General features: G+C 38.3%; 1 pseudogene; it reads right to left on the reverse strand.

Moving 5' to 3' along the window:
* Positions 1–26,047: 26,047 nt before the first annotated feature.
* On the reverse strand, positions 26,048–53,894 carry LOC127543119 (60S ribosomal protein L36a-like; annotated as a pseudogene).
* Positions 53,895–72,089: the final 18,195 nt, after the last annotated feature.

The raw sequence follows: 72,089 nt of genomic DNA on the forward strand, positions 1-72,089 counted from the left end.
TTACAAAAATCAATTATTTTAACTCCTCGTGCACTTGTCCATAGAAGAAAACATATACAAGAATAAAGACAGGATGGAAAGTTGCCCCAGGGCTATTTGTATCTGAATACTATCAAAAGTAATGAAAAATATGGTCATCATCATACACATAGGCATCATCATTATAATGATAGCAACATTATAAAAAACTTTAGTTTCTTAGAATTCTAAGATTTATAGAGCACCTTTCTCACAATACCTTTGAAATTATGGTGCTCAGAATAGTATTGTGCTCAGTTCTGTAAATATTGTACATTCTTTTAAAAGTATTTTATTGATATATTTCATATTTTTATTGTCTTCAAATGCAATATATTCCTGCCTTTGTAAGGGATGTGCAGAAATCAGCTCAAACTAACAAAAGCTGATTGTTAAATTTTCAGCATGAGATTTTACATTTTGGAAATCAGCAAATGCTACAAATCAGGGTATTGTTAGCCTTACTAAAGTAATGGAGAAATTGTTAACAATGTAGATTAAACTCAAAAGTAGTTGCATGTACATTTGTTTTCTCCAGAGTGCTGGTTGTTCAACATCAAAATACCACTGGTCTTTCCCCTACCCATTCCTTAAAATAAAACAAAAGAAAAAATAAAGAGAAAGAATAAAAAAGCATTTCAGTTAAACTGATGATACTTTAAGGATCAGAAGCTTTGGTTATAGGTTCACATGATACCAGATTCATCTTGGTTAGAATGCTTACTGCATAGAGGAAGCAGGATTAGGCTTTTGTCTCTGATTCTCCCTCAACCTAGACTAAAACTGAGAAAATCTCTAAAACAATGCTTATGTCAGCCACTCCTCTATTGATAAGTGGACAGATAATTTTCAGATGAAGAAATTAATGTCATTTCTAGTCATGAAAAAATGCTCTAAATTACTATCGATTAGAGAAATACAAATTAAGACAATTCTGAGGTACCACTTTCATGCTTCTCAGATTGGCTAAGATGACAGGAAAAAAATAGGGATGGATGTTGGAGGCGATGTGAGAAAAACTGCGACATTAATACATTGTTGGTGGAGTTGTGAACTGACCCAACCATTCTGGAGAGCAATATGGAAAGAGCTATACCCGAAGAGCTATAAAACTCTGCATATCCTTTGATCCAGCAGTGCCATTACAGGGTATGTATCCCAAGGAAATCATAAAGGAGAGAAAAGGACCCGCATGTGCAAACATGTTTGTAGCAAGTCTTTTTGTGGTGTCAAGGAACTGGACATTGAATGGATGCCCATCCACTGGGGAATGGCTGAATAAGTTATGGTATATGAGTGTGATGGAATATTATTGTTCTGTAAGAAATGATGAGTAGGATGATTTCAGAAAAGCCTGGAAAAGTTTACATGAACTGATGCTTAGTGATCAAAAACAAGAGAACATTGTACACAGTAACAAGAAGATTATATGATGATCAACTGTGATGGACTTGGCTCTTTTCAACAATGAGGTGATTCAAAGAAATTCCAACTGACTTGTTATGGAAAGTGCTATTCACATCCAGAGAGAGAGCTATGGAGACTGAATGTGGATCAAAACATAGTATCATCACCTTTTTGTTGTTGTTATTTGCTTGTTTTTTTTTCTTTTGATTTGATTTTTTTGTGCAGCATGATGAATATGGGAATGTGTTTAGAAGAATTATACATGTTTAATCCATTTTGGAGTGTTTGCTCTCTTGGGGAGGGAGGGGGATTAGGAGAAGAAAATTTTGTAATACAAATATACCTTTCACAAAGGTGAATGTTGGAAACTATCTTTGCATGTGTTTGAAAAAATAAAATACTATTAAAATAAGATTGGCTTATATCTAGAGTATCCCTAAAATATGGTAACAGGGTCCCTTATTAAAAAAAGGATGTTTAATTTATAATATGTGCATCAGTTACAGGATAGTTATTAATTTTCTCCTCTCAGAAAATGCTAATGTCACAAATATTCATAGATACACACTACATAGGGAACACAAAAGATTTTCTCATCATTTCCTGCCAGGAAAATCTTATGATGCAAAATGCCAAGAATTATACCTGTACCCTAGGACCATCCATCAGAAAAAGTCCCCCCTCTGACTCATGATAGCTATATCATGTTGGTTATTTAATTATGTCCATGGCTTAGTTCTATTTCCATTCTACCACAACTACATAGGAAAGCAAATTTTCCTACTACCAAATACTTATAGCCATCATTGCTGCTTGGATGGGGAAAGAGAAGAAATATCCCTTTCCTCTCTACTGGAAGTCCAATGGAGAGAAAGAACTGGAAAAGTACCCAAAGAAAAGGGCCCAAAAGACAGAAGAATTATTTTTATGGCTCTTCTTATGAATTATATAGGGGTAAGTTCTTTGACAAGAGTCCTCCTCCATAATGTTCAACCATTATTTGTCTTCAATGTGACATCTTAGTCGCAGAGACCAATTAGGAGTTGTCATATCATCTCAGAAAAGTACAAGTTCCTCAGCTTGGGACTTCACCGCAGCAAAGCAATACCTCCTAATCTATTTGACGCCTTCTAATCTATTTGTTATCCTACTCATTAAAGAGGCTTTTCCAAACGTCTCCATTACTCCCCAAACTTCCCATGATTTCCACCACCACCCATTCAGTTGAGAATCTTGCTTCATACTTCACTGAAAAAATTGAGATCACTCACTGAGCACTCTGTCTTCCTCTCCTCCTCATTCACTATCATGCAGACCTTAGATTTTTTTTCCCACTATCTCCTTCTTGCCAAGGAAAATCCTTCTACATGCATCTTTGATCTCATCCTATATCACCTTCTCCTGTAGATTTTCCCCTCAATTATCCTATCCTCTCTAATCATTAATGTCTCTTTATCTACTCAATATTTACCTTAACCTAATTCAATACTGCCTACAAACACTTCTCATCTCCCTTATCTTTAAAAACAAAATAATCCCTCACTTGATTCTACCTCCTTTTTGCTATTGTTATCTGTGTCAACTCCTTTCTCAACTAAACTCTGGGAGAAAGTCATCTACACTATATGTCTCTAATTCCTTTGTTAATCTCTTCCAAATCCTCAGCCATTTGCCTCCAAAACTCATTATTTAATGGAAAAGTGTTGTTATTGTTGTTTGTCTTTTGCTTTGATTAGGACCAATGACAGCATGGTGATGTCTTGACTCAGGTGCGACTGAAGTGAGGCCGAGCTGTGCAAAGTCTCTGCAAAGTCATCAACCTCATTGTGTCTTTTAATGAAATTTCTTCAGCGTTACCAATGATCATTTAATCACCAAATCAAATGACTTTTTTTTCAATACTTATTACCTTTGAATATGGTCAAAGCTTTTCAAAGTGTTACATGACCCTCTTTTGTATCTCTCTCCCTTCTAGGTTTTCTCCTGATTCTCCTCTTACCTGACCAGTTAGTTGCTCCTGGATGTTCCCCAAAGCTCAGTTCTGGGTCCTCTCCTTTTCTTTCTCTACTTGCTCACTTGATGATCTCATCAACTTCCATGGGTTCCATTATCTCTGTGCAGATGATCTCTGAGTCTATTTCCTTATATCATTAACTGCTTCATGGACATCTATAACTAGATATCTCAGAGGCATGAAACTCAATATGTCCAAAACATTCACACAATAAACATTTATAAAGCATGAGATACTCTGCTAAGCAGAATATATGATTTTTTTTCTTCTTTCTGGCTTCCCCTCAGTCACCCATGCTCACCCTTCCTCAGCTCTTCTCTTGTGCTCACACTCCACATGAACAATGTTTCCAAGTCTTGTTGTTTCTACTTTTATAATGTTTCTTATATGTCCTTTTCTCTCTCAACCCAGCCACCACACTGATACTATTGAAAATGTTTTGATTGAATTGTTGCCTCAATTCTCTCTTCACTCTGATCCCATCTTCCACTCAATTGCCAAAATGATTTTCCTAAAATATAGGTCTGACCATATCCCACCTTTACTCAATTAACTCCAGTTGCTCCCTATTACTTCCCAGATTAAATATTAAGTACTCTGTTTGGTATTTAAAGTCTTTTACAATTTGTCTCCTTCCTACCTTTGTAGTCTTCTCATTTCCTTTCATGTACTCTACAATCCAGAGAGTAGTGGCAGTTAGATGGCACAGTGAAAGAAAGACCTGAGTATAAATCCTGTCTCAGATACCCATTAGTGGGTGTGATCCTGGGCAAATCACTTCATTTCTATTTGCTTCAATTTTCTTAGCTGTAAAATAGAGATATAAAGACAGCACCTACCTTGAAAGATTATTCTAAGGATCAAATCATCCTCCCAACAAACACACATCAAATGTAAATGTTTGTAAAGCACTTAAAATGATGACTGGCACATAGTAGGTGCTATGTAAATGCTTATGCCCTTCCTCTTTTCTCAGAGACTCTGCTTTTTCTGCAGTTTCTCACAGATGGCACTTCATCTTTGAACTCTGTATCTTTTAGGTATGGCCTGGAGTCAGGAAATTTTGTTTGTGTTGTCTAGTAGTTCAGTCTTGTTCAGCTTTTCATGACCCCATTTGGAGTTTTCTTGGAAAAGATACTGGAGTCATTTGCCATTTTCTTCTCCAGCTCATGTTACAGATGAGGAAACTGAGGCAAAGTGGATTAAATGACTTGCCCAGGGTGACAAGTGACAGCTAGTAAGTGACAAGTGAGGCTGGACTTAGATTCAGGTCTTCCTCACTCAAGATCTGCCACCTAGCTGGCACATAGTAGGCACTACATAAATATTCACCATCTCTCTTCTCTTTTCACTCACTGTCTCTCAGCCTTAGAAGGCTTTCTTCTCCTTTCTATCGCCTGGTTTCCCTCACTTCCTAAAAATCTCAAGTCAAATTCTACCTTCTGTATGAAGACCCTCCCGTTCCCACAACTTCTCCTGCATCTTCCTGAGATTGTCTCCAATTTATCCAAAACATATATTGTTTTTATGGGACTGTTTGCACGTTGCCTCCAAGAGACTGTGAGCTGCTTGAGTTCAGGGACTCTCTCTTGCCTTTCTTTGTATCCCCAGCATTTAGCAGTGATTGACACACATTAGGTGCTTAATAAGCGATTCTCCAGTTGTGTTGATTAGAGAGAGGAGACCCCTTGTATCCTCCTCTACTATGATTCCCCAACTAGAATGTTATTTTTAACTCTGTGTGCCACATTTTAGGATGGCCGTTGATAAATATGAAGAAAATGAATCAGGAAAGTAAGGGGATTAGAAGTTACAAAGGAACAGGGGCTATTCAGCTTGGAGGGAAAATATGGTAATTGACTTCAAGGATCCAAAGGACTGTCACATGGAAAAGATCCTATAAGTTCTATTCTGCTTATCTACAGAAAATAGAATTAAAAGTATTGAAAGAATTTTCAGAGAGATGGATTAAATATGAAATCATTCCCTGACAATGGTTTATCCTAGATTTGAATGGAGTTCCTGGGGAGGTAGTGAGTTCCCCTTCACTGGTGTAAAGGTTAGACTTGTTGGAGATGTGGTAGAGGGGATTTCAAGTGCTTCTGGAATCACTCTGAGATTTTAGAAATCAGGCCTGGGATATTTTCTCCACTTTTTCTACTTAGGACATTGATATCCCTTTAGTTGGTAGCCAACATGTTTTTCCTAGGGCCCTTGGTTTCTGCCAAGCACTTTTCTAGCTGGGAATGTCTTAAAAAGGTATCTTTACTGGAAAGCCCCAAGGCAGCTTATTCTCAAAATTAGAGGTAAGTAATGTCCCTGTTTTGGCTCATTATGTCCTTTTCACTTCTGTGAATCTGGACTGTACAATAGTGACTAAGTGGACTACATTAATTTACCTGGGTCCAGGAGGCTTCTGGCCAAAGAAAGAAAAACCACTCAGCATGTCTTTCATTTCTTTAGTGCCTTTTGTTCTTCATTTTTTTTCAGCTGCAGACCCGGGGCCATTGTTCATCCTCCCTTTCCATTCATTGTCCTTGAATCCGGTTGCCCATTCTTTCCCATTCCATAGCATGTGGTGGGAAGGGAAGGGACTAGGGAAGGCCAAGATTTCATCCAAATATCACCCACCCCTTCCTCGGGGTCTGAAATTTCCTGGAGATCCACTAGCTTGGTTTAAACATTTTCTTCAGAATGATTCTATTCAAATACTTAGAGGCTCATGTAGTCATAAGTTATTAGAGCTACAAAGGATCTCGAAGACAATTCAACTCTTACACTGTGGTATAAGAAACACCATATCTAAAGATTTTGGAGAAGGATGGGAAGACATATTTACACTGATGTAGAGGGAAAAAATCTTAATGCTGCATAATTATAGTGACCAGGAAACTTGAATACAGCAAGGAGTTGAGAAAACATACCTCATCTTGCAGTGATGGGGGGGCTATGAATGTGGAATATTTCATGTATCCTAAGACTCAGTTGATATGGTTTCATGAAATTACTATGACAAAGAATATTTAAAAAGAGGAGAAAAAGCAATTTCATGAAACCACTTCAAGTTTCCTAGTCACTATCATTATGTAAATTAAGATTCTTTTTCTTTATATTGCAGTCATTGCAGGTATGTTTTGTTTCATTAGCTCTGTGTACTTCCCCCTACATCAGTATATATCTTCTTTAGCATCATTTCCATTGATTAAAAAACATATCTGTTGAACCATTTAGTGAGTCCGAGGAGTCTGAAGGGACATGGTCAGGTTGGCTTGATCCACCTGTCACATCATTGTATTTGTCTTCCCATCCTTCTCCAAAGTCTTTATATACGTTGTTTCTTATAACACAGTATAAGAGTTGGATTAATTATCCTTGAACCTAGTCTTGACATCGCTTATTCTTTTTGAGGTACTGAGAGAAAGAGGTGTGTTTTACTGCCCCCTTCTGACTCTTCATGACCCCATTTGGGGTTTTCTCAGCACAGATACAGGAGTGGTTTGCCATTTCCCTCTTCAGCTCATTTTAAAAATGAGGAAACTGAGGCGAAAGGGGGATGTGATTTGTTCAGTCAAACAGCTACTAAGTGTCTGAGGCTGGGATTTTAACTCAGGAAGATGTCTCCCTGACTTCAGCCCAGGTACTCGATCCACTGCAGTGCCAGCTACCTGCTTCACTAGAAGAACATTAAGTAGTTAATAAATACTTGATGCTTGCTTGATCACGGACTATAAGTCACTAATATGAATCAAGTTTGATATGATAGACAAATAAACTACCAGAAATGCAGAAAAAAGGAGGTAGTTGTCTAATTCTGTCCTACCCTGATCAGACTATGTCCTACTATGTTCTACCCTGGTCTGACTGCATCTGAGATGTAGGGTTCCTTTGTGGGAACCACATTTTTAGAAGGATAACAACAAGCTGGAGCTCATTTAAAAGAGGACAAGCAGACTGGCAAGGGAACCAGAGCTTTTGAACCTAGTGAAGACGGGGTGGTGGGATAAGGAACACAAATGTCTTCGAGCTTTTGAAGTGTTTCATGGGGAAGGATTAGACTTATTCCAGCTGACCCTAGAGAGCAATTCTAGGAACAATTGGTTAAAATAAAAGGCAGGTAGATCTACTTTCCTATGTAAGGTAAAGACTCATTTGATCTCTCCCAAAGTGGTCGGGGATGCTTAGCAGGAGGTTGAGCAGAATAGAGTTCCCCTGAGATTAGTCATAGCAAAATAAATTCCAATATGGAGGGCAGATTATTAAAGAGAGATTAAAAAAGAAGGAAAGAAAGGGAAAGAACCTGTGATTTGGGGAAGAGAAGGGCATGGAATTGGAAGCAGATAGCATCATTAGTTCTAGCCCATCCTTTCTTTTTCACCATCCTATTCTTTGTAAAAGCTGAAACAGTAGGCCAGTTCGGAATCCAAGTGGGGACTGATTCTTATTAACCAACTCCAAGGAATTTCCCAGGTGGCATCATTTAGTTGGTGACTAATTTCAGTCTTTGATTGATTCAATAAAGATATCTAGGAATAATTTTCATGTAGTTTATACTTTGATAGAGTAATTGTTTCAGTAACAAATTGAAAAATCATAAAGGCCTTATTTGATAAGAGAAGAACATCTAATTCAAAGGGTCTATGGAAATTTTCAGGAAATTTATGAACTTGGATGGGAAAAGTATGTCTTTATTTTATTATTATTTATATTATATCTGTATATATATTTGGTTTCCTTCATGATCCTATGTATTTTAGTTTATGTAAGTATGAAGTGTCTATAGGTTTCACTGGGCTTCCAAGATGGACCATGACATACAAAAGGTTAAGAATCCCTCATCTAGTTACATGAATGAATGTAAAGAGTTGGGGTTCCTCCTCTTTAAATTGAAATAACAGCTTTATCAATGCAGCAAGATATAAATTAATTCCTACAAATCATCAGCTTTCCTAAGGATTACCAATAAACCCAGGAAAAGGAGATAGAGAAATTCCCTTCACAACAATTACAGAATGTGTACATGTTTGAGTGTTCAAATGACAAGGCCCATAAGAACTCAAGGAATAAAACTACAAAAAAATTCTTTGTAGAAATAAAAGAAAACTTGAATAATGTAGGTTTAAAATGGTATCATTTTAATTGATTTTCTTATTCATTCCTGTTTGAGGGGAACTATGAAAGGATTATTTTGTGGAGCTAGAAAAAATAACAAAATTTTTCTAGAGGAACAAAAGGTCATGAATCCATAGGGTAAGAAAGGAGCTCTAGCAGTATCAGCTGTCAGATTATATTACTGTGGCATCCTCTTGGGCTCTACTTATCCAATTCCCACTCTCACTAGCAGATTGGGTACCCAGAAATTAGCTCACTATTTCTCCCTTTGAGGATCTAGAAATAACCTTAGGGAATTAGGGTTTTTAGTATTCTCATACAGAAACCTCAACCAGTGGGCTTTCCATTGATGATTAGCCAGAAACCTAAATGAGCAGATCTAGTGACAACAATAATACTAGTTAATATTTACATAGAACTTTAAAAATATTGTCCTATTTGAAGGGAGGAATTTATGGTCAAAGAAGACATAGGGAATATTGTAAAATACAAAATGAATAACTCTGATTATCTTAAATTTAAAAAAAGTTTTGCACAAACAAAATGAATGAAGTCAAGATTAGAAGAAAAGGAGAAAGCTGCGGAAAAGTTTTTTTTTCAGTCAGTGTTTCTAAAATATGTAGAAAATTGATTCAAATTTATAAGAATACAAGCCATTCTTTAATTGATAGATGGTCAAAGGATATGAACAATTTTCAGATGAAGAAATTAAAGCCATTTCTTGTCATATAAAAATGCTTTAAATCACTATTGATTAGAGAGATAAGGAAAGAAAGGGAAGACAACAATTAACAACAATTAAGACAACACTGAGGTACCACTTTACATCTCTCAGATTGGCTAAGATGACAAAAAAAAGGTAATGATAAATGTTGGAGAAGATGTAGGAAAACTAATGCATTGTTGGTAGATTCATGAACTGATCCAACATTTCTGGAGAACAATTTGTAACTATGCCCAAAAGGCTATCAAACTATGGATACCTTTTGATCTAGCAGTGTCTCTACTGAGTCTGTATTCCAAAGAGACATAAAAGAAGGAAAAGGACCCACTTGTGCAAAAAATTTTTGTAGATGCCCTTTTTGTAGTGGTGGAAACTGGACATGGACTGGATGACCACCAGTTGGGGAATGGCTGAATAAATTATGGTATATGAATGTGATGGAATATTAGTGTTCCATAAGAAATGAGGATCAGATTGATTTCAAAAAAGCCTAGAAAAACTTACATGAATTGAGGCTGAGTGAAGTGAGCATAATCAGGAGAACATTGTACACAGTAACAGCAAGATTACATGAGGATCAATTTTGGACTTGTCTCTTCTTAGCAACGTGGTGACTCCTGGCTCTGGGATTGGCATTGTATCCATTGTGACACCTAGCTGTCCCATCTTGGTAGGTAGGTGCTACTATTACATTTTACATATAGTGAAAGTGAGGCAGATAAGACTTTGTTGGGCAGAAAGCAGAAATGGCTTGCTCAGGGTTCCACAACCAGTAAGGGTTGAGACTGGAGCAGAACTCACTCATTCTGATTCTAAATCCAGAAATGTCCACTGCATCGCTTGGCTTCTCTGGCAAAAGCAACTGTGACAGAAGCAATCCTTCTGAATTAGAGATGCATCTTTCCTTGCACATTCAAGCATCCTGAGGTGAATGGGCTCAAGGGAGAGCTTATTTTGCCAATAAACATAGCTCGTGGTCTCTGGAAGTACTTTTCTCTCCTCTTGGAGTGTACATATATTTAGTTGTCAACTGGACTCTGAATGTGTGTATGTGTGTGATAAAGTAGCCATAAAAGTGAATTCAGCTATAGCGTATATTAAGGGAGACATCATATGCTTGACTTTTAAAGGCCTACACAACATTTCTATTCCTTGCTTCCCAAACTCCATCTCTAGGCTCCTGGTCTTTGCTTTGGCTGCCCCATGCATTTGTTCTTTTCTTCCACTTCTTGAAATCATCATCTTCCTTGAAGATGTAGCTTAAAAATCTACTTCTGCAAGAACTCTTTCCTCATCTTACCAGATGCTAATGCATTTCCCAACTACCCTATCTTTTCCCCAATTAATGGTATTTTATTTTTTTCAACTATACATAAAGACAGTTTTCAACATTCATTTTTGTAATATTTTCAGCTCTCTTCCTCTTCTCTCCCCTCCTCAAAACAGCAAGCAATCTGATTTAGGTTATACATATACCATCATTTTAAACATGTTTTCATATTTGTCACATTATGAAAAAATCAGAATAAAAGGGAAAAGCACAAGAAATAAAAAACAAAAAAGTGAAAATAGTCTGCTTCAATCTTCATTCATTTTCCATCCACTCCATCCATCCATCCACTTTGGATGTGAAGACATTTTCCATCACAAGTTGGAATTGTCTTGAATCATAGTATTGCTAAGAATAAGTCAATTACAGTTGATCATGCTGTTAGTGTGTACAATGTTTTCCTGGTTCTACTGTTCACTTCACTCAGAATCAGTTCGTGTAAGTTTTTCCAAGCTTTTCTGAAATCAGCCACATATATAATATTACATATAATCAGCCTAAAATCATTTCTTATAGAACAATAGTATTCCATTACATTCATATTCTACAACTTGTTCAGCCATTCCCCAATTGATGGACATATACTCCATTTCCTATTCATTGCCACCACACACACAAAAAAAGCTGCTACAAACTTTTTTGCACATATGGATCTATGACCACTTTTATGATCTCTTTGGGATACAGACCCAGTAATGGCATTGCAGTTGGATAGACTTTTAGGCAGAGTTAGGCAGAGAGTTGCTCTCCAGAGTGGTTAGATTAGTTCACAATTCCATCAACAATGTGTTGGTGTCCCAGTTTTTCCACATCCCCTCCAACATTTATCATTTTTTTCTGTCCTATTAGCCAATCTGATGGGTGTGAGATAGTACTTCAGACCAACTACTCTGTCTTTAACTACTCTGTATTTATTTGTATTCACTTTAAATTTCTGTTTCTTTATCACTGTATATATTTGTCTTTTCCATTAGAATGTAAGCTATTTGCAGGTAAAGAATTATTTTATTCTTTGTACTTGAATTCCCAGCATCCATCATAAAGCCTGACATGTAGTGAAGACTTAATGAATACTTGCAGATTTATTGATTGAAGTAACTAAGTATGTTTTAACCTGGGGAAGAACAAATTTGGAGGAGGGCAGGCAATGACAGCCATCTTCCAGTATTTTAAGGAGTGTAGTGTCAAAGAGAACAAGTTTTGTTCTGCTTGTCCCCAGAAAGTTGAACTAGGAAAAATGAGTAAAAGTCACAGGGAGTCCAATTTCAGCTCAATATTAAAAAAAAAAAAAAAAAAAAAACTTCCTACCAATTAGAGCAATCCAGCACTGGAACAAGTTGCCTCAGAAAGTAGCAATTTTTCTATCCCCACCAGAGACGTCCAGACAAAGGCTGCTTAATCACAGACACATAACTTCAGAACTGGAAAGGACCTCAGTGGCCATCAAGAACAAACCATATTGGGAAAAGAATTCCCCTTCCTGGGAAATTGGGGAAAGTATTTTTTTACAGCCAGTGTCTCTGGCTCATTTCTGGCATCATTTCTCAAATATATTGAAAATGGAGTCAAATTTGTAAGAATACAAGTCATTCCCCAATTGATAATTGGTCAAAAAATATGACCAGGCAGTTTTCAGAAGAAGAAATGAAAGGTATCTCTAGTCATACAAAAAAGTGTTCTAAATCACTATTGATTAGAGAAAGAGATATCACTTTGCACTTAGCAGATTGGCTATTATGACTGAAAAGAAAAATGACAAATGCTGGAAGGCATGAGATAAAATAGATACACTAATAAACTGTTTGGCAGAGTGGCAAACTAGTCTAGTCACTCTGGAGAGCAATTTGGAAGCATGCCCAAAGGGTTATTTATAAAACTGTGTTTACCCTTTGACCCAGAAATGCTACTAATAGGTTGATACTCCAATGAAATCAGAGGAAAAGGTAAAGCATCTATATATAAAAAAATATTTTAACAGCTCTCTTTGTGGTGGCAAAGAAATGGAAATTGAGGGATGCCCATCAGTTGGAGAATGGCTGAACAAGTTATGGTATACGATGGTAATGTATTACTATTGTGCCATAAGAAATGACTAATAGGATGGTTTTAGAAAAATCTGTGAAGACTTAGATGAACTACTGAAAAATGAATGGAGCAGAGCAAGGAGCACATTATACACTGTAACAGCAAGATTATGCAACGATCAACTGGGAATGATAGCTTTTCTCACCAATACAATGATCCAAAACAATTACAAAGAACTCATGATGAGAAATGCTCTCCACAATTCAGAGAGAATTGATTGAGTACAGATTGAAATATATTTTTTCACTTTATTTTTCTTGGGTTTCTGGTGGTTTTTTTTTTTTTTTTTGGTAATGTGGTTATTTTGGAAATGTTTCACATGTGCAATTGATACCACATTTCTTGCCTTCACAATGGGTAGGGTAGGGGTCAGAGAGAGAAAATTTAGGACTCAAAATGTAAAAGAAAAAAAAGTTTAAAATAAATACAAAACAATAAATAAATAAATAAAAGAATTTCCATTACAACATGCCTAACAGGTGGCTAATTAGTTTCTGCCAGAAAGCACCAATGGTGGCCACCACCTTCAGAGGCAACCTGTTCCACTTTGGGAAAACCCTAATTGAATCTGTCTCTTTGCAACTTTCCCTCATTGCTCCTGGTGCCACATACAAGGGCCAAACAGGATGAGTCTAATCTTTTTTCCACATGACGGCTCTTCAAATATTGGAAGACAGTTCTTATGTTATTGCCAAGTCTTCTTTTCTCCAGGCTTAACATGCTCAATATTCCATCAATGAGTCCTCATCTGACATGAGTCTCATTGCTTTTTCTGGATGATCTTCAGTTGATCAATTGTGTTCAGAACTGAACAGCCCGTGGTCAGTCATGGGGGTTTCAGTATGGTAATGCACATTTATTAAGCATCTGATCTGTGGTAGACACCATGTTAAGGGCTGAGGATACAAGTATAAACACGAAAAGGAGACTTAAAAATTAGGGTGATAGTGGTAGGAGGGAAGGAGAGAAGGAAGCCCACTCTCCCATAGGAGAGCAGCCAAGTGGGAAATGAAGAGGTGGCTAATCTAGGTATCCTACCGAAATGGAGGTTTTGGGAGGAGCTCTTGGCTCTGTCAGCCAATCAGAGGGATACAGTATACTCAAGAGGTATGGGTACCAAAGGTAATACAATTCTGCATGATAAGGAGATTTCTGAGGGCATGATAGAGAAATGCAAAGGAGTGCATACAAATGGAAAAAGGTGTGTTGGTAAATGTTTAATAACTGGCTGTGGGAGTGAGTGGGTTCTAAGGAATATCTACATGACATACTTTTAAGATTCATCTGAAATCTTACATTTTCTAGGATCACTTTCTTAAATCCAAACAGTCAGTAAAAAAAAATAATAAAGTCCTGATATGTAGCATTTTCTGATTTCTGAGGTGTAAATGCTCATACTGAAAATGTAAGTCTTGAATACAGTAGGAGCTGACTCCAAGACCCCATTAAGCATTCTGACTAAAGATGAGTAAAGCAAGAAAATAAGAGATATCAAAGAACCATTCTATGCAAAAATAGGTATGATCTATCTCTTCTCTGATCCAGGATTCTTTGCTTCTCTTAATTCAGTCTGAACAATACATTTACTTTTTCTGCCATACCACTCTGTTGACACATTGAGTCCACTAGAATCCCCAGATCTGTTTTTAACAATCTGGTGATTGTAAAAGTGACTGTTTTCAGTCCAAGTGTAAGACAAATTTAATCCCTACTGAATTTAATTTTATTACATTCAGTCAATGATCATTACATAGTACTGTGGGTAAGAATCCCTCAAAAAATGGAGTAGTCCCCAGAGTCAATAAAAGAGGTGAGAAGCAGTACTGGAGTGTCATTTCAGAAATGACAGAATAATACCTGTTTGAATCCAAGGCAAACCATTCAACATCAAGTAATACAAATCTATGCTCCAAACGAAGGATGCTAAACAGGCCAAAATTGATCAGTTCTATGAAGACCTACAACATCTCCTAGAAATAACATCCCTCAAAGAAGATGTCATATACATTAGAGGGGACTGGAATGCTAAAGTAGGAAGTAAAAAGATAATTGGAATAATAGGCAAGTTTGACCTTGGAGTACCAATTAAGTAGGGCAGAGACTGACAGAGTTTTATCAAGGTAACTTGCTGGCGATAGCAAACACTCTTTCCCCCAAACCCAAAAGGACATTCTATAGGTGGATATCACCATCAGCATTGAAATCAGATTGATTATATACTTTGACACCAAAGATGGAGAAGCTCTAGAGTCAATTCAAACAAGATCTGGAGCTGGCTGTGGTTCAGATCATGATCTTATTGCAAAATTCAGATTTAAATTGAAGAAAGTAGGGAAATCCATCAGACAATATAGGTATGACCTAAATAACATCTCTTATGAATATGGAGTAGAGAGGATGAATAGATTTAAAGGATCAGATCTGGTAGAGAAAGCATCTAAAAAAGTATAAGCAGAGGTTTGCAATATTATACATCAGGCAGCAACAAAAAAACATTCCAAATAAAAGAAAGAGCAAAAAACCCCAAATAGCTTTCTGATGAGGCTTACAAATATCTGAGGAAATAAGGAAAGCAAAAGATAAAGGAGAAAAAAAGATACAACCAACTGAATGCAGAGCTCCAGAGAATAGCGAGGAGAGGTAAGGAAATTTTCTTAAATTAGTAATGCAAGGAAGTAGAAGGAATCAACAGAATGGGAAAGACAGAAGACTTCATCAAGAAAATAAGAGATATCAAAGAACCATTCTATGCAAAAATGGGCATGATAAAAGACAAAAATAGTAGGGATTTAACAGAAATAGAACAGATTAAGAAGAGGGGGCAAAAATACATAAAAGAATAAATAAAAGGAAGATCTTTATATTATTGATAACCACAATGCTGTGATTATTGATCTAGAGTCAGATATCTTGGGAAATAAAATTAAGTGGGCCTTGGAAGGCATTACTGACATTCTCTTCAGGTGGTTAAGACTTTTGAATGTCCTTTGGCTAAAAAAGTGATCAAATCAGCCAAATACTTAAAGAAATCAACTCAGGCTATTCACAGGAAGATCAAATACTAATACTGAAGCTTAAATACTTTGGCTACTTAATGAGAAAATGTGATTCTCTAGAAAATACTCTGATATTGGGAAAGATTAAAGGCAAAAGAAAAAGGGGCTAGGAGAGGATAAGATAAATAGATAGTATCCTTGGACAGATTCCAGGGATGACGAAGGATAGAAGGGCCTGGCATGTCATGGTCCATGGGGTCATAAAGAATCAAATACAATTGAGTGACTGAAAAATAACAAACTCCATTTAGCCTCAACAACCAACAAGCATAAACATACAAGCAATAAATGATAAATCGATGGACAATGGCCACTGGGACTACATTTTTTTGTTTCATCCTCTTAATGGGAAGTATATTTGTTTCAGGAACAAAATTAATTGAGCTTAATGGTATGTTAGGTAGGTTCAAGTGAGAGACCATTGTAGGATTCATTACTTGGTAGATCTAAAAAGGTTTAAAGAGAATCTGGGACTTGAGAAGGGCAGGATCTGAAGGAAAGAAGAGAATGTGAAAGTCAATTGAAACAAACAGTTAAAAATGAATATTAAAAGTGAACAATAAAAGGGAGCAGGATTCTGCAAATAGAATAGCAGTAGGTCCAATAGATAGGAAATACACACACACACACACACACACACACACACACACACACACAATTTGGGAGGTGGCCCTTGAGCTGAGCTTTGAAGAAAGTTAGAGATTCTGAGAAATAGAGGGGAACAGGGAGGCCATTTTCCATTTGGGAGAAAGTCAAAGGGGATGGCCAGTGATAAGAGATGGATTGTTGTGTACAGGTCATAAAGTTCATCCAGTTTGACTGGAGTGTAATCATCCTGACAGGTTAACAAAGGAATTTTAGAGGCCCTCTCATTCATCTCCTTCTTTTTGCAGGTGAAGAAAGTGAAAGCAGTTAAATGACTTGCCCAAAGTCATTCATAGAAGCGGAGATGGTGGGGTGGGGGGTGGCAAAGGGTCTACAGAGGCCATCTAGTCTTTGGCTATCATCTCTTTCCCTCTAGTCTAAATCCCTCCCTCCCCTTCTATTCTCTTTTGGTAGCTAGGTGGCACAGTGGATAGAGGAATTTAGGTTGAAAAGACCTAAATTCAAATCTGACCTTAGGCATTTACTAGCTGTATACTCTTGGATAAGTCACTTAATCCTTCACATCCTCATTTTCCTCTTCTGTAAAATGTGTATAACAATACTATTTCCCAGTGTAGGATTAGATGAGGGGATTGAAGTAGATGGTCTTTGTATCCCATCTAGCTCTATATCTTTGATCCTATGTATGCCCAGAATAAACACGGATTTTAGAAAGAGGGCCAGATTTAGGGAAAATTGCCAGATTTCTCTGAGACACAGGGAGTTTGAGAGTCCTATGGGACTTTCATACTGAAACATCCAATGGACAGTTGGTAATGTGAGACTAGAATTAAGGAAAGAGGCTGTAGCTGGATGTATAGAACTGAACATCATTAGCATAGAGGAGAGACCCATGGAATCTGATGAAGTAACTAAAAGAATGGGTGTGGAGAAAGAAAAGAAAAGCGTCCAGGACAGAGTTTTGGAGAACACCAGATAGGGTGTGGGCTATAGATGATGATCCAGCAAAGGGGACTGGGGAGTAATGACGCAGGCAGGAGAATTAAGAAAGAGGGAGAGAGACAGGGCAGGGGGGAAAGACAGATAGAGAGACAGACAAACATATACAGAGAGACACACTGAGAGAGAACGAGAGAGAGAGAGAGAAGCACACACACACACAGACAGAGACAGAGAGACAGAGACAGAGAGATGCTATAGAAACTGAGAGTGTCCAGGAGGAGGTGATAAATAGTCTCAAATGCTATAGGGAGGATGTGGTATCCTGGTCTGATGTCTGGTGGACAGAGTACAGTCATCCCTGAGGAGTTTAACCCCTCCTTATCTTCTACCACATTCTAATCTTTACCACCCTCAGCAGGAGAGTTCTTACAGCAATATTTTTTAAAATAACTTTTTTTATTGACAGAACCCATGCCAGGGTAATTTTTTACAACATTATCCCTTACAGCAATATTTTTTGAAAAAAAACTGAGTGACTTAGTTATTCTGATCAGTACAATGATCCAAAACAATTCCAAACGACTCATGATGAAGCATGCTATCTGCCTCCAGAGAAAGAACTGATATTGTCTGAATATAGATTGTAGCATACTATTTTTCTTTCTTTCTTTCCTTCCTTTTGTCCTTCCTTCTCTCCTTTTTCCTTTATTTCTTTCATCCTTTGCTGCCCTCATTTCTTCTTTCCTTTTTCCTCCCTCCTTTCCTTTCTCCCTCCTTCCCTCCCTCCCTTCCTTCTTTCCTCTACCTCTTTTTTCCTTTCATTTTTTTTCTTTTGAGTCTTCTTGTACAAAATGATTGATATGGAAATGTTTTATATGATTGCACATGTATAACATATTGCATTGCTTACCATTTGAGGAAGGGAGAAGGAATAAAATTTAGAACTCAAAACTTAAAAAAGTTTAAAAATATTTTAACATATAATTGGCAAAAAATACAATATTATTTTGAAACCAAGCATAAATAATGGAATTTGTGAAAGACTATGTGTATTTTTCTTGTTTGTGTTTTTCGATGCTAGGTTTTTTTTTTTTTTTTGAGGTAATGGATTTGGGTTGAGTTGGGTTGGATTTCAAATTGTCAGTCATTTACATAGAGATGAGAATTTAGTCTATGAGAGCTGATGAGGTTACTGAGAATGGGCCTGGAAAGAGAAGAGAAACCCAGGACAGATCCTGGGGTACACTGACAATTAGGAAGAGGGATTTGGATGATGACCCAGCAAAGTTTTGGGATGGAATGGTTAGACAAATAGGAGGAAAACCAAGTATCATGAAATCCCAGGGAAGAGAGATCATCCAGAAGGAAAGAGAGATCAACAGTATCAAAGGTAGAGATGTTAAGAACAACAAGAACTGAGGAAAGGCCATTTGGTATAAAAGAGCAATTAAAAAAACTCTTAAGAGTTTTGGTCCAGAAGTGAAGATAAAGGCCAGATGGTAAAGGGATGAAGAGTAAGTGGGATGTGGGCAAGTGGAGACAATAACTGAAGATCCCTCTCCCCCCTAGAATTTGTGATTGGGAGGAGAGATATATAAGGATAGTTTGAAGGAATGGCAGTGTCAAGGGCAGGGTTTTGTTTTTTTTTTTTTTTTAATTTTTTATTTAATAATTACATTATATTGACACTCGTTTCTGTTCCGATTTTTTTCCCCCTCCCTCCCTCCACCCCCTCCCCTAGATGGCAAGCAGTCCTTTATATGTTGGATATGTTGCAGTATATCCTAGATACAATATATGTTTGCAGAACCGAACAGTTCTCTTGTTGCGTAGGGAGAATTGGATTCAGAAGGTATAAATAATCCGGGAAGAAAAACAAAAATGCAGATAGTTTACATTCGTTTCCCAGTGTTCTTTCTTTGAGTGTAGCTGCTTTTGTCCGTCATTTATCAATTGAAACTCAGGTCTCTTTGTCAGAGAAATCCACTTCCATCAAAATACGTCCTCATACAATATCGTTGTCGAAGTGTATAATGATCTCCTGGTTCTGCTCATCTCACTTAGCATCAGTCCATGTAGGTCTCTCCAAGCCTCTCTGTATTCATCCTGCTGGTCATTTCTTACAGAACAATAATATTCCATAACATTCATATACCACAATTTACCCAGCCATTCTCCAATGGATGGGCATCCATTCATTTTCCAGTTTCTAGCCACTACAAACAGGGCTGCTACAAACATTTTGGCACATACAGGTCCCTTTCCCTTCTTTAGTATTTCTTTGGGATATAAGCCCAATAGAAACACTGCTGGATCAAAGGGTATGCACAATTTGATAATTTTTTGGGCATAATTCCAGATTGCTCTCCAGAATGGTTGGATTCGTTCACAACTCCACCAACAATGCATTAGTGTCCCAGTTTTCCTGCATCCCCTCCAACATTCATCATTATTTTTTCCTGTCATCTTAGCCAATCTGACAGGTGTGTAGTGGTATCTCAGAGTTGTCTTAATTTGCATTTCTCTGATCAATAATGATTTGGAACACTCTTTCATATGAGTGGTAATAGTTTCAATCTCATCATCTGAAAATTGTCTGTTCGTATCCTTTGACCATTTATCAATTGGAGAATGGCTTGATTTCTTATAAATTTGAGTCAGTTCTCTATATATTTTGGAAATGAGGCCTTTATCAGAACCTTTAACTGTGAAAATGTTTTCCCAGTTTGTTGCTTCCCTTCTAATCTTGTTTGCATTAGTTTTATTTGTACAAAAGCTTTTGAATTTGATGTAATCGAAATTTTCTATTCTGTGATCAGTAATGGTCTCTAGTTCATCTTTGGTCACAAATTTCTTTCTCCTCCACAAGTCTGAGAGATAAACTATTCTATGTTCCTCTAATTTATTTATAGTCTCGTTCTTTATGCCTAGGTCATAGATCCATTTTGATCTTATCTTGGTATATGGTGTTAAGTGTGGGTCCATGAAGGGCAGGGTTTTTAAGGGGACCACCAAAGCATGGTCAAAGCAATAGGGAACAAACAAATGGTTAAAGAGAGAATGAAGATTAGAAAGAAAACAGGATGATTCCATAGACTACAGAAAGCTGACAGGCTCAACAAAACTGAAAAGACATCAACTATGTGTTATATGACAGATATTTTGCCTTTTGTCTGAGGATCTATCTCAGTTCAAAAGCCTCATCACCAGATTATGTGCAGGGGCATGACTATTGTGGTTATAAGCACTCTTCAAGTTGTTCAGGTAAATCGCTTGCAGTAAGGACCACCAGCAATAATGAAATTAGATATTTGAAATATAGACATAATTGCCACTAAGCATTATTCTGTCTACACAATTGTAGGGGTCCTCAAACTACAGCCAGTGGGCCAGATGCAGCAGCTGAGGATGATAATCCCCCTCACCCAGGGCTATAAAGTTTCTTTATTTAAAGGTCCACAAAACAAACTTTTTGTTTTTACTATTGTCCAGCCCTCCAACAGTCTGAGGGACAGTGAACTGACCCCCTATTTAAAAAGTTTGAGGACCCCTGAAAGGGATGTTATGGAGAGCTTATTTGATATAGCTCCAGCTTGGCTCTTAATTTATCTATATCCCCAGAATCAGGCCGAAGAAAGGGACTTGAGTTGAGAGGTCCTTCCTTGAGTTTGAGCTTGAAACTTAGTATACTTTGAACATTACAGTTGTGGGTTCAGTGTTTGCTGAATTGAAATGGAAACACCTCCAAAGCTGGATAGGAGTTGTTACCTTTCCCTGGGCAGTTTCCTGAACTAGTAGTGGGCTAGTAAAAGTACTGTCCTGGAAACCTGAGCCTTGGTTTTGCCTCTGCCACCTGGGAGACATAGGAAAAATTACTTTCCCTCTCTGAGATTCAGTTTCTCTTTTGGTTAGCTGACTTACAATGCTGATATTTTCTTAGAAAAATAGACAATTCTCTATCTATCTACTTATCTACCTACATATCCATTCACCCATCTATTTATCCCTCTATTTATCTATCTACCTACCGATGTGTCTGTCCATCCATCCATTCACCTATCATATCTATCTATCGTTTATCTACTTATCTTTCTAAATATCCATCTGCTTATCTACTTACATATGTCTATCCATCCATCATATCTACCTATCTATGATCTATATACCTATATATCTGTCCATCCATTCATCTTTCCATCATTTCCCATTTCCTTTTACTTTCCTATAAGCCAATCTAATAAGTATAAGGTAATATGTCAGAATTGTGTTAATTTGTACTTCTCCAGTCAATAGTGAGTTACAGAATTTTTTTTTCATGTAGCTACAGATAGCTTTGATTACTTCATCTGAAAACTTCATATCTTTGGATCATTTATGAATTGGGGAAATATCTCTTATTTTTATAAATTTGACGCAGTTCTCTATATGTTTGAGAAATGAGGTCTTTATCGAAGAAACTTGCTTCAAATTTTTTTCTTCAGTTATTATTCCTAACTGTATTTCCCTCCATCCTATTCCTCCCTCTGTTTTTTTTTATCCTGCTTCTCCTCAAAAGTGTTTTGCTTCTGACTACCCTTTCCCCCAATTTGACCTCCCTTCTATCATCCCTCCACCCATTCTCTTATCCTTTCCCCTTCCTACTCAAGCCAATTCTGATTACATTTCCTATTCTTAAAACACAAATTGAAACTTCTCACTCATTTGTTTGATAAATCTCAGTGGGTCCCCGTGGCCTCTAGAATAAAATCCAAGTTCCCTTATTTGCCATGGAAAGGCCTATACATTCTGGCTCCAACCTACACTACTAGGCTGATTCTACTTTATTTCTGCTCTCCTCCCCACCTCACGCACTCTCTGCTTCAGCCAAATCAGTCTCCTTGTTTCCAGTATAAAAACATTGTCTCCTCCTTTCCCGAGTTTCTCACCTCTGCCTGTCCAATCTTCTGGCTTCCTTCAAGACTCAGCTCAAGATCTGCCTCCTCTGGAGGCTTTTTCTGAGCACTCCAGTTGTTATATTTTGTGTTCTTCCTGCACTATCGTTGTCATCCACCCTTTATTCTCAGAGAAGACCAGTGACATCAGGAAGGTGATGTCTTGACTTGCAAGTGAATTGGATTTCAAGTGAGGCAGGGCTGTGCAAAATCCCTGGTCTTTCACTCTTTCCTGCAGAGTCATCAGGTTCCAATGGCAAGACATAGGTCAGGATGACTGGTGATGGTCCAGGATGCAAGTGGGAGACCTTGGATTTTTTTAAGCTAAGGTCTTTCCCAAGCTTCAGTTTGTCTGAGAAAACGCCCACTCAGTGATTAAAGGCTAGGTAAGAAATAAGGCAAAATGATGATCTGATTTGATTTCATACACACCAAACCAACCTCCCCTCTTTTACCTCAGGTATCACTGGGTATTTATTTCTTATATATCTAGTTTTTTTCTTATCTAGGAAGATAAATTCCTTGAAGGCAAGCCCTAATACCTGGGATTTTATAAGTATATGTAGCTCTGAGCTGGGGAGTCCTGTCTATCAATTCAAGTTTGCACCTTCCAGCTTCAGAGAGCTAAGAAACAGAGCTTAGTCATTTACCCAAAGTCCCACAGCTAGTTTGTGTCAGGGGGTACTCAAATCCAGATTGTCCAGATTCTGAGACTTGCTATCTATCTATCTACACACACACACACACACACACACACACACACACACACACACAAACACAAACACACATTAAATCAAGACACTTTGCATGCTCTGTACCTGGAACATAATAAATGTATAATAGATTTAGAGATGGAAGTGGTTTCTCTTCCCCCATTTTGCAGATGAAAAAATCATGGAACAGAAAGTTGAAGTGACTTTGCCCAGGATCACACAACTAGTAAGTGTCCGAGGTAGTGTTTAAATACAAGTCCTTCTGATTTTGTCAGTAGCAAAAGTGTGGTTCATACAGAAACACATCCATGTATCCACTCTTCACATGGCATGCAGGCATTTATCAAGGGAGTGACAAAAGCGGCAATAAACTTGGAATGATTAACAATCCTCGAGTGACTGAGTGATCATCTGGAGATCTGGATTCTACAAGTAAGCCTATTGTTCTCTGCTTCTCTCTTATTCAATCAGTTTTGAATCTCCTGGGATAAGAAACAGCCTGGCTGGGATGACAGCAGCCTTGGAATCAGCAGAACATGCCTTGAGTCCTGCTTCTGACCCCGAGGAGGCTATAAATCACAAATAAGCTCTCAATCTGTATGGAGGGGAGGGAATTTCCACACCCAGAGTGTTGTCCCCACATGATTTCACATATCAGGGACAAAAAAAAAAAATAAGATTCTTGCAACAGCAAAATCAGCTAAGTGAATCTTGATCATTTCTTCCAGTCTGGCTGGAGAAGGGTTTATGACTCTCAGGCCTTGTTGCTGGATTATCCAGCCAGCTCCGGGCTGCTCCATGGAATCCAATCCAGCCTGGAGCTGCTTGGATTTTTCCAAACATGTGAACCATTCTTCCCACTGAGGCCACAGATGTTTCCCTTTTTGGAGAGAGAGGATGCTTTCCACAGGCGGAGTCTTCGAGCCCAAGCCTGGAGTATGTGTACATGTTCCAAGTTGGGCATCACATGGGGTCTCTTTATGCCAGAGGGAGATTAGGAGAAACTGAAATGGGGCCCTGTGGAGCCCACACACAATTCAGGGTGCTGGCCTAGAAGTCAGAAAACCTGGGACCCTTTAGACTGGGAGCTCCTTGAAGGCAGAAACTGTCACTTGCCTTTCTTTGTATCCTCAGGCTTAGTTCAAGGCCTGCTCCCTGATTGGCTGACTGATTCCTGGATTTGAATTCTGGCTCTGCTCTCAGTTATTGCCTGTGTAACTTTAGAAAAGTTATTTAACCTCTAAAAACCTGATAGATTTGTGCTAAGGATGACAAGGCTCCCTTCTGTAACCCATCCTTCTGATCCTGCTTGACACAAGGCTGGGTGACAGAACGAATAGGGGTGCATGCCAGGGATCTGATCTGGATTCTAGTCCTACCTTTTACTAACAAGCATGGTCGTGTGTCAAGGGCACTGGCTTTTGAGTCCAAAAGCATAGCTTGGAATCATGGTGCTGCCACATAATAACTGGATCTTGGACCCAAGGATTCAACCTTTGAGAGTCTCAGTGAAATGAAGGGAGAAAAGCTGTGGTAGCAAATCTTCTCTAAGGTCCTTTTCAACTCTGGTCCTGTGTCCATCGACCAAGGTGGGGTAGATAGCATGGCCTTTAAAGAGCAATTTTGATACCCATAAAGCAATGAATGATTAGCCACCCGCCTGGTGGGTTTCTTGGCCTGAACTGAGCTCTGTGGGGGAAAGAAACAGATATAAAAAGATGCTATCCCTACTCATCAGAAGGACTTCAATCAGTTTGGGAAGGTAAGACACATAAAAAGTAACAGTTTCAGGAAGTATGAAGTTAAATGTTCAAGGAGTGGCAGAGACCCAAAGCAGAAAGAACTTTGGATAATGAAGTCGTGAATTCAAATGCAGGTTCTTTTGCCCTTAGGACCTTAAACAAATTATTTGCTATTTCCTCTGTAAAATGGGGATAGGGTAGGGTTTGACTACAATGTCCCGTAAGTCCCTTCCAGCTCTAGATCTGGGGTCCCATATGTGATTTTGGGTATCACTGTCTTTCCATGGGCCTCAGTTTATCCCTATGTAAACTGAGGGGGTTGGACTAGCTGGCCTCTGAGTTCCCTTCCAACTCTAGATACAGAATCCTGTATATTATCTTGGGCAAGTCATCTCTCTTTCATGATCCTCAATTTCCCCCTCTGGAAAATGAAATCACTGGATGATATAATCTCTGATTTCTGATCCTTCTGTCTGACTTGCCCACAAAGGGGAAGGAAATTAGCCAAAACGAGAGGAGTAGCCCCAAAGAGGTGAATTACATGTTCTGCACCGAGATACCTGGCACCTCTTGCTCTGTGATGTCATCACTCTTTCCTCCCTTGTCTTCACGGAAGGTCAGACCTCGAAAGGACCTCAGGGGTCATCCTATTGTAGTTCTGGCCCGATGGGGAGCTTCTGTGAGTGGAGCCTTTTTTCGGTGTGTCACATTACTGACTTGTACTGAGTTCACATGATCCACTAAGACCTCCATGTCTAGTCTTTACTTGGACAGTTGAGATTTTGAACCCAAGCACAGGAAACAGGGGGAAGAAGGGAGGGGGAAGTGTGTCCTCCAGGAGTCAAGCTCACCCAGATGGAGGGACTTTGAACTAAGGGCCCCAGACCACACAACTTCTAAACCCTCTGATGCTAAAAATAGGACCATGGCTGCATTTGCAGGTGGGTCAGACTCTGTAGTTCTATGAATGCATGCGTGTGTGTGTGTGTGTGTGTGAGAGAGTGTATGTATATGCACATGCACATGGGCACATTTGAGTGCCCTTTCCACTGGAGTAAGGGAATGTGGCTTGCAAGCAGGACTTGAAGATGACAGAGATGGATGGAGCAGAGCTGTGGTGGGGCTGGGAGGTGCTAAGATCTGCACCCTGGCTTGATTTAAAATCGAGAAGAGTTCATTTACTGTTTTTTGTTTTGCTTTGTGGGAAGGGAAGATGGCTCGTTGAAGGCTTGTCAGCTGCTCAGTCACACCTAGGACTACAGTGGGGAGTGTCTTGCCTTCATATTTGACTGGGCTGATCAGAGGCTCTGGACTGTGGTTTGGGGTACATCTGGCTGAAGCCTTTGGAGCAAGATAGACATTCTTCTCTTCTATGAGAACAGAGCGACTGGACTCCGAGGCTCCACATTCCGCTGGCAAATGGAAAACACGTCCTGCTGGGGCTTCAGGCTATCGGAAGCTGGCCACCACCAAGACTGGGCAGGGAACTGGGCTGGGGATTCCAAGAGAGGAGAAAATGGAGCCCACAGGAGGGGATGGAGGATCAGAATATAGCAGAGAGCAAGAGGAAATATCCTAGCTTGGGCCGAAAGGATGGAATGGGTTGGAATGGATTGTAAAGGAGAGGATGAGATCCCTAGATTTTAAATCCTCCCCTAGTACTATAGGCTCCCGAAGAGCCAGCCAGAGGGCCAAGTATCTAGATACTCAGGTTAAAGGGATTCTTCGTGACCTCAAAATAAGGGCCCTGCACAGGCCTCTCAGTTCATGTTCCATTGTCTGGTTCTGGAGCCCTATCCTAAGAGAAGGACAGTGCTTTCATTTAAATACAAATAGTAAACAGTCCTAGATCCTAGAACTTAGGGTTGACAAGAGATTTTAGAAACATAGACTGTCAAAATTGAAACAAATCTTAGAACATGGATTATCAGAGATGGGAGAGTCCTTAGTGAATGTGAGAGTCAGATGTGACCTTAGAACGGAGAATGTGAGAGCTGAAGAGGGAGCTTAGAACACCAAATGTCAGCTCTGTCAGTGACTCTAGAGTATATAAAGTCAGTGCTTAGATGGAATTTAGAACATTGAATGTGTGTGCTGAAAAGGACCTGAAAGCATCTGATAGAAGAATTAGAAGGGACCTGAATGTTAAAGCTAGAAGGAACCTTAGTATATAGAATATCAGAAATGGTAGGGACCTTAGAATAGTCCAGGGGTCCTCAAACTATAGCCCGCGGGCCAGATTTGGCAGCTGAGGACGTTTATCCCCTCACCCAGGGCTATGAAGTTTCTTTACTTAAAGGCCCACAAAACAAACTTTTTGTCTTTACTATAGTCCGGCCTTCCAACAGTCTGAGGGACAGTGAATTGGCCCCCTATTTAAAAAGTTTGAGGACCCCTGATATAGACTATAATCAGAAGAGACCTTAGAACATTAAATGTCAGAGCTAAAAAGGGCCTTAGAACATAATCTTCCAGAGCTAGAGAGGTCCTTAGAAATCCTTTTTTTAAATCTGATAACTCTTTTATTGGCAGAACTCATGCCTGGGTAATTTTTTACATTATCCCTTGCACTCACTTCTGTTCCGATTTTTCCCTTCCCTCCCTCCACCCCCTCCCCAAGATGGCAAGCAGTCTCATACATGTTAAATAGGTTATAGTATATCCTAGATACAATATATGTGTGCAGATCCATAAAGTTCTCTTGTTGCACAAGAATTGGATTCAGAAGGTAGAAATAACCCGGGAAGAAAAACAAAAATGCAAGCAGTTTATATTCATTTCCCAGTGTTCTTTCTTTGGGTGTAGCTGCTTCTGTCCATCCTTGATCAATTGAAACTGAGTTAGATCTTCTCTTTATCGAAGAGATCCACTTCCATCAGGATACATCCTCAAACAGTATAGTTGTTGAAGTGTATAATGATCTCCTGGTTCTGCTCATTTCACTCAGCATCAGTTCATGTAAGTCTCGCCAGTCCTCTCTGTATTCATCCTGCTGGTCATTCCTTACAGAACAATAATATTCCATAACATTCATATACCACAATTTACCCAACCAATCTCCAATTGATGGGCATCCATTCATTTTCCAGTTTCTGGCCACTACAAACAGAACTGCCAAGAAATCCTCTTTTTCAATCTTTTCACTTTACAGAAGAGGAAATAATGGCTTTGATGGGAAATGACTTGCTAGCAATGCTAGGAAGGAAGCTGGCCTGGAGGTTCCAAGAGTTGGGGTGGTAGGGTTAGAATGTGGCAGGAAAAGAAAGAGCATCTTATTGTAGGCATACAGGAGGGAATTACCCCCTCTAGTTGCCTGTCCTTATCTCCAAGAGGCCAGGCCATGGGCTAAGCTCTAGGTACTCCAGCCAAACGTGTTCCCTCTAATCCAATAAAGGTCCCGGGCTAGCCTTCTGAGTACATGCACCATCATTTTGCTCTGGGGCTTTGCTAACCCAGGAGAAGTGAAAATCCCTCTCATTAAAATGCAAATAATATACAATTATAGACCTTAGGATTTAGAACAGAGGACATTAGATCTGGAAAGGACCTTAGAACACACAAGTCAGAGTTAATGGGTATGTGAAAGCAACAAATGTCAGAGCTTAGAATATTAGAGGGAAGGCTCTTAGAATATGCAGTGTTAAAACCGAACAGCTCCTCAGACTTTAGATTCTAAAGGACCTTAGAATATAGAATTTCAGAGATGGAAGCTAAAAATGCACATTGTCAGATCTGATGGTTGAGGAGAGGGAGAGTAATTCACAATAGGAGAGTCTTTAGCACAGAGAATTTCAGAGCTGGGAGGGATCTTAGAATATTAGATTATACCACCTTCTGACTTCAGTTCCCAAACTTGTACCTACACTCAGCGATTCAAATCCACAGAAGTGAGTTGCTGCTACAACTCTCTCAGAGTTCTATTGGTTGACCCCCAAGGGTCAGATTTTCAAGTACTGTTGCTCACAATCTGCTACAAGTATCCTCTCTTTTAATAGTAGGAAACAATTATCTTATAGCAAAACTATTTCCTAAGATGGTAGAGTATGAACAGCTGGCACAAAATATGCCCCATACCAAGGGTGCCCTTTTACTCCGTACATACAAGTTTCCTGGGGAGGCTGGGCTCAAAGTTAAGGACAAGGTAGTGGGCTCTAAATATAAACAAGACACATGGCAAAGGGGTAGTTTCTGGAAACTGGAAGTCTTTTTTTCCCCCAAGATTCCCTTTACACATAACTCATTGTTGAGTTCCAAGAGTCCCCAGCCAATCCCTCTCTCCATTAGAAAGTGTCCTTAACTGACTCTTTCTCCATATCTTTCCGGGCAGCTAAGTAGCACAGTGGATAGAGTACCAGTCTTGGGGTCAGGGAGACTTGTGTTCCTGAGTTTAAATTTGGTTTTGGACACTAATCAGCTCTGTGACCCTAGTTCCAAGTCACTTTACATCTGTCTGCCTCAGTTTCTTCATCTGTAAAATGAACTAGAGAAGGAAATGGCAAACCACTCCAGAATCTTTGCCAAGAAATTCCTAATGGAGTCATGAAAAGTTGGACATGACTGAAAAATGACTAAACAACAACAACCACATCCTTCTGCAGGTGCTTCCTCTGGTGTTAACCACTACTAAATCAGTGGCCACTGCTACTGGCTCTGGTGGACTTCGCTTCTGTATTTGGTTGCTGGTGATAGATGGCTCCAACGGGTCGCCCAAACCCAAGTGGTCTGCTGGAGCAGTGGGAGGAGGAGAGGAAAAGGAGAGAAAAGGGGGGGGAGGAAGGGAAAGGGGGAAGGAAGGGAGAGAGGGGGAGAGAGGGAGAAAGAGGGAGAGAGAGAGAAGGAGAGAGAGAAGGAGGGAGAGGGAGAAAGAAAAGGAGGGAGACAGAGAAGAAGAGAGAGAGAGGAAAGAAGGGCTTGGCTGGAGCCCATGAACTGGAGAGAAGAGAGAGGGAGGGAGGAGAGCCTTGGCCTGCTGCTGGACCACACAGTTCTGACCTGGCTTGCTACTGTATCATAAAGAAGCCCAGAGATATCACAAGCTATTTCCTATAGGGTGTCATCTGTCTTTAATTGTTCAATCACTTTATTCCTTTCAAATTGATTAAGGGTTTGTTTATATCTAATCCACCTCCATCATTTTACAAAGGGGGAAACTGAGACCTAGGGAGAAGTGGACCTTACCCAGGTCCCACAGAGCCTTTAGATCTAGGGTAGGAAGGACTTTTAGGCCCAATCTCCTCATTTTCCAGAGGAAGAAATAACAACTCAGAAGGAAGAAATGTCTTGCTGTCAAGACTGGGAAGAGGTGGCTATTCTATAGTGATGGGGTAGTTCCAATGGAAGAGAGAGGGAGAAAATGGTAGTTCTTTACCCGCCAGAAGCCAGACCAGGAGGTCTCTCAGCATTATTTGATGCTGTTAATTGGCTTTTTCTCCTGGATACTCTCCTCTCTGGTTTTCACAACATTGTTCCATCTTGTAAGTGACTGCTCCCTTTCAGTCTTCAGGCATCCCGTCATCCATGCCCTGCCTCCCAACTTGTAGGTGTACCCAGAGGCTCTGTCCTAGGCCCTCTTTTCTGCTCTTTCTATACTCCTTCTTTGGGTGAACTTCTCAACTCTTGTGGATTCAATGGTCATTTCTCTGAAGATAATTCCCAGATCTATAAATCCAGCCCTGCTCTCTTTCCTGAACTACATACAAGCCCATCAGACACATTTTATTGGATGTCCCACAGGCATGGCCAACTCAGCATGTCCAAGGCTTAATTAATTATCTCCTCCTTTGCTTTCTGAAGGTCCTACCATGCTTCCAGTCTCCCAGGTTCCCCATCTTGGAATCATCCTCAGCTTTTGCCCGATGCCCCCACATCTAATTAGTTTCCTTATCTTGTCCTTTCTACATCATCTGCACCTCTCTCATTAATCCCCTGTCCATTCACATGGCCAACACCCTAGTTCATGTCCTCATCACTTTTCTCTTTGACTACTGCAATAGCCTAGAGCTGATTTGCCCTGACCCCAGCATCTTCCTACTGCAGCTCATTCCCTTTTTAGTCATCAAAGAGATTTTTCTAAAGGGCCACTTAGAGCACGTCACTTGCCTACTCTCCAAGCTGCAGCGGCCCTCTCTCTCACCTCTGGGATCAAAGACTAAGCCCTCTGTTTGACATCGAAGCCCTTTGTAGCAGTCTGCCCTCCTACTTTACCAGCTTTTACACAGTGCTCCCCTTCACACCCTCTTCTTGCTGTTACTTGCACACAGCATCCCACCCCCTGCTTCTTTCCCTTTGGAAAAACTGGCTCCCATGGCTGAAACACCCTGCCTTCCATCTCTCTGCCTTTGGGATTTTCTTTCATATTTTGAAAGCTTGGCTCCTCCTACCTGAGGCCTTTTCTGATTGCCCCAGGGACTAGGGTCTCCTCCTACTTATTTGGATTCATTTTTATGCAGATATATGTACATGGTATTTCTCTGAATAGAATCAGCCAGTCAATTAAAAAGCATCTAGTATGTAAGCTCTTGGATAGAAGGCACTATTATCCCCAAGGCCTAATAAAATGTCCTGTGAATTGTAGGCTTTTAATAAATGTTTGTTGATTGATTATCCACAGTCAGACACGTCTGACTGCAAAGACAGCATTTAAACTCAGGTCTTCTATTTCCAGACACCCATCTGTCCTTCCTTCCTTCCTTCCTTCCTCCCATTTATTTATCCATCTATCCATCCATCTATCCATCTATCTATTCATCCATCATCCATCTATCTATTCATCCATCATCCATCTATCCATATATCCATCTGCTTATTACTCTATCTTATCTATTCTACTATATTCATTTTCAAAAGGAATGAGATTAGATGATCCTACAGTAGAGGGTAGAGTACGAAGCAGTTAAGTGGTACAATGGATAGAATATTGGACCTGGAGTCAGGAAGACTTGAGTTCAAATCTTGCCTCAGAAACGTACTATCTGTGTGATCCTGGAAAAGTCACTCAACCTTTCTTGCCTCAGTTTCCTTATCTGCAAAATGAGCTGGAGGAGAAAATGGCCACCAACTGTAGTAGTTGCAGAGAGTCAACAGGACTGAAATATAACAAGGGTAGAAAGAGACTGCAAGGGATCACCGGGTCTGGCCTCTTTAAAGTAGTAAGGAATGATCTTAATCTCATAGACAAATGAGAATCAGATAGATTAAATGAACTGTCTCACAGTCAGTAGCAGAAGAGGAACACAAGTTTCTTGACAAATGAACTAGACTAATGTTTCCTCAAAAAACTCTCTGTGTAGACAGAGTATTCCAGAAGCCCCTAGGGCCAAGAAGGGAGTTTTGTCTTTTTGGCTGCTCCAAGCTCCAAACCTGGGGTGGGCAGTGCCATGGGACTAGCCACTTGGTGTGTTGGCACCAGGAAAAGGGACAAAGCCAACACCATAAGGTAGGTTCGATGACTTGACCAGAATCATTGCTTTGTGAATAAATATACATAAAGGAGTGTTGTGAAGTTCAGAGAAGACCGTGGGAAGTAAAGTACTTGACAAACTTTAAAATGCTACATAAATGCCAATTGTTGTTGTTGTTTAGCCTCCAGATACCAGGCCTCTAGTCTAATGATGACTTCATTTCCTGAGCTGACTCATAAAACACTTAACACAGTGCTTGTCACATAGCCACTTACTAGATGCTTGTTTCCTTCTTCCCTTTCCAAAACGATTCTAGAGTGTGTTGGTAAATGTTTAACAACCAGGTTCCGGGCAGAGGGAACATGGAAGCACAACAATTTTTCAGTTTAATCTGCATCATTCTCTCCTTCATTTTCTAAAGTTTAGACAATGAACAGAACAATACATCAATATATCAAATTTGTAATATTTGCTTATTTCTAAGAGAGAAATCCTCACATCGAAAATTGAATAATCACCTCCTCCTCAGTTCGCTGGGGCTGGCTCTAGCACACCCTTAAGTGCACAGGAAGAGATTTCCCATGACTTTGAGCAAGTACCATTGCAGTTTTCTTGGGCTTCTGAAGGCTGTCTCATTCTTCTGCCTAGCTCTGATACCCAAGGAAAGCCCTGCAGAAGTAAATGTGATACCAACACCTTCCTATTTGGATGTTCTCTCTCAGTGGGATGGCAGATTATTTGGGCCAAGTACCTTGAGCATGGTCCAAGGCAATGGACGAGAAAGATGTCCTGGCTTAGAGGTGGAGCACCAAATACCCCTGAGCAAGAGAACTGAGAGCCACTTGGGAGCTCCCTATTTAAACTCACTTTACCACTTAGTTATCAAGAATAATTTCATTCAACAAGTAATTATTCAGCTCCTGCTATTTACCAGATACTTCAAGGAGTGCTGAGAGTACAAGACAAAGACAAAATGGTCCTTGCCCTTCAAGAATTTGCATTCCACTGAATTTAATTTTGAGTTGCATTTGCATTTGCTATTTGGCATCCAAGAAACCTGATGACTAGAGGCAGGATAGAGTTTCCATATTTACAATACGTGTGGATGTTTTTGGGAAAGGGTTTAAAGAAGAGCTTTAAGGGTTGAAAACCAATGCCTCCTCCCTCCCCCCCAACCTCCAAAGCATCATGGCCTGGAAGGAAATATGAGGATCAGGTGGTCAACTTCTTGGGCCTAACAAAGTCCTGGACCCACACGGACCAGGTTTATTTTTGCAGTCTGACTCAGAGAATTAAGTTTCTCTCTTGATTCATATTATCACCTGGATTTCCCCAGGAAAATCTCTAAATCAAGGTTTAAATATGGCTCCCAGGTAGAGGTGTGTTACAGCTAGCTTAATCTGGCTATGGAGAGCTGATTGTTAAATTTCCATTGTCAGCATGTATAAATCAGCAAACACTACAAGGAAAGCTTGCTTTGTTATTTTGTTGATTGCATGTAGATTACACTTAAACAAGTATAACACATACTTACCAACCCCGCCAATGATTATTACATTTTCACCAGCACACCAATGTGCTTGTGTTGAGGTTTCCCCAGAGGTAAGTATCATGGTCCACTCCTTTGAAGGCACTCAGCAACATACAATAATGGGATGAGATATGGGACAGCTTTTTATTTTTCTGCCACAGAAACAGAACAAGATTTTAAGAACTCAGATTCTGAAACATAAGACATTCAAGCAGTGTATTACTGATTATACTTCATGGACTGTTAGGTAGCACAATGGTTAATGCTAGACCTGGAACCAGGAAGACTCACTTTCCTGAGTTCAAATCTGGCCTCAGACACTTCCTAGTTGTGTGACCCTGGGCAAGTCACTTCACCCTGACTGCCTCAGTTTTCTCATCTATAAAATGAGCTGGAGGAGGAAATAGTAAACTATTCCAGTGTCTCTGCCAAGGAGACCCCAAATTGGGTCACGGAGAGTCAGACGCCACTGAAAGTACTGAACAACCAACAACTCCTCACTGTAAAAGGGATGATAAAGGAAAAAACCAGACTTAAACAAAAAATTTGATCTTCAACAACAGGAATCAAGAGAAGTAGAAAAAGGTAAAAGGAACTCTTGAGAACCATATTTCTGTTGTGAATATACATAAAAACCATATGTATAATTTGATCTTACCGATATAACATAAAAAAGGGAAGTAGAAATGGAAAGGGGATAGCGTCAGAAAAAGGGAAGAAAGGAGATAAAAAGAGGGAAACTACATGCAACAATGAGGCAAAGGAAACCTATCATATATGAGGGAACTTAGAGAGGGGGAGGAACATTGTGTGAATCCTACTCTCATCAGAGTTGGCTCAAAGAGGAAACAATTGACATATTTGTTTTACACAGATTCTTCTCTCACTTCATTAAAAAGTAGGAGAGGAAAAGGGAGAAGGAAAAGGAGTAATAAGGGAAGGGTACAAGAAAGGGGAAGGGATTCAAAGGGAGGAGGGAAGGATACTAAAGAGGGAGAGGGGGAGAGCTGCGCAACATTAGTGGGACCAATAGGGAAGAAGGGAAGGAGGGCAAGAAAAAGAAATGTATAATCTGGGGATATTAGGATGGCAGGAAATGCAGAATTGGTTATTTTAACCGCAAATGTGAATGGGATGAACTCTCCCATAAAGAGGAGGCAGATAGTAGACTGGATCAAAAGTCAGAAGCCTACAATCTGTTGTTTACAGGAAACACATTTAAAACAGGGAGATACATACAGACTAAAGGTAAAAGGCTGGAGCAGAATCTATTATGCTTCAGGTGAAGTCAAAAAAGCAGGGGTAGCCATCCTTATCTCAGATCAAGCAAAAGCAAAGATTGATCTAATTAAAAGACATAAGGAAGGAAACTATATCTTGCTTAAGGGTACTATAGACAATGAAGCAATATCAGTATTAAACATATATGCACCAAGTGGTATAGCATCTAACTTCCTTAAAGAGAAGCTAAGAGAGTTGCGAGAAGAGATAGACAGCAAAACTATAATAGTGGGAGATCTCAATCTTACACTCTCAGATTTAGATAAATCAAATCACAAAACAAATAAGAAAAAAATTAAAGAGGTCAATAGAATATTAGAAAAATTAAGTATGATAGATCTCCGGAGAAAACTGAATGGTGACAGAAAGGAGTATACTTTCTTCTCAGCAGTTCATGGAACCTACACAAAAATTGACCATATATTAGGACATAAAGACCTCAAAATTAAATGCAGGAAGGCAGAAATAGTAAATGCTTTCTTTTCAGATTACAATGCAATAAAAGCACATTCAACAAAAAGTTAGGTGTAAATAGACCAAAAAGTAATTGGAAACTAAATAATCTCATCTTAAAGAATGATTGGGTGAAACAGCAAATTATAGACACAATTAATAATTTCACTCAAGATAATGACAACAATGAGACATCAGATCAAAATTTATGGGATGCAGCCAAAGCAGTAATAAGGGGAAATTTTATATCCTTAGAGGCTTACTTGAATAAAATAGAAAAAGAGAAGATCAATGAATTGGGCCTGGAACTTAAAAAGTTAGAAAAAGACCAAATTAAAAACCCCCAATCAATTACTAAACTTGAAATTCTAAAATTAAAAGGAGAAATTAATAACATAGAAAGTAAAAAAAAAAACCATTGAACTAATAAATAAAACTAAGAGTTGGTTTTATGAAAAAACCAATAAAATTGATAAACCTTTGGTAAATCTGATTAGAAAAAGGAAAGAGGGAAATCAAATTGGCAGTCTTAAAAATGAAAAAGGAGAACTTACCACTGATGAAGAGGAAATTAAAGAAATAATAAGGGGTTACTTTGCCCAACTTTATGCCAATAAATTTGATAACCTAAGTGAAATGGATGACTACCTCCAAAAACATAGGCTTCCCAGATTATCAGAGGAGGAAGTAAATTGCTTAAATAGTCCCATTTCAGAAAAAGAAATAGAACAAGCTATTAACCAACTCCCTAAAAAAAAAATCCCCAGGACCAGATGGATTTACATGTGAATTCTACCAAACATTCAAAGAACAATTAGCCCCAATGCTTTATAAACTATTTGAAAAAATAGGGAATGAAGGAGTCCTACCAAACTCCTTTTATGACACAGACATGGTACTGATACCTAAACCAGGTAGGTTGAAAACAGAGAAAGAAAATTATAGACCAATCTCCCTAATGAATATTGATGCTAAAATCTTAAATAAGATATTAGCAAAAAGACTACAGAAAATCATCCCCAGGATAATACATCATAATCAAGTAAGATTTATACCAGGAACGCAGGGCTGGTTCAATATTAGGAAAACTATCAATATAATTGGCCATATCAATAATCAAATTAACAAAAACCATATGGTCATCTCAATAGATGCAGAAAAAGCATTTGATAAAATCCAACATCCATTCCTATTAAAAACTCTTGAGAGTATAGGAATAAATGGACTTTTCCTTAAAATAATCAGTAGCATCTATTTAAAACCAGCAGTAAGTATCATATGTAACGGGGACAAACTGCAACCATTCCCAGTAAGATCAGGAGTGAAACAAGGTTGCCCACTATCACCGTTACTATTTAATATTGTATTAGAAATGCTAGCTTTGGCAATAAGAGTTGAGAAAGAGATTAAAGGAATAAGAATAGGCAATGAGGAAACCAAATTATCACTCTTTGCTGATGATATGATGGTATACTTAGAGAACCCCAGAGATTCTACCAAAAAGTTATTAGAAACAATCTACACCTTTAGCAAAGTTGCAGGATATAAAATAAACCCACTTAAGTCATCAGCATTCTTATATATCACTAACAAACCCCAACAGTTAGAGTTACAAAAAGAAATTCCATTTAAAGTAACTACTGATTGTATAAAATATTTAGGAATCTATCTGCCAAGGGAAAATCAGAAACTTTATGAGCAAAACTACAAAACACTTTCCACACAAATTAAGTCTGATCTAACCAACTGGAAAAATATTAAATGCTCTTGGATTGGGCGAGCAAATATAATAAAGATGACAATACTACCTAAATTAATCTACTTATTTAGCGCTATACCAATCAGACTCCCAAAAAACTACTTTGATGAATTAGAAAAAATAACAACAAAGTTCATATGGAAAAACAAAAGGTCAAGAATTTCAAGGGAATTAATGAAAAAAAAAATCAAATGAAGGTGGCCTAGCTGCACCAGATCTAAAATTATATTATAAAGCAGCAGTTACTAAAACCATCTGGTATTGGCTAAGAAATAGACTAGTTGATCAATGGAATAGATTAGGTTCAAAGGACAAAACAGCCAATAACTTTAATAATATAGTGTTTGACAAACCCAAAGACACCAGTTTCTGGGATAAGAATGCATTATTTGACAAAAATTGCTGGGAATATTGGAAATCAGTATGGCAGAAACTAGACATTGACCCATACTTAACACCGTACACCAAGATAAGGTCAAAATGGGTTCATGACCTAGGCACAAAGAATGAGATTATAAATAAATTGGAAGAGCATAGGATAGTTTACCTCGCAGACCTGTGGAAGAGGGAGGAATTTATGACCAAAGAAGAACTAGAGATCACTATTGACCACAACAAAGAAAATTTTGATTATATCAAATTGAAAAGTTTTTGTACAAACAAAACAAATGCAGACAAGATTAGAAGGGAAACAATAAACTGGGAAAACATTTTTACAATCAAAGGTTCTGATAAAGGCCTCATTTCCAAAATATATAGAGAATTGACTCTAATCTATAAGAAATCAAACCATTCTCCAATTGATAAATGGTCAAAGGATATGAACAGACAATTCTCAGACGAAGAAATTGAAACTATTTATAGACATATGAAAATATGCTCCAAATCATTATTAATCAGAGAAATGCAAATTAAGACAACTCTGAGATACCACTACACATTGGCTAGAATGACAGGGAAAGATAATGGGGAATGTTGGAGGGGATGTGGGAAAACAGGGACACTGATACATTGTTGGTGGAATTGTGAACACATCCAGCCATTCTGGAGAGCAATTTGGAACTATGCTCAAAAAGTTATCAAACTGTGCATACCCTTTGATCCAGCAGTGTTTCTACTGGGCTTATACCCCAAAGAGATACTAAAGAAAGGAAAGGGACCTGTATGTGCCAAAATGTTTGTGGCAGCCCTGTTTGTAGTGGCTAGAAGCTGGAAAATGAAAGGATGCCCATCAATTGGAGAATGGTTGAGTAAATTGTGGTATATGAATGTTATGGAATATTATTGTTCTGTAAGGAATGACCAGCAGGATGAATGCAGAGAGGACTGGCAAGACTTACATGAACTGATGCTAAGTGAAACGAGCAGAACCAGGAGATCATTATATACCTCAACAATGATACTGTTTGAGGATATATTCTGATGGAAGTGGATCTCTTCGATAAAGAGAGTTAATTCAGATCAAAGATGGACAGAAGCAGCTACACCCAAAGAAAGAACACTGGGAAATGAACATAAACTGCTTGCATTTTTGTTTTTCTTCCCGGGTTATTTCTACCTTCTGAATTCAATTCTCCCTGTGCAACAAGAAAACTGTTCAGTTCTGCACACATATATTAATATCTAGGATATACTGTAACCCATTCAACATGTAAAGGACTGCTTGCCATCTGGGGGAAGGGGTGGAGGGAGGGAGGGGAAAAATCGGAACAGAAGTGAATGTAAGGAGGGATAATGCTGAAAAAAATTACCCTGGCATGCGTTCTATCAATAAAAAGTTATTTTTTAAAAAAAAAGGGATGATGATCAGGAGTGCAGCTTGAATGTAAAAATCATTCCTCCAGATAATCAATATTTGGGGGTGGTTATATAGATCTACTACAGTACCCTTTCTCTGAGGAGAGCAGAGAAACCACTTTCATTTTCTTCTTGTTTTTTAGTGAGGGGGAGACAATTGGGGTTTATGTTACTTGCCCAGGGCCACACAGTTAGTTAGTGTTAAGTGTCTGAGGCTGAATTTGATTTCAGGTCCTTCCAACTCCAGGACCAGTGTTCTATCCACTGCAGCACCACCTAGCTGCCCCTGAGTGACCACTCTCATAGCCCCAATCTCTTGTTCCCTTCAAGACAGGAACCAAAATCTCCCTTGGAGAAAGAAAAGTGGAGGAGGCTGGAGGTAACTGTTCATGTTTCTTTTCAAGTAATATCTGGAGAGAGTCATGTGGACACACAGAACATAGATGAGTCATATGCATAGTCAGACAATTAGTCAACTAGTATTTATTAGTTGGCTGCTATGTGTCAGGCACTGTGCTAAGAGCTAGTGATATAAAGGCAAAAAACCCAAACTAAATATAAACCAAACCTAATATAAGGGGGATATTGGGGATTTTGCAAAAGATGGAACTTTCCATGAAACTTGAAGGAAACTAGAGAAGCTTGGAAGTGGAGATGAGGAGAGAGAGATCCCTAGCATGGAGGAACAGCCTGTGAATACACTGAGTTGGGAGATAAAATGTTGTGTATGAGGGGCAGCAAGGGGGCCAATGTTGTTGGATGGGAAAGGATGTGTGTGGGGGAGAAAGGTGTAAGAAAATTAGAAAGGTGGATAGGAAGGTCTTTAAAAATCAAATAGGATTGTTAGGTTTGAACCTGGTAATAGGAAATCTTTAAATGGGGTGAGGGAATTGTGTGTGACATGGTCCGATGTGTTCTGGGTAGATCACCTTTGATACCTGAATGGGGTGTTGTGTGGACTACTTCCCTCCTGTTCTCCCACCAAGATGGTGGTTTTGGAGGGCAAAGCTCTGAGGAAAAGCAGTGAGATGGAAGTGGACATATGGCAGAAGCATTCCCAGGAAAATATGACCTATCACGTGGCCCTCTTCAACAATGAGATGATTCAAACCAGTTCCAATTGTTCAGTAATGAAGAGAGCCATCTATATCCAGAGTGAGGACTATGCGAACTGAGTGTGGACCACAACATAGCATTTCCACTCTTTCTATTATTGTTTGCTTGCATTTTTGTTTTCCTTCTCAGGTTTTTTTTTTTTCCTTTCTAGATCCAATTTTTCTTGTGCAGCAAGATCACTGTATAACTATGTATACATATTGGATTTAACATATATTTAAACATATTTAACATGTATTGGATGGCCTGCCATCTAAAAGAGGGGGTGGGGGAAGGAGGGGAAAATTTGGAACAAAAGGTTTTGCAAGGGTCAATGTTGACAAATTACCCATACATATATTTTGTAAATAAAAAGCTATAATAAATAAATTTATTAATTAAAAAAAGAAAATATAACCTATCATTTTGGTCATCCTGATCTTTGTCTTGCTACTGAATCCAGATGCCTCTGGAGGAGAAAGTGAGGCAGGTGACCTTGCACAGGCCTCCTTCTCTCAAACCCAATTCATTTGTATGTCATGGTATCACCTCCCTGATGCCATGGTCCTCTGAGAGCGAATGATGGACAATACCCAAATGGCCCTTCACCAGGGGCTCAAGAGCTACTTCCTTCCACTGCCTTGTATAAGAAAACTCAAGGAAAATGGTTTCTACTTCTCCTGATCCAGTCTCTGCCCTGGCTACCTCCAGGACATGCAATCCCTAAAATGCTCCTCTGTTCCTCTTGCCTAGTTTATGGAGTCCAGGCCTCTAGAAAGTTTGAGAAAATGGAGAGGGCAAAATTTTTTGAGGAAAGCCAAGGTTCCTGGAATTGGGGATGGGAAGGTAGAGTGCTCCAGCAGGTGGGTGGTGCTGTTTCCCTTTCCCATCTCCCTTCTCTACAATTTCTCTGCAGATACATCTATGGATCCTTGGTCTCCCATTATCTTTAGGTGATAAGACTCTCTGTAGTCAACAAATTAAAGACCTCATCTCTTTGGGCTGGGTCAAACCTTCCTCTCCATCTCTACTCTCAACATCCTGGTCCTTAGTCTGGTCACAACTGAACCCCAACTGTACCATTAGGCCCTTCTGTTTGTCTTCTTCCTTAAAGAAATACACATCAAAAAATTACTTGTTGGTCTGGCCTTTTAAATTTCCTGCCCTGGCTGAGTTTCACACCTTTGTGGACTTATCAACCTTAGAGCAAAGCTTTAATTACCCTTGATCAATTTTTACTTTGGAACCAGTTTTGACATTTGGTATTCTTCCTCTGAGCAAAATGGTCCCATTCTTTGGTGTCTGATGGTGGCTTTTATGTATCAGTGACTGACATTTTCTTCTCTCCCCTAAAATATTCAAATATCTTCCCAAGTTAAAAAAAAAAAAAGAAAAAAGAAGGAGGGTGTGTTTGTGTTTGTTTGTGTGTGTGTGTGTGCGTGTGCGTGTGTGTGTGTGTGTGTGTGTTTTGGGTAGGGGATCATTATCTGATGGCCTTCCCTCAAAGCTTAGCTCACAGATGTAGAAAATTGGAATAGAAATTGGAGGAGACTCTAGTCCCAAAGCTCATTAAGGAGAGGGGCAGCTTGGGGTGGTGAAGAGAGTCCTGGGTTCAAGTATAGGTTTTGACACTAACTAGTTGTGTTACCTGGAACAAGTCACTTCAGCTGTGTGGACCTCAGTTTGCTCATCTATAAAATATGAGTATAATACTATTTCTAGTTGCTAGTTGGTGTGAGCAAGGAGCTTTACAGATCTTAGTGCAATTATTATCATCATTTTTATCTCGTTCCTTTCATTTTTTATGGAGTTCAATTAAAACCTAGTTGAGAAAAAGTCACTGCCCTTTTAGTTAACATTCTTCAGACTATTGTTTGCAAATCTAGAAACACCTGGAAAGATAACACAATTGTCTTTTATAATTGAGTAAGCTCCATCTTCTGTAGACTTGTTCAAAGCATGTTTGGAACAGCTCCAGGACCACACTGAAAGCGTTTACCTCAAAGATGGCATTGCCACATGTTTTCAGTTTCTTCCACTTGGTCTCTATATTTTGAAATGGTTCCATTTCATGTAGTTTGGAAATGAAAAATATTTGGTATGCCTACATCTATTAAAAACATTTGTTTTCTGGATTGTCCATTCCTCCTGGAAATTTGGAACTGTTCCAAGATTTACTTAACTGGACAGACTTTTTAATCCAGGAATACTACTACTAGATTGTAGAGGGCTGAAACTCCAAAAAGGTATGCTTGAATCAGACAAAGGAGCACTTAAGGCTAATTACCTACTTCATGTGAGACAATGACTATTAGCATATATTTGGATAAATGGCTCTTCATTGGTGCTTGCTGAATGTTTGGTGTTAAGATAATCATAGGCAAGGATTGGGGGGTGGGGAGAGAGGTCAGGGTCACTTGGTGGCAGGATAAGGAGGAGAGAAGTTGGTGACTCTGGACTCCAGAATCCAGGATTTTGCTTGTCTGCCTCTTTCATTTCTCCCCCAAAAGACCAAGGATTTTAATTTATCCTGACTGGCTGACCCTGGGGCCCTCCAGAGAGCTAGCCCGTACTTTACACTAGGCCTACATCCCAAAGAGATCAAAGAAAGAAGCAAAGGACACATGTGTACGAGAAATATTTATAGTAGTGCTGACAAGAATGGTAAACTAAGGGAATGTGCATCAGTTGGGAATAGCTGAACATATTATGATACATGAATGTAATAAAAGAAATGGTGAGTCGGATCTCTGCCATCTGATGCAGAGTGAAGTGATCAGATCTATGAGAACAATTTATACAATGACAAGATTTCTAAAGAAAAACAGCTTTGAAAGATGTTCTGATCAATAAAAAGACAAGACATTGTTCCATAGGAATGAAAATGACACACTGTCCACCTCTGATCAAAGATGGACTCCTATTGCAGAATGAGAAAGGGAAAGTTATTTGAATGGACTCTTAGTTGTTTTAAGAAATTTCTTTTTACTTTTTACTTTTCATTGTTCAATGTATGGATGGAGGAGAGGAAGAAGATGAGAACATTAATGCTTGTTATCTCGAAAAAAATATGGATCAATGCTATTTTTGAAAATTTATAGACAAAATAGTTTGGTGATACAATGGATGGAGCACTCCTTGGAGTCAGGAGTTCTTGAGCTCAAATACAGTCCCCCACCCCCTACTGCTTTCAAAAATAAAAAAAAAATGTGAGCAATAGTTCTGTCCACTTTCTGATTTCTCAAGAATATTTTGGGATTTGTATTTGAGAAATTTGTCCTTTTTTTAGAGAACTCAACATTTATTAAGCACTTCTGGTGTGAAAGGCACACTTCTGGGCACTGTGCCAAGATACAAAAATCAATACAGACAAACACTCTGTCCTTGAAAGGGCTTAAAATCCAATATGCATATAAGTAATACAAAGGGAAAAAAACCAACAACAACAATGTAACCAAGTCAAAATGACCATTCATCCAAAAGTTGACCAGCCTCTCCTAAACATAATTTAAACATAAGTAATATCAGATGGGTTGGTGTGAGGAAGGAGTTTCACAGACCTTTGTTACAATTATTATTATCTTTAGAATATACAGTTGGGGGAGGATTTTGGGAAGATGGTGGGGTAGGTTGGTAAATTTCAAGCTCTCCAGATTTCCCCCACAAATAGAATAAATTTGCACCTCAGGGCAAACATAGACTGGTGAAAAATCAAGAAGATTTGGGGAAGAACAGGGGTCCTTCAGGTACAACCCCGGAAGATCTGAAGAAAACCCTGGGGCTAGGGATTAACTGTTATGAAGTGGGAAGAACCCTGGGCTAGCTCTGCAGAAACCTCAAGTGGAGATACCTCAAACTAGCTGGGTGTGCCTTGAACCTCAGTGGGAACCACAGATACTTTCACCTCCGGGACTGTTTGTCAAATTGGGGTTTGAGTCCCGGAAGACAGAGTGAACCTCAGCTGATTGGGAACACCAGGCCCACTTGTGCTGCTAAGATGGGCCCTGGACAAAAAAGGAACCAGCGACGGGTGAGTGCAGAAACATCAGAGGGGCACTGCTAGCTGTGGGCATTTGCAGGAGTTGGGGAGTGCTTGGTGTGGGGTTCCAGGTCATAAGTGAAAACTGAAGGAAAGCTTGAGGCCCCATCTCCCACTCTACAATTAGAGATGCTTATAATAATACCTTTTAACTAAAAAAAAAATGGATCAACAAAGAAGAAAGAATCCTACCATTGAAGCATATTATGGGAACAGAGAAGACTGGGGGTTCATCTTCAGAGGACATTATAGTAAAAAAAAAAAAAAAAAAAAAGCTTCTATTCCAAAGAGTAACATGAAATGGCTCCCTGCTCAAAGAGAATTTATAGAAGAACTCAAAAAAGAATTTAAAAATCAAATGAGACATTGAGAAAAAGTTAAAAAATATAAAAACCATCCAAGAAAAACAAGATCATGAAAAAAGTTAATCAACTACAAAAGAAGGTACAGAGTCTCAAAAATGAAAATAATGTTTTGAAAATTAGAATTGGGCAAGGGGAAGCCAGTGAAGCTTCTAAGAAATAATAAAACAGATTATAAAGAATGAGAAAATAGAGGAGAATGTGAAATATAAGAAAAATGACAGATCTGGAGAATAGATCAAAAAGAGAAAATATAAGAATAATTGGATTGCCAGAAAGTTGTGACCAAAAAGAGAATCTCCATACAATAATGCAGGAAATAAAACAAGAAAATTGTCCTGGAGTGTTAGAACATGAGGGGAAAGTAGAAATAGAAAAAATTCACCAATCGCCACCTCAAAGACATCCTTTGTGGAAACACCCAGGAATATTATTGCCAAATTTCAGAACCCCTAGATTAAAGAGAAAATTTTGTAAGAAACGAGAAAAAAGAAATTCAAATATGCTAGAGCTATAATTAGAATTGTATAAGACTTAGCAGCTACTATAAAAGACCACAGGTTCTGGAATCATATCTACTGACAATCAAAAGAACTAGGTTTATAGCCAAAAATATCATATCCAGCAAAATTATCTATAATTCTGAATGAGAAAAAATGGACATTTAATGAACTTGCAGATTTTCAAGCTTTCAACCAAACCCGGACTTAACAAAAAAAAAAAAAATAACATATAAGAGCCAATATCAAAGATCAATTTTAAAGTTTTAAGGAATTCAACATGGACAAACTGTTTAAATATAGACAAATTGTTTATGTTTTTTTTTTTTAACAAGGGAAATGTATACTATATGTTTAAGATTCACATTAACAATAATCCTATTGCTCAAAAGAAAGAAAAGTAATTATGTTATTCAAATGAATTGCAGAGGAACAATAGACACAGAGTGATTAGAGGTGGGGAAGAGGGCTCATTGTTCTGAAAACCTATTCACATCGGGAATGGGTCCAATAGGCAACACTACATATATATATTATGAAGGATGTAGCATCCTCCAAGACCTATAAAGAAATAATAAGGGAGGGATGGGTGGATGGGGAAGCAAAGGGTCAGGGAAGAAGACAAGGGAGGGATCCTTGGGGGAGGGAAGGAAGTTAAGTAATAGCAAGACAAGCTATGGAGCAGAATTCAAGGAAAGAGTCAGCTAGCATAGGAAAGATGTGTTTGTGTATAAATCTACACATATACATATATATACATACATACATATAAACTGTAGCTTGCTTGGGGATATTGGTGGGGAGTGAAAGGGGGAAAAGAATAAAGTAAATAAGGTGCACCACAGAGAACTAAAGAATTTACAAGGAAGTGAAGAAAAAAATAGACATTCATGAATATAATTTCTTCTACTAACATTTATACTTTCTTGGTAATTTGTTTTTATATATTTTGAATCCTCCCTGATGTTTTGCTGGGCACATGACAATGTTCCCTTTTATTTTGCTTTATATTGTTTTGTATTCCTTTTATATTTTTCTTTTTGTATTCTGTTTTTTCAAATAAAATAAGAAAAAAAATTAAAAATTAATATCAGTTTTCAATTCCCTTTAATGATTAGATATTTCAATCACTATTAATTAGTTCTCCATAGAAGATTAACTCAACCCAAATAGATATGAGAAGTTATTCCATTAATACTTTGGGTCTTCAATTAATAAACCATTCTTTTAAATGATCAGGTAATTCAATCATTATTAATTAGTTCTTCACAAAGAATCCTAACAGCCTAAATTGATATGGGAAATTACTTCATTAATATTTTGAAATCAGACCAATCTCTAAAGGTGGCAAATTTCTTACTTTTGATTTGCTGAAAGCCTATAAAATAGGGGTTAGGTATCCCTATACTCATTACTTTGTATCCCTAAATTCCCCACTCCTAATTTGCTTGATAATCCCAGCTGTCAGTAATCATTTTAACCATAATACTAATAACCAAGTCCCCTAGTCCCCCAGAAATTTCCAGCTGAACTTTCTTTCCAGGCTACATAAATCTCATTAAATAGATGATTAAAATGACAATATTCAGCCACATACTCAAGAACTTTTCCTACATTGCTTGTTTCCAAGACAGAAAACACAAAACCAAGAAATTCAATGGAATGGAATGTTTTTTTCCTGTTAAAAAGAAAATGAAATTCAGAGCCCTTTCTCTTCTTATCTCCTTCGAGTTTGAAATGCTTACACATCTCTGAATGGCAAGCATCCTCTTAGAATGGCACTTGGGTTCCATACATTCTAGCCTTTGAAGAAAATTAGTTTTGTTTTACCATTATAGCCACTTCTCAACCTATAGTATCACCTTTTCTCGTGGGTGTCAGGGAATCTTTGTCTTTCTTGTACTGCATCACTTTGTGAGGCTGGTGCTTGCCTTATTTTTTTGAAGAAAAATAAGAAAGTTCTGTAGCTTTTAGGGACATTCACTGAAGGGCAGTGCTGAATTTCCAACTGGATTTCTTTGATGTCCAAATTGTTGGATTCTAGTACTCATAGGTGACTGAGAACCACAATGAGCTGAAGATGATTGGCTTTAAAGGATTATGGCAGAAGATTGATTTGTCTTTTCTTAGTTTGTAAAGGATAATGAATGTCTGGTACAAAATCATGGCAACTTAATTTTGTCTTTCTAGGTGTTCAATAGTGGGTAAAGTATTGGTACCCTCAGAATATGTTTCACCATTTCTATCATTTCATCCATAATCTAATTTAATCAATAAGTCCAGGATCCCTAAAATAAATGTTCTGTTTTCCTAGTGATAATTGTCTGATTTGGAATTGCTATTATGAATCCTCTCTTTTCTGTCAGTAAATCCAGACCATCATTTTTTTGGATGTTTGTTTATCAACATGTTGATGTCATTTGTAGAAAGACTTTCCCTTCCATTCTTGGATCTTAGCAATTTCATAGACTCTGCCCAGAGAAAAACCACCTTCCACCTGTCCAATGGTACATACTTGTCAAATTTTATTTATTATAGCTTTGGAAAGTGAGGTCTGTTAGTTCCTAAAGTATGTCTGTAAATTTTTAACGAGGTTATAATAAATCCCCAGGAAAGTAGTCAATCCTATGCCTTCTTTCTGCTGTGGGTAAGGTAAGCTTTCTATGTCTGCCTTAGGGTAATGAATGGGGTAAAGGTTTTTGTTTGGACACCTTCTAGATCTGTCACTAGTTATTGTGGCTCTTCTCAGCAAATATTTGATGCAGTTCTGATCAAATGCTCTCTGGTACAAGTTGATATCCTATTTTGATATTTAATGCTTGCTGGGCAATTGTGAGTGTGAATAAAATGATTGCTTTTCCTAATTGAATGAAAATGTCGGGGCATAAGCTCATCTTCTATAGGGCTCATTGAAAGTATCTTTGTAATAATTCTAGCAGCAGACAGAACTATGACAATGAGATATGCCTCATCTTGTTCCCACATAGTCCTGAGTTCTTCACTTAGGTCTCTATATTTTGAGATATTTCCATTCCATATAGATTGGAGATTGAGAAACCCTGAAGATTTTTCCCTTGCAGACTGATCTTTTTAGACTTGTGTAGAAGAGACCATTTATTTATTTATTTATTTGTTTGTTTTTGCTGAGGCAGCTGTGGTTAAGTGATTTGTCCAGGGTCGTACAACTAGGAAGTGTTAAGTGTCTGAGGTCAGATTTGAATTTAGATCCTCCTGATTTCAGGGCTGGTGCTCTATTCACTGCACAATCTAACTGCCCTGAGACCAATTTTTTAAATCTCATTTCTTCCACAACCTTAATCACTGAATAGGTATTGCCTTAGTCAAAGTGAGACCTGCAGAAGACCTTAGCTTAAAAAGACCAAGACGGGTGTTTTCTTTAGAACCTGAGAATTGTTTAATTTATATTTTGTTTAATTTAATTTATAAACAATAAAGAAAAAAAACAAAATTACCTGTATCAAAAAATGAAAAGGGTAAGTTCAGTATTAATGAAGAAGAAATGAAAACAATAATTAGGAACTATTTTGCCCAGTTGCATTCCAATAAATCTGACACATTAAGTGAAATGGATAAATATTTATAAAAATATAAATTGCCCAGATTAATACAGGAGGAAACAAAATATTTAAATAACTCCATTTGAGAAAAAGAACTTGAACAAGCCATTAATGAGTTCCCTAAAATAAATCTTTAAGGCTAGAAGAATTTACAAGTGAAATCTACCAAACCTTTAAAGAACAATTAATTCCAATACTATATAAACTATTTGGAAAAATAGACAAAAAGGAATCCTACCAAATTTCTTCTATAACACGAATGTGGTGTTGATACCTAAACCAAAGAAAAATTATAAACCAATTTCCCTAATGACTATTGATGCAAAAATTTTAAATTAAATATTAGCGAAGAGATTGTAGCAATTTTTCACCAGAGTAATACATTATTACCAGGTAAAATTTATATCAGGAATGCAGGGATGGTTCAATATTAAGAAAACTATCAACATAACTGACTATATCAATAACAAAACTAACAGAAATCATATGATTATCTCAATAAATGCAGAAAAAGCTTTTGATAAAATACTGTACCCATTCCTATTAAAAACACTAGAGAACATAGGAATAAATGGAGTTCTCATTAAAATGATAAGCAGTATCTATTTAAAACTATAAGCAAGAATTATATGTAATGGGGATAAGCTAGAAGCTTTCCCAGGAAGATCAAGGGTGAAACAAGAATGTCCATAATCAACACATTTTTTCAATATTGTACTAGAAACCTTATCTTTAGCAATAAGAGAAGAAAAAGAAATTAAAGGAATTAGAATAGACAATGAGAAAACAAAATATCACTCTTTGCAGATAGTATAAACAGTATATTTGGAGCATCCTAGAAAATCAACTAAAAGACTATTTGGAATAATTAACAATTTTAGCAAAATTATATATAAAATTTAAATTCACACAAATCATTGGTATTTCTCTATATTACTAACAAAGCTCAACAACAAGAGATAGAAAGAGAAATTCCTTTTAAAATAATTGTAGTTAATAGAAAATATTTGGGAATTTACCTGCCAAGACAAATCCAGGAATTCTATGAATACAATTATAAAACACTTTTTACATAAATAAAGTTAGATCAAATTAATTAGAAAATATAAATTGCTCATGGGTTGGTCGAGCTAAACAATAAAGACAATTCTACCTAAATTAATCTCTTTCAGTGCCATACCAATCAAACTTCCAAAAATTATTTCATAGAGCTAGAAAAAATAATACCAAAATTCATCTGGAAGAACAAAAGATCAAGAATATCAACATAAGTAATGAGAAAAAATTCAAAGGCATATGGCCCAGCCATACCAGATCTAAAACTATATTATAAAACAGAAGTCATCGAAACTATTTGGTACTAAGAAATAGAATGGTGAATCAGTGGAATAGGTTAAGTACACAAGACTGGTCAATGACTATGGTAATCTGCTGTTTGATAAACCCAAAGATTATAGCTTCTGGGAAAAGACCTCACTATTTGACAAAAACTGTTGGGAGAACTGGAAAATAGTATGGAAAAAAGCAGGCATAGGTCAACATCTCACATTTTATACCATGGTAACGTCACAAAAGGGTGATACTACAAGCAAGTTAGGAGAACACGGAATAGTTTGCCTCTCAGGTATATGGAGAAAAGAAGAATGTATGATCAAATGAGATAGAGAACTTGATGAAATGCAAAATGGATAATTTTCATTACATTAAATTTAAAAGTTTTTGCACAAAGCCAATGCAACCAAGATTAGAAAGGAAGCAGAAGTTGGGGAAATTTTCATATATATATTTAGAGAGAGAAAAAGAGAGAGAGAACTAATTTAAATTTGTAAAAGTACAAGTCATTCCCCAATTGATAATTGTCAAAGTGCAGTTTTCAGATAAAGTAATCATATTTATCTATAGTTATTTGAAAAAAAAAAGATCTAAATCACCATTTGTTAGAGAAAGCAAATTAAAACAACTCTGAGGTAACAATTCACACCTATCAGATTTGCTAATATGACAGAAAAATAAAAGTATAAATATTGGAGGCCATGTGGGAAAACTGGGACACTAATGCATTGTTGGTAGAATTGTGAACTGATTCAACTATTCTGAAGAGCAATTACCCTTTGATATAGCAATACCAGTACTAAATCTGTATCCCAAGGAGATCATAAAAGAGAAATGGACCCACATGTACAAAAATATTTATAGCAGCTCTTTTTTGTTATGGCAAAGAACTGGAAATTGAGGGGATACCTGTTAATTGGGGAACGGTTGAATAGGTTGTGATATATGATATAATGGAATACTATTGTGCTTTAAGATATGAGGGGCAGGCTGATTTCAGAAAATCCTGGAGAGACTTACATGAATTCGTGCTAAGTGAAAGAACATTGTACACACTGACAGCAACATTGTATGTTCAGCTTTGATAGTCTTACCTCTGCTTAGTAATGCAACGATAAAAGACAATTCCAAAAGACTCATAATGGAAAATGTTATTCATATCTAGCGAAAGTCCTCCATAGAGACCGAATGCAGATTGAAGTATACTATTTTCACATTTTTTTTCTTTCTTTCTTGTGTTTTCCCCTTTTGTTCTTTTTCTTCTTTCACAACATGACTAATGTGAAAATATGCTTAAGATGTATAACCTATATCAGATTGCTTGCCATTTTGGAGAAAAGGAAGTGGAAGGAAAAATATGTATCTCAAAATCTTGTAAAAGTGAATGTTGAAAACCATCTTTACCTGTAATTGGGAAAAAAATACTATTTAAAAAGGCCAAGGTTTCCCACTGCATTGGAACCATCTCTAGTCATCCTGATCTTTATGTTGCCTCTGGACTTAGAGGGCTTTTAGGGAGAAAGTGAAGCTTCTGACTTTCTAAAGCTCTCCATCACTTAAATCGAATTCACTTGCAAGTCCTCTCAGAAAATGAAGGACAAACAATGACAAGATTAGAGATTACAAGTATTTAATATGTCAGCATCTCTTTAAAAATGCTGTGCTTAAATTTTCATGGAGTAATCAGTCAACAAATATTCATTAAGCACCTACTCTGGGTGATTATGGGTTACATTTTTGCCTGCATGCTCTGGTACCAGTAGAGCTTCTTTGATGAATTCTTAAGATATTTAGAAAATTAATGATCTACTGTATGTAAGTTTAAGAAGCTTTAGCAAGCTTCTGCCTTGCTGAAATTCTGGCTACTAGATTATCTTTCTAGGATTTTTTTTTAGGTGCTCAGTTTTTGGCAAAATGTAGAATCTTTAAGGTTTCCTTGAATAATTTGCTTCAGTCAATATTCTGGGTTCCTTAATAATACCCTTCTATAATTTCTAATAGCAATGATCTAGCCTTGTATTGTTATCACAAATCCTTCCACTCCTGTGAATAGATCCATATGTCCAAGTCATTTGTTTGAAGCTTCTTGGTTGACATATTGTGGGTTAAATTCAGGTAGATGTCTCCCATGAAGTGCCCCTACTACTGGATCTTAGCCATTTTCATAGGTCTTCATGAAGATCAACCCCTTTTACTTTAAGTCTATCAATGAGTAGCTGCTGCTGTCAGATTTTTGTATTGTTCTATTAAGTAGTATTTCTTTATTCTGATCTGGTTTTCCTCTTAAGTTTTAAAACTGTTTATCATGCAGTCTAAGGAATTGATCAATCCTCTTTTTCCTTTTTGAACAAGAACGTGTTCATCTTTTTGGAATTGTCTCAGGGCAATGGGCCCTGTATTTTGTTAACATTGGATCATTCATACTTGGATATTCTCTAAATCTTTGTCCTTTTTTACTGTTGCAAAAGTATGCATTGGGCTTGGTATTGGGGAGGTGTTAATTGTTCTAAACCTGTTCTCTAAGCATCATTATCAACATCATCAAAATCCTAGAACAGAGATCATCTATCCATCCACTGAGATCCATGGATGAAAACAGGATTTGATTTAAAGGAGCATGGACTCAGAATATCTTTTCAGACATAATCTCCTTCCTAAAGAAAGGGCTTCGTTTTTTCTCTTTAAATTACAAAAGGAGAGAGTTGGGAAACCCAATTCTCCTCAGCACAGCTGCTGGGTGGGTGGTTTTATAATGAGTACCTTCCACAATCTAACATTTTCTTTCAGTTCTAACATTTTCAAAGTCTTTTCCCAGTGTTGAGAGTCTTTGTTCTAAGGACTCTCGTATGCCTGCCCTCAATTTCCTTTGATGAGATTAATTTCCTGTCAGGGTTAATTTCTTGTTAACCAGGTTAACATGGATAGACCCTTTAAAGATATCTGTTGGAGAAGGCGGGGATGCCTTTGCTCAGGTACTAATTGGTCTTTTGACATTGTAATGGAGGATGATTGAAGGAATGATTTGTCATTTACCTTAGCTACAGCTTTGAGGAAGACCACAAAATAGGAGACATAGAGACACCCCCCCTAAATATTGATAGTCTAGGGAAACAAATTTTAGATTCAAGTTTCATTTGAAGCCAGTTGTTTGCACACAGACTTGGACTCAGGAATCCTGTGAATCAAGCAACTAAGTGGTACAATGCACGGAACTCAGAAAAACCTGATTTCAAATCTGGCCTCAGATACTTAGTAGCTGTATGATTCTTGCCAAGTGGCTTACCTTCTCTTTGTCTCAGTGTCCTCATCTGTAAAATGGGGACAATAATAACCCCTATCTCTAAGGGTTGTTATGAGGATCAGATGAGATCATAGCACTTTGCAGATATTAAAACACTATATAAAGTCATTATTATTAGTGGAAGTCCTTAAAAATGAAAGAACCTTACAGCTTCAGAGATGGCAGTGAACAGAGACGATAATTATGGTGGTCATGAGGAATCTTGGGCTAAGCCAGTCGCTCCAGGGACTTCAGCCAAGGATGGTAGAATAACAGTGGCAAAGCAAAGGAGTTTTTTGGTTGAGGAGAGGAATTCAGAGAAACACTCCCAGACACATCAAAAGAGTTCCTAGCTAACACCAAGTTCCTGGACCAAGTAGAAGAGCTCCAAGCCCAAGCAGAAACCAGGACCATGAAGATTCAGTCGGGAGGAACAATTCTGATCATTCTCCTCCCTTGGTACTGTGAGCTATATGGACTGTGCATTTCAGGAAAGCAAAATCTATTTTTAAAGTAGGTCCAATCTCATTGTGAAAAACCCTAAAGACTTTCCTTTTGGGAGAGGAGACAGGAAAGGGGAGGGATCACCTCTGTGTAGCTCTGGGAGCCTAGAGCACTTTCATATGACTTTGGGGAAAGTAGAGGCCCACCAGAGAGGGAAGAAGGGCTGTTTGACTGTTCATGACTCTGATACAAATTCTGTATGTTTTACATTGTTTGTTGTGTTAAATAAAGCCTGTCCTGTACTCAATATGAATATTTAGGAAGCTGACCTATGACCATAGCTGGCCCATGGAAGCTGAGGGCCATTTTCTCTTTTTTTTTAATGGAAATCTAGACATAAGCCAAATTCTAATGTCCTCAAGGAAAACTCTGGAAAGGAAAAGAATGAACCAGAGATCTTTGTGAAGTTCAGAGGACTGAACCTGATGCAGGTAAACTCAGAACTTCGGTTCTGGGTTATTAGTACACAGCTTTACCATTCCTTGTTCTAAGGTCCCTCTCAATTTCAGCATGGTACAAACACTAACAGTCTACTTTACCTTTCAGCTTTGGCAGTATATAATTTTTTTAAAAAAATTTATAATTTGGGAAGAACAACCGAGTGTGTGAGTGGATGTGGCTGAGACGGGGATGGTGGTGATAAAAACAGAGATATAACAGAGATAGAGACAAACAGAGAGAAATAGAGAAGCAGAGACAGACTGACAGATGGATAGACAGAGCCAGAAACAGAGAAACACATAGAAACAGAGACACAGAGACAAAGACAGAAACAAAGAGATGGAGAGAGGCAGGGAGGGAGAGAAGGGGAGGAAGATTAATTTTCCACTCTGGCTTCTTGGCTTCTGACCTTGTTTTCTGTCTACAAACAAAAGCATGCAGAGTCTTTGGCCTGCTTCTCATTTTGAGTGCGGCAACCTACCCAAATTCTGCCTACCTCTTTCAAGCCAGGAGAAGCAAATTGGTTTGGAGAAAGGCAGAGAAAGAAACAAGTTGGCTTTCAAATGACTAAATTAAAAAATATATATTTAATTTATTTTCTTTTTCTTTTTCTCTTTTTGTTTTTTTTTCTTTTCCTTTCCCCCAGTTACATCAAATGATTTTTTAAAGCAAAAATTTTGAAGCCCCAAATTGATGGCAGTGGGTTGTGTTTCCCAGCCTCTAAAGAAAATAACTTGGCTTTGTTTTATTTCAAACCCAAGGCAAATTACATCCATCATTATACCATGTTTGTTTTTCATCCGTTTTCTCATTTGGAGCTTCATAACTACCCCATTGGGCAGGCTGGGAATGGTTTGTTATCCCCATTTACAGATGGAAAAGCTGAGGCTCCTACAGGGGATGTGGTTTATCTAAGTTGAGCTACTGAATGCCCCTTTTACGAAGTTCAATTTTTTCCTTAGTAAAATGCCAGCATTAAAAAAGATGATCTCTAAAGTTCCTTTTAGTTTTAATCTCCCAGCATGGCATGGTGAGTTAAGTACTAGACTAGGAGTCAAAGAATTTGAAATGGAAATCTTTGCTATTGCCAAGTTGTGTAGTATTGGGCAAGTCATTTCCCCTCCTGTGAACATCAATTTTCTCATCTATAAAAGGAGGATATTGGCCTAGATGTTTTCTAAGGTGCTTTCCTGGACTAATGTTCCAATATTTAGGACTCTAAGGGCAGGAGAGGGAAGAAAGTTCCCATTGTTCTCTAGTGCCTGCTATGGATGATAAAGTAGTAGACCCATCTGAGGTGCCCAAGATTCTGTGGGTTGAAGGAGACTAGGAGCTGAGAAGGCCCTTGGTCAATTGTAGCCACCCAAGTGGGGCCGCTGGGTTCAGCTGCCCCAATAGGATATGAGTCTGACTCTCTAGGCTGCCTTCCAGACTCAACCACAAAGTGCAGGAAACTTCGAGCTCTTCCTTTTGGTTTGGGACCGGAAAGCTGGGTGTCAGTAGGGATTTTTGTAAAACTTCAAGGCCATTTTTCTCTTGGCTTTTTTATTTGTTTGTTTTCTGTTCAATGTTTTGCAAAAGTACAAAGTCATTGGAAATTGAATTAAAAATCAGAGGCTCTTTCCCCCTTTCCCCTAACTGATGGGAAAATCTGGGCTCTATAAATGATCTAATTAGCTATCTACATTCATTGAAATTACCCCCTTCTCAGCTCCTCAACTCTCTTTCCAGCCCCAAGTAGTCCAATCTCTTCCGAGAAGTATGATTGAGGAAAGACTCAGTCTCCAGGTTCCAGGCAAAGTGATTTCCTTCTGTGTGCTATGTACTAAGGCCACTCCCAGCTCTGACATTCTGGGTTATAATGCCCATCCTAGTTCTGAGATTCTATGAGATCCACAATCCTTTGCCTGGAGAACTCCAAATTCCCTAACCAACAAACCTCTGAGTACTTTGCCTGCTGTTAGGACCATTCTATTCTGTTCTTAAACTTAGAATCAAGGGAGAGATTTAAATTTTGCCTCTAATAACTACTTGTGTGATTCTGGGTGTACTCATTTAGACTCTCTCAGACTCAGTTTCCTCATCTGTAAAATGGATGCTGATAAAGACACCTACCTCACCGGGTTACTATGATAGAGAGTAAGCTATGATGTATAAAGAAATATACCCTATATAGTTACTTCTGATAATCACTTTCTCTTTATCAAATTTTGGAGCAAAATCTCTCCCTCAGCAGACCCTCCCTCCCCCACTTTCTTCTACAATAGTCAGATCCAAGATTCTCTTGTTTATTATTGCTTGATGCCTGCTCAAGTATCTTCAAACGGCGAAGGGAAGAGGATCTTTTCACAGTTGGGTAGGCAATCTGGCACCTCCTAGGCCCTGCATAATGCCAGGCTCTGACCTGAATTAATATCACTGTACCGATAGTCATAAAATTTCTTCAGGACTAAGAGGAACAGCTTCTTTGATTACTAGGATATCTTGAATACTTTAAGTATTTTTTTCTCTCTTTTTATTAAAGCTTTTTATTTTCAAAAACAAATGCATAGATAATTTAATATTCATGCTGCAAAATCTTGCGTTCCAAATTTTCTCCCTCCCTTCCCTCACCCCTTCCTTAGATGGCAAGTAATCCAATATATGTTAAACATATGTAATTCTATCTGTATTTCCACAATTATCGTGCTGCACAAGCAAAATCAGATCAAAAAGGAAAAAAAAAATAAGAAAACAAAAAGCAAGCAAAAAAACAACAAAAAAATGAAAATTACTATGTTAGGATTCACACTCAGTCCCCAAAATTCTCTTTCTGGGTACAGATGGCTCTCTCCATCACAAGACCATTGGAACTGGCCTGAATCACCTCATTGTTGCAAAGAGTCATGTCCGTCCGAATTTATCATCATATAATCTTGTTGTTACTGTGTACAATGATCTCCTGGTTCTACTTACTTCACTCAGTATCAGTTCATGTAAGTCTGTCTCGGCCTCTCTGAAATCCTCTTGCTGGTCATTTCTTATAGAAATAACTTTCATATATCATTATTTATTCATCCATTCCTGATTGATTTCCACTCAGTTTCTAGTCCCTTGCCACTACAAAAAGGACTGCTACAACATTTTCATACTTGCCCCTTATTATGATCTCTTTGGGATACAGACCCAGTAGAGATACTGTTTCAAAGGATAGACACAGTTTGCCTTTGGGCATAGTTCCAAATTGCACTCCAGAATAATTGGATCAGTTCACAGTTCTACCAAAAACATATTAGTTTCCCAGTTTTCCCATATCCCATCAAAATTTCATCATTATCTTTTCCTGTCATCTTAGCCAGTATGAGAAATGTGTAATGGTACTCCAGAGTTACTTTAATTTGCATATGTCTAATCAATAATAATTTAGAGCATTTTTATATGACTAGAAATGGTTTTAATTTCCTCATCTGAAAATTATCTGTTCCTATCCTCTGACCATTTATCAATTGGAGAATGGCTCCAATTCTTATAAATTTGGGTCAATTCTCTATATATTTTAGAAATGACATCTTTGTCAGAACCTTTGGATGTAAAATTTTTCTGAGTTTATTGCTTCCCTTCTAATCTTGTCTGCACTGGTTTTATTTGTACAAAAACTTTTTAAACTTAAGATAATCAAAATTATCCATTTTGTATTCCATAATGTACTATGGTTGTTCTTTGATCACAAATTCCTTCCTTCTCCACAGATCTAGAATATCCTTTGTTCTTCTAGTATAGTATCTTCTTATAGTATCACCCTATATGTCTAAATCAAGAATCCCTTTGATTCCGATATAGGGTGTTAGGTATTGGCCAATGATTAGTTTCACAGACTATTTTCCAATTTTCTCAGCAATTTTTGTCAAATAGTGAGTTCTTATCACAGAAGCCAAGATCTTTGAATTTATCAAACACTAAATTACTGTAATCATTGACCATTGAGTCATGTGAACCTAACCTATTCCACCGATCGACTATTCTATTTCTTAGCCAGTATCAAATGATTTTGATGACTGCCGCTTTATAATATAGACTCCATTCAGTATTAAAAATCCTTCAGAACCAACTCCAACAAGCCATGCAGAGGGGAGCCCCTCTATGCTCATGCACTGGTGGTAGCCTTATGGAACTCCCCCAGGTTGATGTCCAGACCTCAGACCCAAGGGTCATGGGAATCTCACTTACAGCCCTCCCAGACCACCTTCCATTCTGCCATGAGGAGGTATTGGTATGGATTTACTGGAAGGAAAAATACTAATGATGCACTTTCTATCTCTGCTCCATCCTGGCTGTGACCCTCGTCTAAGACTCTTAAGTCCTCCAAGAATACAAGATGCAGAACAGGTGCCAATCTGCATTGGCAGAGGGAGTTTCCTTTTTAGCATTTCCTAGGTCAACGAAGTAATAGATCTATTCCCTATCCCATTATTCCGGTCATATAGTGTAATGGCTAGAGAGCTGATCTGAGAAACAAGATCAGAATTCAAATCCTACCTATTCCATATGCAGGTTTTGTGATGCTGGAAAAGTCAACTAACCTGTATTGGAAGAGAGCGTCCCCTTACCTGGGAGTCCCCCAGCTTAGCCCCCAAATGATGAGGATGCTGATGGTCTGTCTTGTCTTGACTCCACCTGGCCCCATAATCATAGGTGGTGTAGTTTCTTTGTGTTGGATTAATCAGTCAGTCTTCTGACTCAGCTGCCATCTATCTCTCCTGTTTGGGCTTGGCTGGTCCAAGAATAGCCCTCAAGAATTGGGCAAGGATGAAGGACATGCTTGTTCTTCTCCAAAACCACCCAAAACCAGAGGCTGATCAAGGCTGGTGTCCATGTGAGGCTAGAAAAGTCCTTTCTTGTGGGTCCCCCCCAAGTCATCTCAGCAATACTTCTAGCCTTAGAACAGGAGAGAGCCTGAGAGAAGGAAAAGGAGAGAAGGAAAGAGGAAAGGGAACTGAAAAGAAAGGAGGCAGGAAAAGCTTTTGAATCAGGAACCATGGTAAATATTAAAAACTGACCAATTCATTCTAGAACAGAAAATCACAGAGATAGAAGGGCCTAAAGAGAGGCTGGGGGGCACAGTGGAAATAGCCCCAACCCACAGTAAGAATGAAACCTGAGCTGGTCTCCTGGCTTGATAATTCTCTAGCTTTATCTTTGATCAAGGCCCTTTAACTCACTTGGTTTCAATTTTCTAATCTCTAAACTGGAGTTAATATAAAGCATCATACCATACTCCCCAAGATCTTGGAAACTAGCTAGTCTAAGGCCCCCATTTTATAGATGCAAAGACTGAGGTCCAGGGAGAGGAAGGGACTTGCCTAGGCTCACAACAAGGTTCATCATATCCAAGATATAGGGCCCGAGAGAATCTCAGAGGCTATCAAGTCCAATGCCTTCCTTTGACAGAGGAGACAATTGAAACCCATAAAGGTAAAATAATTCGCTCAGATTTATACATCTTTTATTATCTTGGGTAAGTCACTTCCCTTCTCTGTCAAATGAGGGAGTTTAATTAGAGAACTTCTGTGGTCCCAGATCCAGGAACCTATTATCTGATGATCTTAAGTGGCTCACACATAGTTAAATTATTTTTTTAAATTAATATTTTATTTTCCCCAGTTAACATGTAAAACATTTTTACATTCATTTTTCTGACTTTGAATTCTAGATTCTCTTCCTTTCTCCCCACCTTCACCCCCTCATTAAAAGGCACATGTGAAATTATACAAAACATTTCCATAGAAGTCATGTTGCAAAAGAAAACATCTCCCCCCCCCCCAAAAAAAAAAACCCTCAAGAAAAATAAAATTAAAAAAATATGCTTCAATCTACATTCAGACCCTATCAATTCTTTCTCTGGGATGGATATTATTTTTCATCATAAGTCCTTCAGAGTTGTCGGGTCACTGTATTGCTAAGAATAGTAGTCATTCACAACTGATCATCCCCCAACATTGCTATTACTTTGTACACAGTGCATTCACTTTGCTTGAATTTTTCTGAGAGCATCCTGGTGATCATTTCCCAAAGAACACTAATATTTCAACATAATCACATTCCACGCTTTATTCAGTTATTCCTCAATTCATGGGCATCTCCTCAATTTCCAGGTTTTTGCCCTAAGAAAAGATCTTCTAGAAATATTTTTGTACATATAGATATTTTTCTTTTTTAAAAAATCTTTTTTGGGATTCATGCCTAGTAGGTCAAAGGATGTGCATGATTTTATAGCCCTTTGGGCATAGTTCATATTTTTAATCATTTGAAGAATGAATCTTATTTTTTTTATAAATCTGACTCAATACATTTGAGAAATGAGGTTTTTCATCAGAGAAACTTACTTCCAAATTAATTTCTCAATTACAATTGCTAGCTATATCCCCCTTGTTTATTCTATTCTCTTCTTTCACCCTGACCTTCTTCAAAAGTGTTTTGTTACAGACCAATTCTTCCCTCAATATACCCTGTCTTCTATTAGCTGCCCCCTTCTCATATTCCCTTCCTCTTTTATTTTCCTGCAATGTAAGATAGATTTCTTTACCCATATTTGTTGTGATACAAGGGCCACCTGCCAGTGGCTGCTGAAGGTCTAACTCAGATCTGTAGAATGGATCTCTTCATGTGAGAGGAAGATGATGATTCAAGGAGACTGAGAGACAGTTACTGTTTTCTGACCTCTCTCCTCTTCCCTCTTGCCTCCAATTTATTTCATTCCCAATGCACAAGGAACATCTGTGTTAGTTGCTTTGCAACTGCTTCAAGTGTTATGATTCACAGCTGTGGAGGCTTTTGGAGAATTGACCTGCCCCTTCACTTAGGCACAGGCCTTAACACATATTGAATGGGTATGTTATTTTCTCCGAGCCATTTCTGATGATTATAAGGTTTACTAACCTCACTTCTCCTTCCTCTCTTCCCAGCCACTATTATTTGCTTATTTCCCCAGCTCATTACTTGGCTTTTAAATCTTTGTTAAATTAGAACTCTGTTTTTAGAGTGGAGGGTGCAATGTCCCAAGCTCCAGGAGGTTTGTGCAGATGTTTTAAGAGATCCTTTTAGAGACCTGACCACAAGTACTCTTTTCTGCCCTGGAACTGTGAGGAAGGTCACTGCTCCACTGTGGATGTCATCTATAGACACAGTTATATTCTAACAAGTACCAGAGACATGCCTGGTTCTGCTGACACCAAGGCCAGTGACCCCCAAACACTTTTCTCCCATCCCCATTCTACTATTACTGTCAGATGTTGAAGTTTCTCACTGGGAGGCTGAGAAGATGATGCAATGCATTTGAGTGAGATCTACTAGCCACTATAAATGCCATTTGGTGATGGGGGTGAGGAATTGATCCTGGGGAATCTGGCCCAACCTGAATGAGTTTTTATGGAACACCTGAATGGCGTCTGGCTTCCTATAATATGTTGTTGTTGTGGTTGTTGTTGTGTGCATGTGAGACACACACACACACACACACACACAGAGAGAGAGAGAGAGAGAGAGAGAGAGAGAGAGAGAGAGAGAGAGAGAGAGAGAGAGAGAGAAGACTTTGTTTATTCCTCAGAGTAAGCTTCAACCAAGGCCTCTTCACTTGGGAGACTCAGGGCCTGTATCCCAATGAGTTCCAAGGACCCTGCCTGGAAACTCAGTCTCTGGCATTAAACAATAAGAGCTTTCTGAGGAGTTGAGGTGGGCATATGTCAGGAAGGTAGAGGCTGAGATGGGGAAGCAAAGTTGAGGAGACTGGTTGAAGGAAGTTAAAGTATTTCTAGTCCTGGAAGAAACCATCCCTACTGGGAGAAGTACTTCTCTTCTTGCTAACTGGTTTCTAGAGATGAAAGGCTGGGGAATAAAATCCAAACTCCCAGCCCTGGAGGAATGTCTCTTGTCTGAAAACTTCTGGGGTTTTCTCCACAACAAGTCTGGCCTAATTCTTCTGGAGACCTTTTTAGTCAATGTGGAAGGCACTCGGGGAGCAAATTGGGAGGGGGAAAAGAATATGCTATGTATATGATTGGTCCCACAGTTCCTTTTTCCCAAATATGATATGCTACCATGTTAAATGCCCCAATTAACAATATATTTCTTTAAGTATTCACTATTATTGCTATGGATCTTGCTAGATCTTAATTTCTTCATCTGTAGTTTACTCTAGCAAGTAAATTTTTATCTTGGTAATTTGGAGTTTGGAAACAAGCTCAAAGAACATCCATCTATTACCTCTATGTGTGTTCATAGAACTGGACTATTATTGACCAGTTTTCTGTTATACTCTATAGTCCACATTGTCTAAAGGATTTTAAATGTCACTTAAGGACTCTTCCTAGAGGGAAGGAGTCTAATATTCTCCTGGTGATAGTATATAGCTACAAAATCATGGGGAGGAGGGCCACAAATTCCAAAGAATCTGGTTCGTAGGCAATGCAAAGAGCAGTAGAAAAATGTATTCCAGACAAATGGAAAGCCATATGTTGCTTTTGACTAACAATGACATGTGTGAGATGTGATATAAATCATGGAGAGACAATATGGAATGGTAGAGGGCAGACCTCAGAGACAGGAGGAGCTAAGTTCAAGCTCACACAAACTGGCTGTGTGACTCTAAGCAAGGCATTAACCAGTGTCCCGGCCAGAAGCTCTAAGAATCAAAGATTCAGAGCAACTGCCCCTATGCATAGTGAAGGGAGTTTCCTCTCCAGGAAGTTTCTTATAGCAATGAAATCACAGGGCCAGTACAAAAAGATGAAAAAGAAACATTATCAAGAAATCCACCCAACTGGAAAATCATTATGACTGGGAAATGAGTTATGGTTAGGGTAAGGTTAAGCTTATATTGTGAGAATGTCCAACTTGAATGATTTACTGAGAAACAAAAAATATCAAAAAGACCAGAAGAGTATTTCCAATAGATCCTTTGTGGAATTGTTGTGGAAGCCATGGTCAAGAATTCCAGGGGAAATGGGATGCTTCCTCAATATCCCTGCCCTTGGTTTGGACAGAGTATGTGGGGACTGGGAAATGGAGAGCTCCTTCCAGGTCCTTGATTTAAGAAGGGATTTCCAGGTAGCTACCTTACTATTTTTGAACCATCTGTATTCCTCTGGACTTCATTGTGTCCCTGTCCGTCCTTTATTTTCAGCTACCTTTTTGTTTTCCTCCATTAAACTATGAGCTTCTTGAGAGTAAGTACTGTTTTTTGCCTTTCTTTGTATCTCCAGGGCTTAGCACAGTGCTTGGGACATAGTAGGCACTTAATATGTGCTTTCTGATTGTCTGATTGGTTATGAAAGGGTTCTAATTTACACCACAGGAGAGAGGGTTCATTAGGGAGATGGCAGATCCATTGGAGTACTGACGTCCTGCTTGACAATGGGGTAGACTTGGTGGGAAGAAGATTTCAGTTTAGTATGGAGGAGGTGGGGGAAGGATTTCATGTCCTTTTTTTGAGTTGTCCCAGCAACTTCTAGGTGCTGTGTTTGTGAGTCCCCAAACAAAGATAGAAGATAACTATTCCCAATCGCCATGTCTGCCTCCCATCCTCACTCACTCACCTCGCTGTGCTCAGCTTCTCTTTGCTAAGTCCTAATCCCAAATGGAAGTTTTGAACTCTTCCCACAAGTTTCAGCCTTGCCTATTTCTGCCCGATCACTGCCCATGAATGAGGGCTTGTGATGGTGGCAGCCAATGGCTACCTGAGTCAGAGCCCCTCAAACTCGTACTGTTATGTAATATATGCAAATTTAGAGTCATCTTCATTCCTAAAGCTCTTACGAACTGTTTGTGCCCGACCTGGGGTCAGACCTTTTGAGCTCATGTTGGTCTGATCAGTCTCAGCTGGACACCCTGTACCTTGCCCTTGACATTGTGATGTCATTTTAGTCCTCCCTAAAAATGAAGGACAACAACCGATTATGGCGCTAACCCCAAAGCGGCAAAGCCAATGCAAAAGGAAGCAATGTGTTTCAGTGGAGAGAACACTGAAGGCCTGAGTTCAAATGTCAGCTCTATCTGCTCCTACAATCTGTGGAGCTTTGTGGATGGCATCTCCATGAACCTCAGTTTTTTCCTCTGTCAAATGAGGAGGTTGGAAGGGATGCCCTTTAAGGTACTTTCTAGTCTGAATTGTATGATCCTATATGTGACCTTGGGAAAACCACTTCCCATTTCCAGGTCCCATTTCTGTTTGTATAAAACAAAGGGGATAGACTCGATGGCTTTTAAGATTCCTTTTAGTTCTAGATAAAGGATCCTACATATAACCTTGGGTAAGTATCTTCTCCTGCCTGAGCCTCAGCAATGTCTTTTGTACAATGGAGGAGGGGTTATATTATATGGCCTCTGAGAGTATTCTCAGAGAACTGTCAGCTCTAATATTCTGGGAGATAGGCAGGTGGGCTGCTTTTTGAGTTGCTCCAGGCTGATTTCATGAGGTGATAAACTGCAGCATCCTAAAGGAGGAAGCAGCAGCCTCCTCCTCCTGGAGTGTCCCACTCCTCTTGGGCAATCTAGGCTTTCCAGTCCATATTATGTCTCCAGATGGGCAAGGTTCACATTGTCCCAGTCTATCTCATTTGGGGTAATTTATGTGTGCATGGGTGAAAGTTTGAGAAATCAGGAGAGCAAACTGAGACTTCATTTCTGCAGTCCAAGAGATTTCAGTTACTCACATTTATTATGCAGTTTTATAGCCTCTTGTTATGTTTAGCATTTATAGGAGGAAGGATGAAAACAAGTATTAACAGGAGAGACAGCATGTCATCACTGTGCCACTTTTTAACAAGTGATGGCTTCTAGTAGGATTATTGGTGTTTTGGCAACTGAGACAGCTTAGGTTGAAGAAACCAAGGCAGGGGTGGGGAACATTCCTATAGACATGCCATGGAAACCAGAAATCTCCTTTATTGGTACCAGAGTTCCATGTTAGAGGGAGAGTAAGGAAGAGTTTTCATTTCAAATTCATAGGCCTGTGGTTGTGGTGGTGAGGAATGAAGCAAAGAAGAGCAATGGGTTTTGGGAGAATAGGAAGATGGCCATGGAAGTAAGAAAGAAGGTGAGAAGAGAAGAGTTGAGAGGAGACAGCAGTAATAATGGAGAAAGAATAAAGAACTTGGAATCAGAAGATCTGGATCTGAAGCTTGACTTAGCTGCTTTACCAGTTATGTGATCTTGGACAAGTCATGAATCTCTGGATCTGTTTCCTCTTCTTTAAAACTTCTTTAAAAAATCTTCTTTGATTATATTTGTATTTCTAACCTCAAGGGGCTATTGTGAAGATCCTAGGAGGTATTCAATCTGAAACTCTTTGTAGTGAGCAGAGTGAAATATAAAGACCTGTTACTCTTATTAATCATTTAACTCAGAATGATATAGTATGAAACAGCTCTGTCTCTGGGCCTAGGCCTAAATCTGATACTTACTTCCTTATGATTTTGGTCAAATCATTTTACTTCTCTAGGGCTCAGTTTCTTCATCTGTAAAATGAGGTTTTTGGATTAGATAGCCTCTGAGGTTCCTTCTGGTTCTAAAGCTATGAAAATTTTGCTGTTGACAGAGATCATCAGACAGAGAAGGACACAACAAAAATGACTAATAGAAAGTTAATATCCAACTTACGGGTAGCTAGGTGGTGCTGCAGTGGATAGAGTGCTTCGTCTTCCTTTCTCATATTCCTGAGTTCTCAGACTCTTCCTGACTTTGTAACCTTGAGCAAGCCACTTAACCCGGTTTGCCTCAGTTTCCCCATCTATAAAATGAGCTAGAGAAGGAAAGGGCAAAGCATTTTAGTATCTCTGCCAAGGAGAATCAGACATGCCTGAAAATGATTGAAGAACATCAAATCCAAAATAAAGAAGGGTAAAAGGATCAGGATCTTGCATTGATAAGGGATAGAGAGGGGGAAAGAGAATCATAGGTACATATTCTGGGGCTGGCTACCATTTTCCTCAGTTGATGAGTGTTCTAGCTTTCAAATCCTCTGCTTCTTTGTTGAGTCCTGTTGCTGTTAGGGCTGCTCTGGAAACCCAACTAACCATTGCCAGACTTCCTGTGTCCAAGTGTTCATTGTGATCCACTTTAGCCAGTGGTGATTTGGTAACTTGTTCTTCTCTTCTTATTGTGGAGATTACCCAGAAATCAACTGGATCAAGAGTCAATTCTGGACTAACCTTGCAAGACTCCTCCTTAACCTTCCTGTTTGGAGGATTCTGTTGGCTTACCTTAAGTCTACCATTGTAATAAGTCAGAGGTTACTGAGGATGACTTAAGAAGGCAGGTAGATTTCAAGCTTAACAAAAGACTTGGTGATAGTTATTAGATCCATGATTTCTTCTTCCATTGCATGTTGCCACCTGCTCTACAACTTACAGTCTAGGAGTACTGAGAGCTCAAATAACCTACTAAGTATAACATAGACAGGATGTAGTACAGGCAGGTCCGGAACTCAGGTTTTCCTTGTTCTGCAGCTAGTTTTCCATCTACCACGCCACTTTCCTTATGCTACGATTTGCACTCTAAAATGTAACAGAACACCTTATCCATTGTCAAAATTAACACCATACTCCAGATGTACTCTGACCAGAGGAATTATCACCTCCTTATTCTTGAAAGCTGCCTCACTTAATTCAGTCCAAGATCCCACTGGTTCTTTTTGGCTTCCACTTCACACTTCTGACTCACAATATGTTTACAAGCCATAAAATCCTCATCATTTTCAGATGAACTGTGGTCTCAGCATGCATTTCGCCTTTGATGCTTATGAAGTTGATTTTCTGAACCCAAGTTTAAGACTTTACATTTAACCTTATTAAAATTCATATTCTTAGATTCACTGTAATATTCTAGCCTGTGAAGATACTTTTAAAAATCCAGATCATCATCTCATGCATTTAGCCATTCCTTTCAAGTTTGTGTCATTTGCAAATTTGAAGAGTATGCTGTCTATGTCTTTATTTATATACTAACACAACTGTTAACCAGACTAAGACCAAGCACAGATCCCTAGGCTACTCTTTGGGATTAATCATTTAATCTACTCTAAATCCATCTACTTGTCCTGTCATATATAGCCTCCATCTTTTTTCTCTTTTCCATAAGATTAGCAAGAAAGACTATATTAAATGTTATATTAGGGGAACTATATCTACTTCATTCTCCTGATCTACTAGGCCATTAACTCTCTCAAAAAAGAAAATAAGGTTAGTCTTGTATGATCTTTTATTTAATTTCCCCCCCTTTGAAACATATTTTTGGTGGTTAAAAACTTAAATAAAATCAGTTGTTGGGCAGAAAAAATCTAAATCATTTTTGTTTTCCATAAAACAACCATTTCTCCATCCATTTTCATATATTTCATGTCATGAATTCCATTATTTTGACAATATTGAATATAGTCAGTGCAAAAAAAATGCAGAGTTTAAAATTAGACATATAAAATCCCAGAATACTATGTAGCATAATAACATTTGGTTTCATTGTTTTGTACAGAGATAAGACTCTTGTACATAGCCACTATTTGTTATTGTTGTTGTTGTTGTTGTTTTGATCATTTTTCAGTCATTTCCACTTTTTATGATTCCATTTGTTTTGTTTTGTTTTATTTTATATAAGAAATACTAGAGTTGTTTTCCATTTCCTTCTCTAGCTCATTTTGCAGATGAGGGAACTGAGGCAAACAGGATTTAGTAACTTGCCTGGGCTCACACAAATGTTTGAGGTCACATTTGAACTCAGGAAAAGGAGTCTTCCTGACTCCAAACCTCAGGCTATATCCACTGTGCAACTTAGCTGCTCATACAATCACTAACTATTCCTTTAATTATACATTCTGTACTTTTGCTAAAGACTAAAATTGTACTTACTGATCTATGGTTTGTAGATTCAATTCTTTTCCTTTTAAAAAAATAAGTACATTATTTGTCCTTCTCCAGTTCTCTAGTACCTCTACTAATTATCTACATTTCTAACTGTGTTTACTGACCTTTCAAAGGTCAGTTTGACCTTTTCATTTAGTTCAGCTACCATATCTTCCATTCTTGTAGTACTCAAATGACATAATATATATACACAGCGTTTTGCAAATCTTAAAGAATGTTTACAACAAAAAAAGATATTATTACCATGATCATTATTATCATTATTACTCTCATATATATTTCATCTGGGACAGATAGTTGTATTGTTAAGGTCCATTGACTGAGAAAATATAGAATGACAGAAACAATAACCTCAGTAATGCTTTTAAATGAATATTTTTTTGAAAATCTACTTAAGTTTAATTTGCTCATTTATTATGATAAATATATAGAGATAAAAATATTATAGATAAAGAGAAAGTTATTAAATAAGATAAACTCCAGAGTAATAACTCTGGAGTTCCCCAGGGACTAGGTAGCCCACAGGTTGTGAACTACTCATTGGTAAAGCTTTAAGGGGTCTTAGAGCTAATCTAATCTAATCTAACCCCTTCATTTAGAGATAGAGAAACTGAGACTTAGAGGAAACATTTGATTTGAAAAGTCAGTCAATTGTGTGTATCCATAAGCACTACAGCTGGAAAATTATTTTTGTCATTTATCTATATTTCTTCTGTTGAAACTTAGGCTGACTTTTGAGTGGCAAGTGCTACTATAAAAAGTCCCATCTCAAAGATACCATGGATCACTGCCCCAAAGCAGGGACCCTTAGCGTGAGACAACACTCTGTCCTGGTTCTCTACTACCTTTCTGACTACTACTTCTCAACCTCCTTTGCTGGATCCTCCTCCAGGTAATGCTCATTATCTATAGATATTCTACAAAGTTCTGTCCTGGACCTCTTCTCTTCTTGCTCTATGCTACTTCACATGGTGATCTCATTAACTTCCATGGATTCAATAACCATCTCTATGTTGATAAATCTCAACTCTGCCTATCCTGCCCTAACCTCTTTGTTTGTCTCCAATCTCGCATCTCCAACTACTTTCAGACATCTTGAAGTTTATGTCCTGTACACATCTTAACTTAGACATGTCCAAAAGGAAACTCATTATCCTTTCCCTTAATCCATCCCTACTCCCAAATTCCCCTAATACTATTGAAGCTACCACCATCCCCTCAGTCCTCTAGACTTAGAACCTTGATGTTATTCTATACTGCTCACTCCCTCCCCACATCATGCCCCAAATCCAATATGTTCTTAATGTCTATTTCACCTTTGAGCCATCTCTTGAATATTCTCTCTTCTTTCTTTTGAGATAGCCACCACCATGGTTTAGGCCCTCATCACCTCACACCTGAACTATTGCAATAGCCTATGAATGGGTTTGCTTTCTTTATTCCTATCTATCCTATTTTTCAGTTGTTAAAGTGATTTTCCAAAAGCATAGGTCTATGTCATCCCCCTTAATAAACTTTAGTGGTTTCTTATCACATCAAGGATCAAATAAAAACCCCATTGTTTGGCATTCAAAGCCTTTCAGAACTCAGCCTCCCCACCCCTGACCTTTCTAGTCTTCTTATAACATATATCCTGCTTTCTCCACATGACTTTTCAGTCAAACCAATAATAGCTTCCTGGCTATGCCTCACACAAAACACTCAACCTTTAGTCTCTAGGCATTTTCCTTAGCTGTGATTGTAAGGAAGAGACAGCTAGGATATGAGTGAGGAAGGCAATGTGTGGTGCAAAGTGCTGGACTGATCATAGCCTTATCATCTCCAAGCTAAATAGTTATATTCAACAAAAGCAGTGGCCTCATGGAAAAAAGACTACCTGAAGAATGAATGTCAACATACTAAAGCATTTTTCTGAGAGGGAACAGTTTGTTGCCAAGTTGGAGGGAAAGTTGAGCCAACAAACATTTGGAAACAGTGGAGCAGAAAAGGAATTGGCAACTTTCAGAGGTTTGGTGTCAGTACCATGTTAGCTCATCTGACTCAGAACACTCATAAACATCAAGGCTGGTTTGATGGAAATGATGTAGAAATTTAAATGCTGCTAAATGAAAAACAAGAATTCCACAAGGTTTATCAGAAAGTTAGCTCATCCATCTTTAAGAAAGTAGTATTCAATTCCAATCAAAATAAAGTACAAAGAAACTGGAAATTGAATGGATGCCATCAGTTAGGGAATGGTTGAATATGTTATAATGTATGAATGTAATGGAATATTATTGTTTTGTAAGAAATAATGAGCAGGTTGATTTTAGAAAAGCCTGAAAAGACTTAGTTGAACTGATGCTAAATGAAATGAGAACAAGCAAGAGAAAATTATACACAGTAACAAGATTATGTGATGATCAACTGTGAGGGACTTGGCTCTTTTCAACAAGGAGGTGATTCAAGGCAATTCCAATAAATTTATGATGGAAAGTGCCATCGCATCCAGAGAGAGAACTATAAAGACTGAATGTGGATCAAAACACCTTTTTGTTGCAGTTTGTTTGCTTGTTTTTTTTTCCTTTCTCATTTTTCCCCTTTTGATCTGATTATTTTCTTGTACAGCATGACAAATATGGAAATATGTAGAAAAATTGTACATGTTTAACCTATATTGCACTGTTTGCTGTTTTGGGGAGAGGAAAGGGAGCATGTAAGGAGAAATGGGAGGAAAATTTGGAACACAAAGTTTTGCAAAGGTGAATTTGCATGTATTTGGAAAAATAAAATACTATATAAAAAGCAAAGTGTAAGCTAAGCTGAGAGAAATGTAGGATTCTTGGCTCAGCAAGAAGGCAGATCAAATTCAGTTTAATACTAATAGTAAGAGTCCAAAGTATTTTCATATTGCCCTGAAGGCTATTTATGGGTCAAAGACCTAGAGGGCTTCTCAAGTACTCAGTGCTGATGATGCCACATTGATTAGTAATGAGGACATGATTTTAGAGAGATGGGCTGAACACTTCCATAATGTTCTCAACAGATTATCATCAATGCAGAAACCATTAATAATTTGCCTCAGGGTAAATTCAATTTCTCCCTAGTTGAAGTTCCATATGAAGAAGAGATTTCGAATTCCATTATGCTCCTTTCATGTGGTGAAACACCTGGTGCTGATTCTATTCCAGCTGATATTTACAAAGTGGGGGGTCCATTGTTCATACAAAACCTGACTGAAATTTCTGGGTTAGATAGCAAGAGAAGGTAATGACCCAGGAGTTCAAAGATATCTCCATTGTCCAGCTCTCTAAAGATAAAGGGAATAGATTGTCCTGTGACAGTCATAGGAGGGTTTCTCTCTCTCTCTCTTTCTCTCTCTCTCTCTCTCACTCTCTCACTCTCCCAGCAAGATTCTGGCCAGAGTTCTCCTTAATAGATTTATCCCTCACCTGGAAGATAGTCATCTATCTGAGAGCCAGTATGGCTTCAGAAAGGGCCGAGGATTAGTTGATTTGGTATTTGCTGCCCAACATCTCCAGGAGAAATGCCAAGAACAAAACAGAGGTCTGTATATAGCATTTGTAGATTTAACTAAGGCCTTTGATACTGTCCATCATGAGAGCTTATAGAAAATTATGTGAAAATTTTGTTGTCTGGAAAAGTTTATCAGTATTGTACGTAATTTCATGAGGGCATGCTTGTTTGGGTTCTGGATAATGATCGATGCTCTCGTATTTTCCCATCATCAATGGAGTGAAATAAGGCTGTGTGCTTGCTTCCATGCTTTTTATCACAATGATGTCATCCATGTTGTTAAATGCCTTTAATGAGGATGAACTTGGCATCAAGATCAGCTTGCACTTATGGTAAATTCAACTTGAAAAGGCGACACAAGTCAAGATTAAATTGGAGGGAGTTTGGGGGCATGATAGTTTGTTTGCAGGTGATTGTATTCAGGGCAGCCTCTGAAGCTGAGGTGCAACAAAATATGGATTGATTCTCTGCTAACAGTTAATAACAAGAAAACACAGGAGCTTCATCATCCTGGACCACATTATCTATAGGTGGAACCACAGTAAATGAAGAAGGTTTAAATACTGTAAGTTCACTTACTCTGGCAGTCTACTTTCCAGGGGTGTCCACATTGATAATGAGGCTGACACAAGCATTGCCAGAGCTAGCTCAGTGT

The sequence above is a fragment of the Antechinus flavipes genome, chromosome X, assembly GCF_016432865.1.
Source record: "Antechinus flavipes isolate AdamAnt ecotype Samford, QLD, Australia chromosome X, AdamAnt_v2, whole genome shotgun sequence".
Taxonomy (NCBI): Eukaryota; Metazoa; Chordata; class Mammalia; order Dasyuromorphia; family Dasyuridae; genus Antechinus; species Antechinus flavipes.